Source organism: Somniosus microcephalus, chromosome 16, assembly GCF_052327205.1.
Source record: "Somniosus microcephalus isolate GS21.2 chromosome 16, FLI_Smic_1.0, whole genome shotgun sequence".
Classification (NCBI taxonomy): Eukaryota; Metazoa; Chordata; class Chondrichthyes; order Squaliformes; family Somniosidae; genus Somniosus; species Somniosus microcephalus.
In genome coordinates, this window is record NC_141002.1 from 84473994 (window position 1) to 84544500 (window position 70507).

The 70507-nt window shown below is 45.6% G+C and overlaps 1 protein-coding gene and 1 long non-coding RNA gene across 3 annotated transcripts; one reads left to right on the top strand and one right to left on the bottom strand.

The window, feature by feature from the left end:
• Positions 1 to 10921: 10921 nt before the first annotated feature.
• Positions 10922 to 41748, bottom strand: dbx2 (developing brain homeobox 2). 2 transcript variants are annotated; one of them, XM_086009754.1, is made up of 4 exons: positions 41515 to 41748; positions 23971 to 24066; positions 13976 to 14175; positions 10922 to 11461 (listed from the first exon to the last, which is right to left on the bottom strand). In XM_086009754.1, the coding sequence occupies exons 1-4, from the start codon at positions 41654 to 41656 to the stop codon at positions 11147 to 11149; spliced, it is 753 nt and encodes a 250-aa protein (XP_085865880.1). In that variant the 5' UTR covers positions 41657 to 41748; the 3' UTR covers positions 10922 to 11146. The 2 variants fall into 2 exon arrangements, with proteins under 2 accessions (XP_085865880.1, XP_085865881.1); XM_086009755.1 differs by lacking the exon at positions 41515 to 41748 and adding an exon at positions 27225 to 27661.
• An 8709-nt stretch (positions 41749 to 50457) lies between these two features.
• LOC147106351 (uncharacterized) lies at positions 50458 to 60580 on the top strand. The gene is made up of 2 exons (XR_015081482.1): positions 50458 to 50642; positions 59012 to 60580. It is a non-coding gene; the product is annotated as an uncharacterized LOC147106351 (long non-coding RNA).
• Positions 60581 to 70507: the final 9927 nt, after the last annotated feature.

Genomic DNA, 70507 nt, shown 5'->3' on the forward strand with positions numbered 1-70507 from the left:
TGTTTTATTTGTCGGCAGCTCATGTGGAATTACATAGAATTACATTGAAATTGCAACACAGAAACAGGCTATTTAGTCCAACCAGTCTTTATTGGTGTTTATCCTCCAGTGAGCAGTAGGTCTAAACCCATGTGCCTGCCCTTTTCCCACATCCTTTTACCCCCCTTTCCTTTAGCCACCTATCTAACCTTTTCTTAAATATTGACATGGTCTGCTTTGATCACTAACTCCAGTTGTGCATTCCATAGCCTCATAGCCCTCTGTGTAATAAAGTTTCTCCTGCTCTCTATCCTAAGGGGTAAAAATTTGGTAGCGTCCCCTTCGCTAATTTTAGCGCCCCAAAAAAGCTCTGTGAATCTGTCAAACACTGACATTCTCTGTAGTTTGATGAGTCCTTGTATTCAAGACTCATCAAACCTCTTTTGTGAGCAGAAATCAGATCGGAGAATGCAGCAGCCATCTGTCATCTCTGCCGATGAGATGCGAGACTCTCCGCATCCCCAACTGTTGAAGCCTGCAGGAAGAAACAAAGGTAAGTAAACATTTTCTATCACTTTTCACTCACCTCACATACTTACCTCTCCACACTTGTACCCATCACTCACCTCCACAGTGCATTTTTACACCCCCGCAGACCCACTGCTCGCCTCAGTAACCCTGGTGTGGTTTCCCGATGTCGGGAAGCCCGCGCCTCTGGTGGAAAAATGAGGATAATTCTCTTAATCACCTGGTAACTACCTGTTAACAGGCAGTTAAGTGGCTGTAATCCCTTCCCGCCTCCAAGAGACGGGACCCAGCACGGGTCGGCTACCCGCCTCCTGGGAAGATGGCACGGAGGTGGGTTGGGGGCGGGATGGGCACCCGCCCCCAGATTCTGCCATTTTCCCGGCAGTCCCACCTCCAAACCCGCCTCCCCAGGGCTGGCAAAATCCAGCCCGTAATATCTATAGCTTGCACTATTTCTTCCCCTCATTTTCCTCAGCATCCTTGGATGTATTCCATCAGGTTCTCGTCCTTTAGCTTAACTAACTTCTTTAATATTTTCCTTTAATCTATCATAATATCGCTCATCTTGCTTTTAACCAATTTGGGATTTACCTCCTCCTCAATAGCCTTCTCTTTTATAAACATTGATATGAAGTACTTGTTAAAAATCCATGCCAATTTCCCTTTATCCTCTATTAATTCACTATCCTCTCCTCTCAAGGGTGATAAGAGAATGCAGTTCCGAGCTAGGTGAACTGACTTATGTTGATTTGTTACATGCCGTTGATGAGGACTGTGGATAGTGTAAATGGCTTGTCTGTTGGCTGGTCTGTGACCCCAGTTTTGTCGAGGCTGATAATGAGGCTGCAGCTCATCACTACTGCTGAGAACCTGTCAATGATTAGCTGTATGCCTTCCTAGATATGCTCTTGTAGTGCTCCTCCTGTGGTAAGACTTCTCAATCATAAACCATGGATGTGAAAAATAGGATGAACAGCTTCAATGCCCTATTTACAGCTTTGAAATTCCGAAAGTATTCAATCTTTTCTAGGAGCCACTATAGACCAGAACAGCTAATAATGTTGAAGGCCTTTGTAAGGTCGGTGACCATATATAGGTCTAAATACTAAACTCAGCAGATCTTTTTTATTTCTCCTGCGATAAAAAGCATATTTGTTGTGTTGCTCTGCATTAAGATATTATTACTTCATACTAATATTGTGTTGAATATTATTGTTGCTATATGATTGATATTCAAAATGTAAGTGACCTTTCCAGAGTAAACATGAATTAAGGATCAAATCTACTGCAAAACCAAACCAAAAGAAGCGCATCCGTTGTTCGGCATGGAATCTTCTTTAAACTCTGATGCTTTGACATTATTAATAACAGAAATGGCTTCATGAATTTACAAGCGTGTAGGATATTTGCTCAGAAAAGCTTCAGCAGCTGAATGGTGCAACATTAAATCGATCACAATCATTCTTACTCACGCACCCATGCTAGCCACGAATAGTGAGGCAGCTGTGAATGCTTAGAAATGAAATAGTATCAAGATAGGTAACCCTAGGGCACTTAAACCTTTCCAGTAAAGGAGATTAAAATGAATAGTAGGTAAGTATATTCTTAATAAAAGCCGCTGTGTGACTCGTCAGCAGATTATGACTACCTGTTGCTATTTAATGCCCTCAAGCTAAACAGCATTGGTCCTTGTCTAACTTCATTAAGTGTTTCCTATTCAATGTCTGCTGCCTGGTTTACACTGGTAGAAGGGATAAATAAATGTTTGTCCACATTTGGAGTTTGCATTCAGACTTAAAATTAGATTGGTTCTCCCTCTCTCAGAATTGTTTTGTCTACATTAGACGGTGTGCACAAGCGGAGTACAGTTTCTGTAGAATGCCAGAGAGCACTGATGCAATCTACTGTTGGCCTTGAGTCAGTGATAGCGCTCTTGCCTCTGAGTCAGAAGGTTATGGGTTCAATCCCCATTTCAAAGATTTGAGCACATAATCTAGTCTGACACTTTAATGCAGTACTGAAAGGGTGCTGCACTGTTGCATGAGATATTGGCCCAGAAATTTGGGTCTCCACGGGTGAGTACGCACTGGGTACTCACCTGTAGGCCCAATGGAAGTGTCAGTTTCGTGCATGCACTGCGCATGCGCGGGAAACCGGAACTTCCGTTCCCTTAAAGGAAATGGTTCAGAGGTCGAACGCGTACGCCGGAGAGGCAGCACATGCGCATGGAACTTTCGTTTTTTTTGCAGGTTTTCCTGGGAGGGTAAGTCTCCAGGAGTTACACATGTAAAAAGCAGGGACAAGGCCTGCTTTTAACAAGGTAAGTGGTGAATTAATAAAAATTAAAACATTTTTTCCACAGGTTTATTATTTTTAAATACTTTAAAGAAAGGTAAGTTTATTTTTAGCCCCGTTAGAAAATGTAATTAATTTTTTCAAAAATTTAAATTATTGTTTTAAATAGTTATTTCATGTAATTTATAGTTATTTTAAAAATGTGATTTTTTTAAAAAAAATTATTTGATCTTTTAGTGATATTTTGGGGCTTATAGTATTTATAGTTTTGACAGCTCTTCCTGTCAATTTTATGAATGAAGCATTCCCTGCTACCATTGGCTCTCCATGGCCCACGTGATCCCAGGGGACGCATTGAACTAACTGCACCCCTGGGATATGCAAGCACTGCGCGCCGGCAGTTGGAGGAGACCCAGGATCGGAATCCCACGCAGGCCCACAGCTCAACGGCAGGCGCGCAAGGTAAGTGCAGGTCGGAGGCTTGCACCCACGGGAAGCGGTCGGGGAGGCGCTACTTAAAGGCGAGGTGCGGGCAGCCATTTTTGTTGCTGGCCGCCTGCCAGCACCTGCCTGCGCTCCCGTCCCCAGCCTCCTGAACCACCCCCCCCCCCCAACAGAGTGCCGGTTGTGCTCCAAGAGCCCGGCACTTCTCTTGAGTGCCGGGCTCTTTTGACGGCACTCCCGATCCCTGGGGGCCCAGCTGGGCCCCAGGTCGCGCTGCACAAGGCCCCCCCCCCTTTAAGAAGGGGAGGAAGGCCTGCAGTACCACGTAGCGCCGCGATATTGACTCACAGCACCCCAAGAGGGATGCGGGGCGCTTCCAGTAGCGCTTCCAGTAGCACCCCGCTTCCCTCCTGGGGTGCTCCCACTCAATTTCCGTCGTGGGGGTGCAAATTTTTCCGGGCGCCCCGACGAAGTTAGCGCGCTCCTCAATTTTTAGCACATAATCTTAAAATTAGAGCTAGGCCATTCAGGAGTGAAATCAGGAAGCACTTCTTCCACACAAAGTGTAGTAGAAATCTGGAATTCTCCCCCGCAAAAAGGCTGTGGATAATAGGACAATTAGAGCTTTCAAGACTGAGATCGATAGATTTTTTGTTAGGTAAGGGTATCAAGGGACATGGACCAAAGGTGGGTAAATGGAGTTGAGCTACAAATCAGCCATGATCTAATTGAATGGTGGAACAGGCTCGAGGAGCTGAATAGCCTGCTCCTGTTCCTATGATGCTCTAGATTGGCATTTACTTGTAAATCCCCAGCTCCTCCCCTGAGGATAGGCCAGGTTGTCGCAATTAGCAGGAAGCAACAGTAAATGTCTGTTTTATCTTTCTCTTTTTTATATATTTTTAAGAGTGATCAGTTGTGATTTGTTGCTGTCTAATGAATGACTTATGAGTCAATCAGATGTATGCTTTGCATGTGCGACACTTTCAAGTGTGACAAGTGTAACACTTTGAGTTATGACAGATATGGTAGATGCAAGTTCTTTTACTAGACATATAGCTATAGTTCTGCTTATAGATCTAGTTGAGTGCATCTATATATATTTGTTTTGTTATCTATTCAGGAATGGGATTAAAGGTTGTAAAGATAAACAAAGGCTAAAATGATCAAACATTCCATAGAACACAATGCTGCTGGGGAGTGGAGAATCCCACATTTGGAGGATAGTTGGACAAGATTTTATAGTGGAGGCTTGGTCTGCAGTTTTGCTTGATTGGTCAGGGCATATTTATGGAAAATTTATCACTGGAGATCAAAGAGAGGGAGTAGGTTGTACATGGCATGTGAAAGAAGTGGGAATAACGGGCCAAATGGCCTTTTCTCTTTCATGTTTTCTTATCGATGTATACACATACACACAGTTTCTGGAGATGCCGGCCTATCAAAAAGGCTGGGGGTTTCCTGTTTCAAAGATCGCTGAACTTTGCAGGACAGGATACTTGTTCGCAACCATTGTCCTACTATCCCTCTATTTTTCAATTTACTTATTTTCAGATTATTTCAGATAACAGGTAAGTATCAGAAGCATCAGTTATAGACACAAAGGCCACGATTTTGCCAGCGCTCAGAGGGGATCAGCTGTTAAATTCGAAATGATTGACGGCGGGTTGGGAACCCGCCGCGAACCCGCCTCCATGTAAGTTTCCAAAGTATCGGGTCTGCGATTTCAGAACACACCCAACACCAAGCGGCGGGTGAGGGGATTTAAGATAGTTAACTGCTTGTTACGTGCTTGTTAACTACTATTTTGCCAGCCTTTTTCTATTTTCACACATTTTCAACGGGTTTCACGTCGTTCGGAGATCACGTCAGGTAAGTATGTTGGGAGTTCCAACGAGCTGAATAGTTCACAGCTGCACCTGCAGTATAAAAGCTGAACTCTCACATCTGTTCACTTTCAAATGTCAGAAATTGCTGATGTCAGGATTTAGAAGACACATTTGATCTGTATTGAAGCTGTAAGTGTGTTGTAAACTCTATATGCCCTGAAACCGCCTTGGAATAACCTCTCTCCCCATTGACTGACTGCTTCTAACATCTCATCCCCAACTGCCATATATAACAACAGAATGGGAATGCTTTATACTCTCTTATCCTGGTCCTCAGAATCTGAGGAGGATCAGCTGCGGCAGCAACAGAACCAGGCACACCAGCATCACCAACAACAAGAGCGCCAACCTTCTCCTCAACCACCTGATGCTGCACAGGGCAGAGCCATCGCCGCAGGGCTGCACCACGCCGCAAGAGATACCCCCAACACAGGGTTTACAGGCAGAGGATGAGCTTCCTCAACATGACTGAGCAGCAGTGTCAAAGGAGGCTGAGACTTTCGCGAGAGGTTGTCGCAGACATTTGCACAATGCTCGATCAAGACCTGCAGCCCAGAGAAGCAGGTGGACATGCCTTACCAGCGGCTGTCAAAGTCACCACCGCCCTCAAATTCTTTGTGTCAGGGTCCTTCCAGGGATCAGCAGCAGACATTAGCGGCATCTCCCAGTCGGCCGCACACAGATGCATCACGCAGGTCTCTGATGCCTTCTTTGCCAAGTCCCCCAACTACATCCACTTTTCCACTGGTGAAGCCAGTGTTACCGAGTGGGCGCTAGGCTTTGTCAATCTGGCTGGCTTCCCACGGGTGCAGGGCATCATCGGCTGCACACATGTGGCCATCAGGGCACCCCATCAGAACCCAGCAGTATTTGTAAACCGCAAAGGCTTCCACTCCCTTAACGTGCAGCTGGTGTGCAACCATAGGAAGAACATCATGCATGTGTGTGCCAAGTCCCCTGGCAGCTGCCATGACTCATACATCGCACTGCCAAACGAACTTTCCGGCTGGCTCCTTGGGGACAAAGGCTATCCCCTGAAGACGGGGCTAATGACTCCGTTGAGAAGGCCATCAAACGGGTCTGAGGAGCGTTACAGTCAAAGTCACATTTCCACCAGAAGTGTCATAGAGCAAACAATAGGGTTGCTCAAAATGCGCTACAGATGCCTAAACAGATCTGGTGGAGCCCTTCAGTACGAGAATCATCATTGTCTGCTGTGCCCTGCGCAACATCACACTGCAGCGAGGATTATCACTGGATGAGGAACAAGGCACAGAGCGCACAGCCTCTTCTGAGGAGGAGGAGGAGCAGAATGAGGTTCCAGATGAGGAAGACCTGGAGGAGGCGGCTGACCCAGTGCGACTAGCACGTGAGCACATTGCTGCCTGTGATGCCAGGGATGGCCTAATTAATGCCAAATTCACCTAATTTTATGCAGCACAGACATGTGGCTGCTACATGCACATGAAGTTGGCATGATCCCACTTCAACACCATAGAGCATCTTTATAATGAACTGTGCATTCCTTGCACTGTCACCACCATTGCTGGACATAAAAGGTGCCCCTACCCTTCACTGTGCCACTTCAAATTGTAAGCACACATATGGTAACAAATTCAAACATTCACAAAACATTACTTTATTACAACAAAATAAAAGAACAGAAACTTAACATTCATTTAGAGCAAAACACCCAAGTGACTACCCCTTTTATGTGGGAGCTTTCTTTTACATGTGCTTCTACGTAGTGCTACCCCTGTTGTGAAGGAATGAGCCATATCACCGATTCAGAAAAATACACCATCGTATGAAAGAATTCTGGCCTCATTAAAACAGGACAAACTGGGTTTGGAAATCTAGAAACTGAACGATGAAATAGCTGTGAAAGCATTCTGGCTATTGAGATAAGATAGTTGTTGACCCTGAATAAATAACCTTATTGAAACAGAAGGTGAAGGGCTTCCGACAGGCTGAACTTTTTAGAACAAAATAATGGTTCACCCTGGATAAGGTGTTCTAATTTACACTTCGTAAAGAAGCACATAAAGTAAGGAACATCTGCCCTCGTAAAGATGACATCAAGTAAGGAACACCTGCCGTCACACTGTTTTTTATATGGTAAAATTAGAATACCTCGAAATGAGACATGAGTCTGGCTGAGCTGGCAGTAAGAATTGCAGAGGTCAGCAGAAAAATGACTAGAGATAGTTAGCTTGCATCAGCAGAAAACCTTAAAGGAAATACCACTGGAAAAGTGTATAAGTATTGAACTCTCAAATGGGATAGTAGACTCACTTTAATCGAGCAAAGCGATTCTCGGCTTCAGAGGCAGCTCTGTAGTCTACCACTCTTTGTACCTCGGGGATCAAAGGTATTTGATTTTGGTGGATATCCTGTAGACTTTAAGAACTGTAAAACTGTAGCAAAGTTAAGATTTGAAAGTAAGATTCTCTGATAATAAAATTGTAAGCGTTCTCTTTTTGGAACTGTTAATGTTGCGATTGACTCACCAACTGTAAATTACATGTCGGTTCTTTAATAAATCTATATATTTTTAGAATTGTCTCACATAAGACTTCCATATCAAAAACTCACAAACTCAATCTCTGTACACTCTTTGGTGAGGAGTTGCAGAATTCTGAGGGAGTTTTCCGGATCCTCATAATATCCGAACGTTACAGTCTAGCTAAACTTATTAAAAATGCTATCTGGAGGACGGTAACATTCTCGGGTTGTTCCTTTCCTTTAGGGAGAGATAGTCCAAACCTTTAGACCCAATTAAGCATCTTTAGGATTCAGCTACCTCAAACTTTAGTTGAAAGTGAACGTCTTGAGAAATACGCCTGATCTGGGTAGCCCTAAAGGGGCTAGGACTAGTAATTATCCCTTCACTGTGACTTCAGCAGATGTAGATGCAGGCTGCTCACTTCCCTGCTTAGACACCTTTGGCAGTCATCCTCTGGGTTTTAGAGCCCTTGAGGGCCCTGCCAAAGTCTGCTCCTCCTGCGGCTGTGCAGGGGCAGACTCGGCCATCACTGTTCGGGGAGGCATCTGGGGCTCTGACTGAGGGTTTGGCAAGGTGAGGGAAGTTTGAGCACTTGGAGAGGAGCCCCCACTTCCATGTCCTCTCCCACCATTATCCCTCTCATGGGCCACCCGTACTTCTCTGCTAGCAAGTAGCTGGAGAGCACCTTGCTGCACATCAGTGGGGCCATGAGGACCCATGTATGTAATGACATTCCTCATAACATGGATGTCCGTGAACCTTTGGTTTCTCTCCTCCCATCTATCCTCCATAGCTGACCCTCTATTTAGAAGTGTTACCATGTTCTCCTGAGTTTGGCGATTTATGTCCTCCATGGAGGTTGCCATCCTTTCCACGGCAGAACCTACAGTTGACAGTGTGTGCGCCATGGCGTTGCTCATATTTGAGATGGACTCCTCCATTCTCTGCACACTCGCAGTCACCGTGGTTGCTAATCCAGTCAGAGCCTCCTGCACTTGTTCCTGAAGCTCCAGGATTGCCCTCTTCCTAGATGGCCTGAGGCACAGCTTCTACATGCAGCTGAGCAGAGCTAGGAGAGCCCCGTGACCTCCGACGAGGACTCTCCACTGCTGTCCCTGTCTCCACCATCTGCTGATGCTCACTTGTGACTTGTGATACACCAAGTGTCAACACTATTCTATCTCGCATAGGACCCACCGAGATGAGTGTCTCTATGCTGGTGCTGGGTGCGCTCATTTTTGCTGATGCTGCTCCCTCAGAGGCTGGAGGATCCTCTAAGGAGTCCTCCTGTTCTTCTTCCTGGACAGTAGGGAGGGGGGCTCGAGATGGTCCTGTGGGAGAGTAAAGACATGAGTTAGACATGTGATATGTAGATTGCAGACACATCCCATCGTGCACATGATGAGCATTCAATTTCTATTGACATCAGATCCCATATGAGGCACTCATGAATGCCAAATAAGATGGATGGAAAATAATTCTGTCACCAAGATGTTCTACTGAGCCTGTCACTCCGTCCCCCACTTCAAGCTGATCAACTACTCCTGTGATGTCCAGAGCTGCCTCCTCAATGTGGGTGAGCTGAGGCAATGACAGTGGTCCTCCTCCTGTTCTCTCCCTCTCCCTCTTATTGTGGGCTCTCTTTTCCTGCAATGATGGAAAGAAGTGCCGTTTTAGTGAGAGTGATGGAATGAGTGTAAAGAATGGATAGGATAGATGTTCAGAGGGAGTCTATGATGGAGTGGGGTGCCATTACCAAGTTGCCTCCTTTTGAGCTCTTAGTTGTTGTCAATGCATATTGTGGGTGAGTGTGAGGGGTGCATAGTAAAATGGGGGTGTGATTCTGTACATAGGGAGAGAGGGGTGGGTGATGGTGCAAGGGATGTTGGGGTGAGTTAGGATGTGTAGGAGTATGGTTGGCAATGCAGAGTGATGGGTATGTGATGACAGGCACAGCAGAATGAAGGTATGTGTGCTTTTATACTCACTTTTCCTGAATGCAGGAGATCATTGAACCTCTTCCTACATTGGACCCAGGTGCGAGTAAACACACACCTTGCAGTGACCTCCTCAGCTATTTGCAGCCAGGCTGCCTTTGTCTGCTGAGGAGGTTTCCTCCTTCCATCCCCAGGGAATAGAACCTCCCTTGCGTCCTCTGACTCACTCCACAAGAACATGGAGGGAGCCATCGTTGAAGCGTGGAGCAGCCTTTGGTCTCTCTGCAGTCATTTCTCAAAGAAGCAGCACTCAGGAGCATCCAATCAGAATGGAGAGCAAATGGGGACATGGCCCCCTTAAGTAGTCCGGCAACAAACGCATCATCAGAGGACCTCAACAGACCCGCACCCTGTAATTGAGCCGGGTAACGCGCATGCCGGGCTTAACAAGCCCAATCAGCGCAAAATTGTTTACACAGAGCGGCTGGAGCTGAGAGCGGGACTGGAACCCGCCAACTAGCTCTCCCACTGTGAACCCGCCTCCACTGGGAAAATCCAGCCCATAGATTTACTTCTCATTGCTACCAATATTACACAAACATAGCATTACTTTTAAAGCCTCGAACATTCTAGTGCAGAATATTTTCTTAAGTAGTTAATATTTTGGTTGGTGCTTTAGTTATCAGTTACATAATAGGCAGATATAGTAGTTAACATTAATAATATTGAAAGAATAGACAGGCACAAATACATTAGCTGAAGAAGAGAATGTGTCCACTATATAAGGATTTTGTCACAAATGAGACCCTGGATTCCTTGTTGGCCTATAATGACCCTTTTTCTGTGCAGTATCATTATGTTTATAGTTTCAATCTGAGCTTCTCAGACAGGGAATTCCTAAAATAACAGGTGACATATGTGTTTGAACATAGTGGCATTTGAGAGACCAGCTTTATCAGCTTAAATACTAATTACTTCTGTTTAAATAATTAATACAGTTTTTAACAGCTATATCGAAGATGATTGTAAATGGCGGTAATTATTTTCTGACATTTCCCTGTAGAAAAAGGATATTTTATTGACATTCGTGTTGATGCACGTGTATCAAATGGATAATTTTAATGCCAATGTTATAATCCAGAATACAATTATAGGGCTATATTAAAGTTTGCTTTATTCTGTGTTTTGTTTTTATACATTGAAATATAGTCCATGGGCAACATGTTACATTTGCCAAATTCAATTTGAAGAATAGTTGCCATATGTAAAGACTTGGCCCATATTTTACAGCCAACATATTTCCTAAAAACATTTTCCCAACAGAGGAGAGCAACCTTGAAAACTTTACATATGAATCAATGTTTAATAGCATGTGAATGAAATAAATTACATTGTCAGCATTACTGTAGACATGCTCTATTTCATATGTTGGTGTCATAACTGCTGAAAATGTCTCCAAACAAGTGCTAGTCCTTATATGCACCGGTAAAGCCAGAGGAACAGATCACATGAAATACAACATTAACTTGGAGGAAGTTTACTATTTGTGACCATTGGGTAATAAAGGCTCAGGTGTCTTTTTTGTGCTGTACAGATTCAGAGTGTGGAGCTGTCTCTAATAGCTCCATTTTCAGATCTGGGACTCTGTTCTCAGTGGTCTGACTACGCTGAGAAGTTGACGAAATGGCAACATAGTTGCACATTGAAGCTTGTCCCACATGGACTGATTTTCTGTCAGGGCCATTTGGAGTAGTGTTGTTCAGGTCAGAAGTTGAAAGTGGTTTCTCTTGTAATGTCTGTTCAAGCGAACATCCTTGTGTAAGCAGTTCTCTCTCTTTAGTATTTCGCCACTTCATTCTTCGATTCTGGAACCAAATTTTTACCTTTGAGTTGAAAACATCAATAACAGCATTAGTATTAATAATGTAAGTAACAATAGACAGCCTGCATTTCATTGCTCTAAACCAAGTATGCATTTATGAACACAAAAGTAAAATACTATGGATGCTGGAAATCTGAAATAAAAACAGAAAATGCTGGAAAAACTCAGCAGGTCAGGCAGCATCTGTGGAGAGAGAAACAGAGTTAACGTTTCAGGTCGATGACCTTTTGTCAGAACTCTTAAAATAAACAACCAATTGTGACATGTTACAGCATTACAGAATGATGTAAAACTCCCTACAGGGACATTTTCAATAATTTTCACTCCTGAATGGAGGATTGCAATGTAGGAGCTGATTCTTGCATTCTCAGTATTCTTTCTTCCTATTGTTTGGGTAAAATTTGCTTTAAGGAAGCGGTCATCAGTATTATTCAGCCCCCTGCCTTATAAGTGACCAAAAATATTTAAGATGTGAATAGACCAACCCATAATGCATTATCATGTGCGCATTGTGTTTAAGTTATCTCTAAATTTAATCTTTTATCAGATTTTTGAAAATATTCTTCCTTTATCTCCCACCTAAAGAGTAATAAGTTTAAAGTCTGGCCTCAGCAGGCTATGGAACTGCCTTGCCTTGACCAGGTGTGCTTTTCAGCAGTTGGACTATCACACCACAATGAAGAGCCCAACTTAAGCAGGAATCCTGCCCCATAGGAGAGCACGTCATTGGGTTGTAATGACACTTTCCATGGAGAAATCTGACAATGACTACAAAGGCCTCCAAACTAAAGGCGGATGTATGATGATGGGCGACTCCAATGGGGAACAGTTGGAACGCAGCAACAAATTATATAAATAAAACAAGGGGATTAGAAGGAAAGTCCATGTAACCCAATTTGGTAGCGCTGTAGGCTTTGGCATGCTCAGCAGTTTGGGTACATAATCTGTATGCATTATGTATTCTGGAACATTTTTGTAGCCTAGGTACTCATTTGTTATATTTGGATATCTCTTTAGGTAATGTCTCAGTAAATGAGCTCCATGCCTGGCTCGTGATACTAATGCAGCTATATAAACTGAGCACCTCTGAAATCCACCCATTGTTCTCTTTTTCCATGTTTTTTTTTAATTTACACACTTGCAGAACTTCAATTGTGAAGCAAGCTTTGATTTTCTAATTGGGGCAGACATAAAATGGGGTAGGATTTCCACCCGCCACACAGGTACGCCCCTGACCCTGGCACAACTTCTGCCTCTGGAGTCATTAGTATATTGGATGCTGATACCCTGCCCTTCGGCAAGATGTTGCGCCAAACTCTTAACAACAAGCGTACAGGCCCTGACCCTGAAATAAACCTCTTTGGCTCCTCTGCCTACAGGAGTACCATGGATGCCTGGGCCTAACAGGCAGCCCTTGCATCCACCATTCTGAAGACATAAATGCAAGTAGCACATTGGAGGGACTATTTTCCTCATTTGCATGTCTTTTGCACATAGGCTAGCATGTCTTATGTCATCACACCTGCCCACCAGGAAGTGGTGAGGGGAGGTGTATGGTCGGGGAGACAGTGGCGCATATCCTGGAGCAATTTTCTGACAGGAAGAGCCTGCAAAATCTAGCCCTAACGTAATGTATTGTATAATTGTTGGCCCAAAAATTCCGTTCGCAGCCCTCCCGCGGGCGGAGGGCTGCGATTTGGAAAAATCTCCGCCTGAACCGGAGGGCTCCTGGGAGGTGCACAGTTCCGCTGCTGGGCCTCTCCAAACTGCCGGTGTGCAGGGCCCACGTATCTCAGAGACGCAGGTAGTTCGTAGCGTTCCTGGGATCACGTGGGCCATGGGGAGCCAATCAGAGCAGGGAATCTCCATTTATAGATTTGACAGGAAGACCTGTCAAATCTATGAATAAAGATCAGCCCCAAAACATAAGTAAAACTTCAAATAAATTTTTAAAAAATCACTTTTTAAAATGACTGTATATTACATAACTATTTTAAACAAAAATTTAAATTTTTGAAAAAAAATTAAAGTTTTTAACAGGGCTAAAAATAAACTTCCCTTTCTTTAAAGTATTTTAAAATGATAAATCAGTGGAAAAACATTTTGTTTTACTTTCTTCAACTGTTAGCCTGGTAAAAGCAGGCCTTGCACCTGCTTTTACAGGCGCAAGAATTGTAAGTGTTTTCTGCGGGCGGAGGGTCTCCAAAAAATGCTCCAGGGCAGGCGTCCTTGACAGATCGGAAATGCCGGTTTCCAGCGCATGCGCTGTGCATGCCTGAAACCGGTATTTCCGATGTCCCTACGGGTGAGTACACAGCACGTACCCACTGGTAGGGATTGGAATTTCTGCCTCAATATATTCTGTCTCGTCGCACAGAAAGTAACCCCACATTACAGTATTTCTTCTGCATTGTATATGAATTTTTCTTTCTCAAATGTAAAATAGGAACATATAGAATATATTTTTTGTTCTGATTGCTAATCAGTCAGTTTAAGATGCTGACACATATAGTACCTGTGAATCTTTAAGCCCAAGGTGTGTGGCCAGTTTCTTCCTGTCTGTTTTGCTGATGTATTTCTGTTTCTGAAAGGTTTTCTCCAGTGCTTTCCTTTGTTCCTCAGAAAAGACCACTCTGCGCAGGATTCCTCTTCGCACTTTGCTGTGACTAACCTGGGGCCAAAGAGGAAATTCACAGCTCCTGAAAGAACTGCTAACTAGGGAGTAAAATAAATATATTTAGGAATATAGGAAGTTTTAAGAACTGGAAAAGGCCACTTGCCCTGCAAAACTTATCCTTATTTGTTCATCTCAAAACTATCCCTCAACCGCCTCTTTCTCCAGAAACATATCCAGTTGCATCTTGAATTTGTCTTGTATCAGTAATATTCCATGCTAATTTATTCCATACAGGGAAGATTTTTGACTTAAAAGTGCACAGCTTTTCACAATGGGAGCATAAATCAGCAATGCAGGCACTGAAGTCAGTATGATTTTCAATCCACTCCTGCCATGGAATGCTCAGTGCTGGAAATGTTAATTCATAAAACCTACCCTTCTGCCAATTATGCTTCTGTGTCCTGCTAATTTAAAAATTATGTCTGTTGGGTTTTGAATCCTTCATTAGTGTGAGCAAGTTGTCTGCGTCAACTGTATCAACCCCGTTCATAATCGAAATAAGCCCAACTTTCTTAAACTTTCCTCATAACTTAAATTTCTGAGATTTGGTATTATCTTTGTTATGATGGGGATATTATCAGTACTAAACTTCCAATAACTGAAACCCAACTTTGAGAGTAGCTTTTCCTTCAACACATAACATTTCATTTCTCAATGCCAATGAAGCATTGAGATGGTCAGGATTTTTGAACGGCAAATCTAGATGCATTGAGAACCTAAAAATTACCAATTTGGATGAATTTGTGACTCATAACATGTTTCTATTTTTCATCCACACTTGCTTGGATTTCCACCCACTCCTCCAAGCTTCACTCTCGGACTTGAACATATAATCTAGGCTTATGCCACAGTGAAATACAGAAGGAGATCTGCAGCGTCAGAGGTGCTGTCCTTCAGATGAGACGTTAAACCAATGTTAACCCGTGTTCCGGTGGATCAGGTTGAGTTAAAGATCCTATGGCATTATTCAAAGAAAAGCTCAGAGTTCTACTGGTCTCCTAGCAAACATTCCCTTGACCCAATGCCGCCAAAATAAATTAACTAGTTATTTGCTCGGAACTTGTGGGGCACAAAATGGCTGCCAAGTGTGCCTGAATAGTAACTACTTAAGTAATTCATTGTATGTGAAGTGTGTTGGCATGTTTCTGACAGACGTGATAAGGTGTCATATAAATGCACATTTTGTTCTTCTTTCCACTCTACACTTGGATTGGCATTGCCTAGTTACAGTACATGTAGATGTTGCTACTTTCCAACAGAAATTTTATTTTGCGTTATACGTTCGGTTTGCATTCTAACCTGGATTATAATCTTATTTCATAGCTATTTGATGGTGGAAAACATGATTTTCTTTCTGTTTGGCATGGAGTAACTGGTGAACATTGTGGTGTATGTAACCTGTTCCACCTTAAGAGAACTACTTTAAGAGATGTACTACTTTCTCTTGGCTGCTGTATACTGTAATACCGGTGGTGACCACACCGGTATATAAGTGTTGTGTAAGGATTTGCTGGGCAGTTCAACCCTGACCTCCGAATAGTAAAGACCTGTTAAAAGTTATTCTTGTTGTCTGTGTCCAGTGATTGATCCTAAACATAACTGGGACACACAGACTCAACAGTGGCGACGAGTCCAATCTTACCCTGCGGCAATTTTACATCCAAGGCAGCTTCGTCCTCAAAACGGGCGTCGAGAAGAGGCATCCGCCCTCATCATCCTGCTGAGCACCATCGCGCGGGAGGCATCGAGAACCCGGGTTAAAAAGAAAAAGAATTCTGACCACGAAGCCCTCCATCAGCGACAGGCAGTGATCATCCCTTCTACCACGGTGGTGGGTAAGCCGATCAGCGACACGAGCAGAAAGTCGGTCGCGTTGACTGTGGAGTAGGGGAGGGAAAACGGAGGAATAAGGGTGGAGAGCTCGACCACGGCCGGTAGAAAGGGCCGGGCTGCAATCGAGGCCGAGAGGCGCAGCGACTGGGCAGCTTAAGGCTCGAGAGCCGCGGAGAACTCAAACGCAGCCGGTGTACAGGACCGGGCTGCAAGCGGGGCTGCGAGGCAAAGCAGCGTCGGGGAGTGAGAACCGCTGGGGAGGCGAGAATGGCAGCAGCAAGGCAATCGCCATTGCAGCTAGCGGGGGGAAGAAGGCAAACGCGGGAATCCGCCATTGTAGTCGGCGGGGGAAGAAGACGAGCGCGGGAAAGACCGCCAAGCGCGGGAAGCCGCCATTTTAGTAGGCGGGGGAAGAAGACAAGCGTGGGAAGCCGCCATTTTGAGAAAAAGAAAAATTTAAAAACTTGCAAGGATGCCTAAACATGGGAGCATTAATACCTTTGATAGTGATATCGAAGATTGGACCACGTATGTAGAACGCATGGAAGTTTATTGTAAAGCAAATAAGGTACCAGATGATGAGAAAGCACTAACCTTATTAAGCTCAATGGGTGCGAAGACATACGGGCTATTGAAGCACCTTCTATCACCAAATAAACCGGCAGATCAGACCTTCGTGAATATTGTTACTGTCCTGAAAAATCATTTAAACCCCACGCCGCTGATGATAGCGGAACGATTTAAATTTTACAGGAGAACGCAGTTGAAAGACGAAAGCAACGCTGAATTTTTAATTGAACTACGTAAGCTATCGAAGTACTGTCAGTTTGGAACAGGACTAGCAGATGCGCTGAGAGATAAATTTGTGTGTGGATTGTTAAAAGAAGGAACACAAAAGCGACTGCTTGAGGAGAATGATCTTACGCTTGATAAAGCTGTCACTATTGCAGCATCGCAAGAAGCCGCAGCGAGAGGCACTGCGGAAATGCAGCTACGGTCACCGGAACTCTGCACCAATCAAATGGTCTTGAGTACAGTAAAATGTTATCGTTGTGGAAAGACAACGCACGATCAGAACCAGTGCTGGTTCAAAAATCAGGAATGCAGAAAATGTGGCAGGCTTGGTCACATAGCTAAAGTATGCCGGTCAGGAAAGAAGACCAGCAACAAAAAGTCACCGCAGGGAAAGTACAGAAAGGTACACAAGGTGACAGAGAACAGTTCGAACGAACAGAAGTCAGATTCAGACTCCAGCAGTAATGAACTGGGTAGTCTAAGAGTACACAATGTTGGTAAGGAAGCAGACCTCCAAACAATTTGGGTCACACTTCAGATAGCAGGAGTCCAAGTGAAGATGGAATTGGACACTGGATCGGCATTGACGGTCATGAATAAGAAAGATTACAAAAGGTTATTCCCACATATTCATCTACGGGATACGGAGATTGTATTGAAAACATACACGGGGCAAAGAGTATACCCCATCGGGAAGATAGAGGTAAAGGTGGTCCACAAGGGCAAAGAAAGCCGAGGAATGGACTTATATGTGCTACCTGAGGGAGGTCCACCACTACTGGGACGGGAGTGGATTAGGAAAATAAATATGGACTGGCATTCCTTAAAAGCACTAACGGTAGATTCCGGTACAAAAGATGTCAAACCTAAACGATTGTCCAGAATATTGGACGATGCTAAAGAGGTGTTCCAACAGGGACTGGGAACACTGAGAGGAATTACGGCAAACATCAAGGTTGAAGAACATGCAAACCCGAAATTTTTCAAAGCCAGACCTGTACCTTATGCAATACGACCTGCTGTGGAAGCTGAGCTGGAAGGGCTAGAACGTTCAGGAGTACTGTCTAAGGTAGACTGGAGTGAGTGGGCCACGCCCATTGTCCCCGTCATGAAGCGTTCATCGAGCAACAAGCCGGGGGAACCGGGGAAGGTTCACATCTGTGGAGATTTCAAGATCACTGTTAATCCGGTGCTTCACACGGTGCAGTATCCGCTTCCGCGGATTGAGGATATCTTCGCTTCGTTGTCTGGCGGGAAACACTTCACCAAGATAGACCTGGCGCAGGCGTACTTACAGATGGAAGTTGAGGAAGAGTCACGCCAGTATCTCACGATCAACACGCATAGAGGCTTGTACCGGTATAATAGATTGGTTTTTGGAGTGGCATCGGCTCCAGCAATTTGGCAGAGGGCCATGGAGCAGGTATTACAGGGAATTCCAGGTACACAATGTTACCTGGACGATATTCTGATTACAGGAGATGATGACGAGGAACACCTTGCAAACTTGGAACTGGTGCTCACCAGATTGAAAGAATATGGTCTTCGAGTTAATCGCCAGAAATGTGAATTCTTTCAGAAGCGGATCTCGTACTGTGGTCATGTCATTGACCAGGAGGGGCTTCATAAGTCTCCTGACAAGATCGAAGCTGTTGTGAAGGCTCCCGCTCCGGATAATGTATCCCAATTGAGGTCGTTTCTAGGGTTGATTAACTATTACCATAAGTTTCTGCCAAATTTATCCACGGTGCTGCACCCGCTGAACGCTCTTTTGCAGAAGGGAGTACCATGGAAGTGGAGCGAGGACTGTAAGAGGGCCTTTCGCGAAAGCAAGGCATTGATCACCTCAGAGGAAGTGTTGGCTCACTTCAACCCAATGCTGCCTATTCGTTTGGCTTGTGATGCTTCTCCATATGGTATTGGGGCAGTACTCTCACACAAGTTGCCAAATGGCCAGGAGAGGCCAGTTGCGTTCGCATCCAGATCATTGACCTCCGCTGAGCGCAACTATGCTCAGATAGTTAGGGAGGCTCTCAGCCTTGTGTGGGGAGTAAAGAAGTTTAATCATTACCTGCAGGGCCAAAAGTTTACGCTTCTGACAGACCACCAGCCGTTGGTATCCATTTTTAACCCTAAGAAGGGTGTTTCGGTGATGACAGCACAGAGACTCCAGAGATGGTCCCTTTTCCTAGGGGCACATCAATATCAGATAGAATTCAAAGGTACAAAGCAGCATGGTAATGCTGATGGGCTGTCGCGCCTGCCACTACCTACAGAGGAGGAGGCACCGACGGTTGACCCTGTTGAGTTATTTCACTCGACCATCATCGAATGTTTACCAGTCACCAATGCAAGTATTGAAAGAGAAACCAGGAACGACCCGACACTGTCCAGGGTCTACGAAGTGACAGTGAAGGGATGGCCAGCACATGGTGATCCACTGTTACCGGCATTCTCAGCAAGACGAGAACAGCTGTCCGTCTGTCAAGGAACATTGATGTATGGAACAAGGGTGATTATTCCTCCTAAGTTAAGAGAGAGAGTTCTAAAGGAACTGCATGAAGGTCATCTGGGGGGAGTCAAGATGAAAAGCCTTGCTGGGGCTTATGTGTGGTGGCCGGGTATCGACCAACAGATAGAGGAGCTGACGAAAAGCTGCTCAGGGTGCCAAAAAGTGCAAAATGCACCTCCGATTGCACCGCTGCATCCATGGGAATGGCCTTCAACCCCATGGCAACGTGTACATATTGACTTTGCTGGTCCTTTCATGGACTCCATGTTTTTAATTGCGGTGGACGCACATTCTAAATGGCCAGAAGTGATTAAGATGACTACCACTACCTCGGAAAAGACGATCGCGGTGTTAAGAACGATATTTGCAAGAAATGGATTGCCAGAACAAATATGTTCAGACAACGGACCGCAGTTCGTGTCAGAAGAATTCCAGAGATTCATGAAGAAGAATGGGGTGAAACATTATACCTCTGCCCCATATCATCCGGCTACAAACGGGTTGGCCGAGAGATTTGTACAAACGTTCAAAAAAGCGATAAAGGCCATGAGCGAAGATCAGATTCCACTACAACACAAGGTGGACAAATTCCTATTGGCATATCAAAACGCCACCCATGCAGTCACAAACCAAAGTCCTGCCATGATGTTCTATAACAGGAGGTTGCGGTCCAGGTTGGACTTGTTAAAACCAAATGTGCGGAGGGAAGTTGAAAACAAACAGTTCCAGCATATAAATAACAAGACCACTCGGAGTTTCGAAATAGGACAACCAGTGTTAGCCCGGGATTATAAAAATGAGAAATGGCAATCTGGAACAATTCGGGCCAGACAAGGATCCCTGATGTACACGGTAGATGTTGGTGAAAATGTAATACGGCGTCATGCTGACCAACTGGTAGAATCGAGAACAAGGGTCGAACCCATGGTTACGGCAGAGACAATCGTGGAAGAAGTTAGTGAACCTGAAGCATCTACCTCAGAAGTGAATGTACCTGATGATGATGTCCAATCCATAAGAGACCAACTAGATGAGTCACCCCAACAACGAGAATCAGAGACCCCTGAAAGGCGTTATCCAACTCGAATCAGAAGGCCTCCTCAGAGACTGAATCTTTGAACTGTTTTGCATGAAGTTGTATATATGTTATTATGTTATGTTAAATGGGGATATAACTGTTAAGCTAAAAAGGGAGGATTGTGGTGTATGTAACCTGTTCCACCTTAAGAGAACTACTTTAAGAGATGTACTACTTTCTCTTGGCTGCTGTATACTGTAATACCGGTGGTGATCACACCGGTATATAAGTGTTGTGTAAGGATTTGCTGGGCAGTTCAGCCCTGACCTCCGAATAGTAAAGACCTGTTAAAAGTTATTCTTGTTGTCTGTGTCCAGTGATTGATCCTAAACATAACTGGGACACACAGACTCAACAAACAGTATCACATGTAATGGGTCATTCTTAACAAAACAAATTTAGGGATCTAAAATGTATGAAAATTGCAGAAAATCTCATTTGTGAATACTTAAATTTGATTTATGGTGATTGAATAAGTAAACTTCTGTTTTTATTACTCAGGATTCCAGGCTTTTTTTACCAGTGTTTTGGGTTCACATTTTGCAATTCCACCCGTTTTTCCATGAAAACCATAAGCCTAGATAATAACTGGTTGAATCCACTAATATTAATTAGAATTAATTTTCATCAATGTGCTTAGTGATTTTTTTTCAAAATCTGGCTGAACTTTACAAAAATAATATCCCTATTACACAATGAATTAATTATTACTAGCTAAAGACTAAAACATTCCCAATGCAACAATAAGCATATCACCTCCCAAAAATAGTCAATAATTAATAGGTTACTTTATAACTATCCTTTTATCTGTTTTCCGCCAGATGGAAATTTTCAAATTATTTTCTTATGATGAAGTCAATGAATTTTGAAACATGCATAATTAGAGATATGAATTCTCATGAACCATAAAGGCAGTCCAACCTTGGCATTCAGTGGAAGCCGCCTTTAAGTATCTGCTTACAAATCAAGAATTAACTAAAGCAGAATGTGGCCTGCAACATCAAGTAAATAAAACTATTAAAGTGAAATATTTATGGAATAATATTATGTAAAGCTGAAATCTAAAAAAAATCAGGTTTGCCAGATTATATGCTGGTGGGTTAATTAGTTAAATAAATGCAAAATACAAGTATGAATATCTATTATTCATAGAATAGAGTCAACATTTCGGGTGAAAACCCTTTGTCAAGACTAAAGAAGCACAAAGGGTTTTCACCCGGATGTTGCCTGGCCTGCTGAGTTTTTCCAGCATTTTCTATTGTTATTTCGGATTTCCAGCATCTGCAGTATTTTGCTATCATTTATATGTAATTGTGTGTGTCATTAATAAAGGTAAAAGTCCAGTACAATGGATGTACCCATCACCTGTACAACAAATCAGTACGAGCGCATTTTACGGACTACCTTGGATGGTCACAAGTTTGTTTAGCTTCATTAATTTCACTATGGGATTCATGAATTCAAGGAAAATTGACTGTTAATGGAGGAAGATCTAGGTCATTCATACAGGGACTCTATTTTAAAAAACTGACCCAACCAGTTATAATGGATTCTGGACTAGACTGAGAAGGCAAAGCACACTATAAATAAAAACACAAATCTTCCCACTTACTGGACCTCGCTACTCCAGTATCAATCATTGTTAGGAGGATAAATAAAGCAATCTATACAGGCAGACAACCCTTATGCACATGCATATAAAATACAAACATACATGTAGTTTGCAAATATTTTCATTTAAAAACAGTAAAAATAACCCTAACCCTAAAAATAACTTTAAATAGTTAAGTAGAAGCCAAATAAGCAATACAAGATATTAAGCTGAGTATATTGCTGGATCCTGAGTTGAGTTTCCTCTCCCATGTACTTTTGTCACCAAGACCACCTTTGTCCATTTTCACAGTATTACCCACTTCAGCCCTTAACTCTCCATATTACCACAGAGAGTCTAATCTATGTCTTTAGCACCTCAAGGTTTGATAACTTTCCTAACCAAAACCTCACCGCCCCCCCCATTTTCATCCTCTACATGCTATAACTCATTCATAATGCTGCTGCCATATTCTTCCCTGATCAAAGCCCTGAGCTTCAGTCACCTTGGTCCTCACCAAGCTCCCCCATGACCCTACAAAGACCCTTTTCTCTGCCTTCAAATTCCTCAATGGCTCACCCAATCCTATCTCCTAGACCTCTTTCAGCCCAATGTCCGCATTTGCACTCTTCTGACATGGGTTGACTCCGGATTCCCTTTCTTCTTTGCTCCATCACTGGCGGACAATCTTTGGGCCACTGTGCCCCTGCCCTCTGGAATTCCCTCCACCTTCCTTCCTCCCATTCTGCTTTCAAAAGCCTGCTAACGATTTCAACTGCTCTTTTGGTCCTGCCCCGTTCTACCTGTTCTTTCCCACCCAGTTAGTGTCAGTTTTCTTCTGCTCTCTGTTAAATGCTTGGAAGCATCTTTCCCGTGTGAGGAGCACGATATAAATGCAAGTTGTTGTTGGGATAGGACAGCCAAAAGACTTGGGCTATTAGCTGACTAGGGATTTAATCACCATATAATCAAAAAACTTAGCAATGTCTTTGCTTCTAAGCTCTGTTCATCCATTGACTTCTATTCAGGTAGACCGGAGGGTCTACACAGATCAGCTAAAGAAAGTCTATAAAAGTCGATTTCATTTATGTTTCAATGAACTGATCTCAATGATGGTGGTTCGCAGGATCCCCCAATGGAATGTGAGAGACAGGAGCTAAGACTTGCAAACAGAGCTTTATTTATGGCAGTACGAAAGGGCGCTTGACCCCCGTCCAGTGCTTTCTTAATGTAGGCTGATTTGGAAAGTTCATCTGCACTGTGAAAAATAGTGGCGAGGTCGCGTGTGGATGAAGAAAGTGAAAGTGGCGATTGGTCACGGTCCTGTTGGCCATTGTATAGGAGCCACAGCCATGTAAAACGCTCTGTGGGAAAGTGGCAGCCCCTTGAAAACATCTCAGAGAGTCTCAGCTCATTAAACAGCCAGAATTTGCTGCCTCACTTGTCAAGAAGCATTCAAGTTGCCAACTCTCCTTTCGGAGTTTTTTTTAAAAAGCTATTTGGTCACCGCAAATCTGAATTCACTTAACAGCCAGTTTGATTTAAAGCGACATTGCCTTTGGAAAGCCAGCACCATCACAAAAAAATACCACCAGCGCCTTTAATATATTTAATATTTGTAAGATGCTAATTTCCCCCATAAAATACGTTTTATCTAATTTATTTAAAAATATCTGCACAATTTATAAATAAATCATTTTCCCACCGAGGGCAAATAATTATACGAGTAATTTTGCGGAAAACATTGGGATAGATAAAACGCTAACTACGAATAGATTACTTTAATGCATTTTTTAAATAAAGTAATATATGTAACATTACTGTCTCTAAGCAACGCAAGTCACTGCGGAAACTTACAAAATGTCAATGAGAAGACTGATTTTTAATACCTTGAAATACTGACACATTAACTGTGAAACTGTAACGTGGCGTTTGACTTGTAACCATTTTTCAGACCACATGAAATCGTATTGCTACGGTATACAAAACAAATCAAGCATTACTGATGCAGCACAAAAACTTACTCGGAAAAGCAGTGGGGGAGACCGGCTGCTGACAGGACCCACCGCAGCAAGCCAAGAAGAGCTGGGGGAAACTCGGCAGGAAACATTTGGATAAAGCTACAAATAATAAAGCAAAAAAGAGAGATAAACAGTTTGCACAACGTATTTCACCCAACTTACATGAAAAAAACTATTAAAGTATTTCTTAAAATGATTAACCCAGAAATAACCTGCATACTAATGAATCACTTCTCGTGTCTCAACATGTTCTGTAAGACAAAGAGCAACTAATTTGTCAGGTTTAGGTGTGTTATGCGTAATGCAGGTGTTTTCGCTGGGTATTCTGTATCTTATGGTAGAATATTAAGCTGCAGTGGCACAATGTTTAGCTAATTAGAATTGGCAATCTTATTAACAAGTATGGAGAAAGGGTCTCCCATGTAGTGGACCGGTCCTGGTGAATCCCTATCCACTGGGGATTGATTCTGGAAGTTAGAAGCTGAGTTCAAGCTCGTGTAGGTGATTTTAAATACTTCGCCATAATTTCAAAATGTGTAAGCACATTTTCTAGAGTAATTAATTCCAGGTGAACTTTATTTTACCCCGTGTAAGTACATAGGAGGTTGATTCCCTCTGTGTGACAAAAGTGGTAAATGAGGTTGCTTGCCATAGCGCACAGAAATCCCCAAGAGTCTTTTTTTTAGCGATTTAAATACAAACTCAGTTCTTTGCCTTTAATTCTTAATATTAGGATTCGGGAGAGGAGCGGAGAGGGGGACCGCCCCCTTTTCCCATAACATTAAAAATCCCATACGAACTTTAATAAAAATGGGCCATCTGGCTACTCTTAAACGTGGCTCCAGAGAAGGCTTGACTTGTGCTGCAACCTGTGCAAACTCAAACTGATGCGAGGCGGCCTCTCGGAGGGGATCACATGCTGCTTAACTTTAATACACTTAGATCCACATCTTTTCCGTTTAAACCCATGTGTTGCTCAACTGCAGCCAAGTTTTCAATTATTCTCTGTAATAAAGTTCAAGCTAATTCGTGGCTTCATGTGAATGATACAGAGGAATACACTTCCTGTCTTGATTATGGATGTTGTTAGGAAGCTGCCGAGAGTCAATTAAAATATATGAATGTATTTGAAATAAAAAGAAAATGCTGGCAATACACAACCGATTGATCAGCACCCGGAAGAAAATCGATTAGTGTTTGATTGTCAGACTGCTGTGTATTTTCCAGCATTTCCTGTTATTTTTTTCTGTAACCCAGATTTCCTGTTTAATTTTTGAATCTATTTCATATTATTGGAATTGCATTTAAGGCAGGAAATAAAACGTTTGAGTGGCGTTGTGAATTGCGGGGGAGAGTAAAGTTTATAACATGATGTTTAACTGTTACCAAGGCCACGCTAATTGAACAGCTCTTATCGGTTAGATTAGAATTCCAGGAGAAAGTTTACGGTCTTGAGTGTACTCTTTTGATTAATTACATAAACAAATTGACTAAATTAATAAAACTTTAAATAAAACTTAACAAATCAAATTAAAATGTGGTTGTCCGAATTGATAATGCACTCCAACGGTCTTGAGTGTAAGGTGGGGCTGCATGGCAATGTAGATTTATTTTCATTAGTTTCCAAATACCTTTAAAGTGCAATGAAATTCTCGAGGGGTACTTTTGAGAGGGGCTATTGAACTCCCCCTCTTTCTGGAAGAACATAACAGTGTAATCAGAAATTTCTGTGACTTTAAATAAAAACTACGTTGGGATTGGTACTTGATTACAGTGTTATGAATCCAATTAATCCAAGTTATACCACTGGTTAGGGAAATGGAGTTGTGTGTGTATGTGCAAGGGCGTGCGCATGTGTGGAGTCTCCCCCTCCATCTAAATGCTGGTTCAATGTTAATACCAACAGGACAGTCTCTTTGCTAATAAAAAACTTTTTAAAAAAACATTTGTTTTAATAAGTTCTCTGGAGTCCAATATACATCCTCGAAACTTCTTAAACTTTGCTGTAGCCATTGTGAAACCAAAGCAACACGACCATCTCCAAGAGGTGATCTCACATCACTTGGCAAATTCAGTTCTGGCGACTTCACACAGTTTGTATTGATGTGAAGCCAAACATATTCCTCATACATGAAAAAAAATGTAGCACAATTGCCTTCGAAACATCCCTGGTTACATGGCCTTGTATATCATGGTTGAGTAGTATCATGTCTGGTCAGGAAATTATGGAATGGTGAATTTATTGTCTTACATTTGGCCACCAGTCTCAGTTTAGCAATGTGTGAAATGTGCAATCGTCAAGCCTAAGTCATACTGCAGAATGCACATTGTTGTAGAGCGCAGTGAGGTGCATGCGCAGGGCTCAGCTCCCCAGGCGACTCGTGTTTAATACAAAAAAAACAAAAACTGCTGGAAACACACAACAGGTAATTTCGTACCTGTGGAAAGAACAGACAGGTCAGTGTTTGAGGCTGAGGCAGAAACACTGAACTGACTGTTCTCGCCACAGAGGCTAACTGACCAGATGTGTGTTTCCAGCATTTTTAGTTGTTTCACTTTTTATTTGTAATAACTCGGTTTTTTTAATTTTAGGAGAGCACGGGCAGGAACGTTTGCTTTCTCTGAACATTAAATAAAAATTCTAAATGTTCTAGGAGATCCAAGGGAAATTCTTAAATTCTGGCTTTGCATTGGGCTGGAGTTATACTGTATCCGGTGTGAACTCAAAGTGGTGTGAGACAGTCTCCTGCAGTGGGGGTGTTATCACTCGGATCATGATCATGATTTATAGTGTCACTAATTTTAATGTCTATCTGAATCTGCTTTGCATCAGTGCCAAAGTGACCGTATAAATTGCAGCCTTAAAGTTCAAGATTTACAAGCGTTAGTAGTTTTATTTACAGGTTTTCTTTAGTTAAACTTACAGAAACATTTACAGATGGACTTCAGTAAAATTATAGAATCATTTAGAATAAACACTGCTTTAGAATATTGGGTACATTGCGGAATTACGCGCAGGCAATTTCTGAATGATTAATTAAGTCATCCAATAAGTTTAGTGCAATCTATTTTTAACTAGACGGTAGCAACAGTATAAAATGGAAACATTTCTGGATGAAACATTTACAGGTAAGATGCTAACACACGACGTCGTTCAGAAATGGCATTGTCAAAACCAGTGGAAATAGTAAACATTAAGGTCTTCGAGTAATATTAATGTGATCTGCTGAATAAAGTGAAATTGTGTGAAACCTTACCTATTTCAGGGTATGAGACTGTTTGGCTGGTGGAGGTGACTGGAGCAGGCTGGTTGTCTGAGGGGTTAACGAGCTGAAAGGAGGGTCTTGTAGGATGTGGACCTCCCGATGGGTCGATTTGTTCCGCAGTTTGGGGCACTTTCACTGGAACAGGGTTTGCAGGAATCGGTCGAAGCGGGGGGCTCAAGGGGCCATTTACCCGAAGCAAATTGTCAATTAGGAAACTCTTGCCCAAGTTGTGGAATGCAGGGAGCTGAGGTGAGTTCAGAAAAGGAGATGAGCCCAGCGCTTCCCAGGACACTGACGGTGTTGGACTGGGGAGCATGGTGAGAATGAACAAAACGGGGCAACGAATGTGGTGACCGACACTGTTTTCTCCCCTCTCTCACTCCAAATCAGTTACAAACGCATCTGAAGATGCGCGTCCCTTGCTGATAAGTGACTCTACTGAAGGTTGTAACTTTTGGGAAAGTCTGGAGTGAGTTTTGCTGTCTCAGTGGAGGATGTGATGCGATTGGCCGTAAGGTTTACATGTGATTGTGTATTGAGATTAGTAATGTAATTCTGATGGGACGGAAGGTGTGTCCACGTCACTCCTTACAGAGCAGAACTTCAACTGTAAGGGGAAGTTTTTCCAATTATAATCACTTTTCAAATAATAACCATAGCAGGTGATTAAAGACCCACGTGTTACTTTTTCCCGTTAATGAACACAATCTTTTCAGTCTCTGCCGTATACTTAGGAAAAGATTTCTAACCATAAATTGACTGTGGCTGGAATCCTAATAATAGACGACGTATTTGCCTTTGCTATTTTATTTATAATTGTATCCATAAAATTATTTGTAGTTGGTTAATCCGATTTATAACAATTAAAATCAAAAGAAAACAAAACTTCAAAACTAGAGTACAAATAAAACTTCAACCGTGCTCATCAACGCTATCGTCTGCGTGTGATTGTGGTGAAAAATGCTCGCTAGTCTATACCCAGACGGTGCTAAACTTCAGCAACAGTTCAGAGTTTAGTAACACTGGGCTACATTTCTCAGGAACAGGAGTCACCCACCATCTCTTTTCTCCTTTAAGACGCTCCTTAAAACCTACCTCTTTGACCAAGCTTTTGGTCATCTGCCCTAATTTATCCTTATGTGGTTCGTGTCAATTTTTTTGTGTGTTCTAACACTCCTGTGCAGCGCCTTGAGACGTTTTACTACGTTAAAGGCGCTATATAAAGTCGTTGTTGTTGGTCAACAGTTTGTAACGACAGAAAGGACAATCTAATTGGCGCTTTCTCCCAGTAAAGTCTAAATCGTTCTTATATGCGCCGCCAAAAGGCGAATTGACTCGTTATAAATGAAATCGGCCACTAAAGGAAAACTATATTCGGACATTATTTCTGTTTCCTTTGGTCGCAGGTTAACATCATAAGTATCGCCTACCGCCATCATTCTGTGCGTCTCGTGTTCCCCAAAGTGCAACATTAGCGCCAATAATTCATTCTGAATTCTCTGGAAGTGATATAATCCTCTGCATTATCATTTTAATCTTGGCGCCGTGCCTGTACATACAATAATTATGTAATTCTTGTAAAATAATTTCAAATTTTGAAAGTTAAATGTCAAACCCTGTGTTAAATATCAATCTGCATATGCTTTAACTAGTGGATCTCATCATTTTCCTTATAGGTTTGTAATAAAAATTATATTTGAAAGATTCCAGAGATGTAACGCGATATTATTCATAGTTCGTTATTAATTGGAAGGACAATAGTGAGAATACTACAACTGGGGGGGGGGGGGGGTGGAGTCCGTCCTACAAATTAAAATAGTGAAAGGAGGCAGTTCCTTGATTTTATAAATACACGGATTCAGACAATTGATTAATACCTGTTCATCGCTACATAGGCGTAAATTATTTTGGACACTTACACAATCTTTTATTTATCATTTTTTCGCATAACCCTGTCCATCAACAAATTGTATTAATTAATTCAGCGAACTAAAAAATCGAATAACTGCACCTGCTATGGTTTCTTGCCCGATAATGGACTTTGTTAGAATAGTTTTTCTTTAATAAAAAGGGAATCAGAAGGGAGAATCTTGAAAAACACAGCTGAAAACCGATAGACTAAAAGACACATTGCAGCACCTTATAATAATAAAATACACTGATTGACATCACATGTATCGGTGTTACTGGATGCTAATGGAATATCCCTGGGTTTTTGGTGCTATTTTGGGGGTTTTGTTAAACGATGAAATCTACAAGCTATGTATAAAATAGGAACTAAACCTACGGTCTATACTGTAACCCATCTGCTGTCTTTCAAAATTCTAATTACTGGTTAAATACGATTCTTTGCAGAAACTGTTTGACATAGAAACGAATGATAATTCGGGATAAACAGTCCTACGAAAGTAGTGGGACAATTCACCCGTTATAAATAATGCACGACGGGCAAATGGATCGGGTTGCGTGCGGGTAGTCTAAATTTTGAACTAGATTGGAGATATCTGAGAGAGCATCTCGGGATAAATCTCCAAAATGATTTGGCCCAGAAACGGCACGGACTATTTAGAGGAATATAAAACGCCCAGCGACGGGAGTCTGTCCCGGATTACTCGACCATCCTCTAGATATTCCATATTTCGCTTATATGTTTTATATTCATTTTAAATATATATTCTGAGTCAATGTAAAAAATATTCCGAGTTTCAGAGATAAATCTGCTTAAGTTTTCTTATGGGGAAACGTGCATATTTTGAAAAGTAGGCAGTACTCTCATTCTTTTGTAAAGCCACACTTGTGTACTGATATGGTGCTCAGTGGAAGTGACAAAAATGGCAATTCAATTTTGAAATTAGGCGCGCCTTCAATTTCCTGGCTGCATTTAAATAAATTTGACTCAACAGTTGCCTTATTAGACGGACTGAAATGTTTGACTAATTTCTGTTTTACTGATGTCCTTTGCGGCGACGAATTTCAGCTAATGTCACTGATGTTTGGAAGGTATTTGTTGCAGACACTTTTACAAATGGTTTCGGGCCATTCTTTAAGTATATATTATTATTATATATACATGAGCTGTCAATCTGCTGATACTGTAAATTTAATTGGTAAATTGGAAATACATAAGGACACTAAAGAGTAGTGTTTTCCTTTGAGCATTTAGAATGAATTAACAATGTAAATGTTTATTAGCATAATTAATTTTCTCATTAATTATGTTTTCCTGCCTAATTATTTTGCTCTCTCGTAATTAATGTAGTAGCTGTTAGTTAAACTAAAGGACCTAATACTGATTAGTAAAGAGACACGGAGGATTAATCTAGCTGGTAATCGTTTATCTATGTTAAGTAGCAGAATGCAGCTCGTCCTCTGTCATCCGCAGCTTGAAACGAAAGACCCTTTACTGGGCAAACTGCCAAAAATCCTTCAGATTTTAGAAGGGTGCAGTTGAAGCCAATGGTATAGTGAAGATACAGGCAAATATGCAAAGGAAACCTCACTTAATATGGGAAAGGGTTTTCTCCGGGTGCTCCGGTTTCCTCCCACAGTCCAAAGATGTGCAGGTTAGGTTGATTGGCTATGATAAATTGACCCTTAGTGTTAGAGGGATTAAATACGTGGGGTTACAGGGATATGTGTTGGTGTGGGGGTTGCGGGGATCGGGTGGGATGTGTGTCGGTGCAGGCTCGATGGGCCGAAATGGCCTCTATCTGCACTGTGGGGTTTCTGTGATTGTGATTCTGTGATATAGGGGTAGTGAAGGAAAGTGGAGATGATTGTAAGTTAGGAAGGAATTTCTTCACTCAGACGGTTGTGAATCTTTGGAATTCTCTGCTCCAAAGGGCTGAGATGGATAGATTTTTGGACTCTAGGGGAATCAAGGGATATGGGGTTAGTACAGGAAAGTGAAGATGAGGTAGAAGATCAGCCATGATCTTATTGAATGGTGGAGCAGGCTCGAAGGGCCAAATGGCCGACTCCTGCTCCTATTTCTTATGTTCTTATGTACATTTTTGGATAATATTTGACTTTTTGTCATAAGGGTCCACATTAATTATTGTATTAAGTTTCTAGAACAGTCAGAAGTATAACTCTAGTACGATAGCAAAATACTGCAGATGCTGGAAATCCGAAATAACAACAGAAAATGCTGGAAAAACTCAGCAGGCCAGGCAACATCCGTGGAGAGAAATTAGAGTGACGTTTCGGGTCTAACCCTTTTTCAAACTGGAAAGGAAATAAAATAGATCGAAGGCAGGGCTGCGATAGAACAAAAGAAGTAAAAGAAGTAAAAGTGACATTAAGAGGTATTCAAAACCAGACGAGATGGTAATAGGACAGTGAGACAAAAGATGGCAAGATTAGGTGTGAAGTGTACTGGCAGGATGGGAGACAGCTGCCGTGTGGGAGAGAGAAACAAAAGGAAAGGGGGGGGGAAGGGAAGGTCCAAAACAAAGGGGTGGAACAAAATATAAGTAAAAATGTAATAGGGGCCGAGGTTATTATCTGAAATTGTTGAACTCGATATTGAGTCCATAAGGCTGCAAAGTGCCTAATCGGAAGATGAGGTGCTGTTCCTCGAGTTTACGTTGAGCTTCCGTGGAACAATGCAAGAGGCCAAGGACGGTGAGGTCCGAGTGGGAATGGAGTGGTGAATTAAAATGACAGGCGACCAGAAGCTCGGGGTCACCCTTACGGACTGAACGGAGGTGTTCCGCAAAGCGGTCACCCAATCTGCATTTGGTCTCCCCAATGTAGAGGAGACCGCATCGTGAGCAGCGAATACAGTATACTAGATTGCAAGAAGTACAAGTAAATCGCTGTTTCACCTGGAAGGGGTGTTTGGGGCCCTGGACAGTGGGAAGGGAGGAGGTATAGGGGCAGGTGTTACATCTCCTGCGCTTGCATGGGAAGGTGCCAGGCGAAGGGGAAGGGCTGTTGTGGGTGATAGAGGAGTGGACTAGGGTGTCTCGGAGGGAGCGGTACCTACGGAATGCTGAAAGGGGAGGGGAAGATGCATTTGGTCGTGGGATCACTTTGGAGGTAGCAGAAATGGCGGAGGATGATCCGTTGGATGTGGAGGCTGGTGGGGTGAAAGGTGAGAACAAGGGGAACCCTATCGTGGTTCCGGGAGGGAGGGGCAGGGGTGAGGGCAGAAGTGCGGGAGATAGAACGGACACGGTCGAGGGCCGTGGCAACCACGGTAGAGGGGAATCCTCGGTTGTGGAGAAAGGAAGACATGTCGGAAGCACTGGTGTGGAAGGTGGCATCGTCGGAGCAGATACGGCGGAGACGGTGAAACTGGGAGAATGGAATAGAGTCCTTACAGGAGGCGGGGTGGGAGGAAGTGTAGTCCAGGTAGCTGTGGGAGTCAGTGGGCTTGTAGTGAATATTGGTCGATAACCTATCCCCAGAGATGGAGACGGAGAAGTCGAGGAACGGAAGAGTCAGAGATGGACCATGTGAAGGTGAGGGAAGGGTGGAAATTGGAGGCAAAGTGAATGAAATTGTCTAGTTCGGGGCGAGAGCAGGAAACGGCACCGATACAGTCATCAATGTATCGGAAAAAGAGGTGAGGGAGGGGACATGAGTAGGACTGGAACAAAGAGTGTTCCACAAATCCCACAAACATGCAGGCATAGCTAGGACCCATGCGGGTACCCATAGCAACACCTTTAATTTGGAGGAAGTGAGTGGAGTCAGAGGAGAAGTTGTTCAATGTGAGAACAAATTCAGCCAAGCGGAGGAGGGTCGTGGTGGATGGAGATTGGTTGGGCCCCTGTTCAAGGAAGAAGCGGAGCGCCCTCAGGCCATCCTGGTGGGGGATGGAGGTGTAGAGGGATTGTATGTCCTTGGTGAAAAGGAAGCAGTTGGGGCCAGGAAACTGGAAACTGTTAAAGTGGCGGAGGGCGTCCGAAGAGTCGCAGATGTAGGTGGGAAGAGACTGGACAAGGGGAGAAAAGATAGAGTCGAGATAGGAAGAGATAAGTTCCGTGGAGCAAGAACAGGCTGAAACGATGGGTCTACAAGGGCAGTCCTGTTTGTGGATCTTGGGAAGGAGGTAGAACATAAGAACATAAGAAGTAGGAGCAGGAGTAGGCCATATGGCCCCTCGGGCCTGCTCCGCCATTCAATAGGATCATGGCTGATCCGAATCTAGACTCATGTCCACTTCCCTGCCCTCTCCCCGTAACCCCTAATTCCCTTATCTGCTAGGAAACTGTCTATCTCCATTTTAAATTTATTTAATGTTGCAGCTTCCGCAGCTCTCTGGGGTAGCAAATTCCATAGATTTACTACCCTCTGAGTGAAGAGGTTTCTCCTCATCTCAGTTTTGAAAGGGCAGCCCCTTATTCTTAGATTATGCCCCCTAGTTCTAGTCTCAGCGGGTTGTGCGGGGTTGGGGAACGATGAGGTTGGTGGCCGCGGGGGGAGGATCTCCAGAGGAGATGAGGTCAGCCTGTTCTTGCCCCACGGAACTTATCTCTTCCTATCTCGACTCTATCTTTTCTCCCCTTGTCCAGTCTCTTCCCACCTACATCCGCGACTCTTCGGACACCCTCCGCCACTTTAACAGTTTCCAGTTTCCTGGCCCCAACCGCTTCCTTTTCACCATGGACGTACAATCCCTCTACACCTCTATCACCCACCAGGATGGCCTGAGGGTGCGCCGCTTCTTCCTTGAACAGAGGCCCGACCAGTCCCCATCCACCACCACCCTCCTCCGCTCGGCTGAACTTGTTCTCACATTGAACAACTTCTCCTTTAACTCCACTCATTTCCTCCAAATCAAAGGTGTTGCTATGGGTACCCGCATGGGTCCTAGCTATGCCTGCCTTTTCGTGGGATTTGTGGAACACTCTTTGTTCCAGTCCTACTCAGGTCCCCTCTCTCGCCTCTTTTTCCGATACATTGATGACTGTATCAGTGCCGTTTCCTGCTCTCGCCCCGAACTAGACAATTTCATTCACTTTGCCTCCAATTTCCACCCTTCCCTCACCTTCACATGGTCCATCTCTGACTCTTCCCTTCCCTTCCTCGACTTCTCCGTCTCCATCCCTGGGGATAGGTTATCGACCAATATTCACAACAAGCCCACTGACTCCCACAGCTACCTGGACTACACTTCCTCCCACCCCACCTCCTGTAAGGACTCTATTCCATTCTCCCAGTTTCACCGTCTCCGCCGTATCTGCTCCGACGATGCCACCTTCCACACCAGTGCTTCTGACATGTCTTCCTTTTTCCGCAACCGAGGATTCCCCTCTACCGTGGTTGACACGGCCCTCGACCGTGTCCGTTCTATCTCCCGCACTTCTGCCCTCACCCCTGCCCCTCCCTCCCGGAACCACGATAGGGTTCCCCTTGTCCTCACCTTTCACCCCACCAGCCTCCACATCCAATGGATCATCCTCCGCCATTTCCGCTACCTCCAAAGTGATCCCACCACCAAACGCATCTTCCCCTCCCCTCCCCTTTCAGCATTCCATAGGGACCGCTCCCTCCAAGGCACCCTAGTCCACTCCTCTATCACCCCCAACAGCCCTTCCCCTTCGCCTGGCACCTTCCCGTGCAAGCGCAGGAGATGTAACACCTGCCCCTATACCTCCCCCCTTCCCACTGTCCAGGGCCCCAAACACCCCTTCCAAGTGAAACAGCGATTTACTTGTACTTCTTGCAATCTAGTATGCTGTATTCGCTGCTCACGATGCGGTCTTCTCTACACTGGGGAGACCAAACGCAGATTGGGTGACCGCTTTGCGGAACACCTCCGTTCAGTCCGTAAGGGTGACCCCGAGCTTCCGGTCGCCTGTCATTTTAATTCACCGTTCCATTCCCACTCAGACCTCACCGTCCTTGGTCTCTTGCATTGTTCCACGGAAGCTCAACGTAAACTCGAGGAACAGCACCTCATCTTCCGATTAGGCACTTTGCAGCCTTCCGGACTCAATATCGAGTTCAACAATTTCAGATCATAACCTCGGCCCCTATTACATTTTACTTATATTTTTTTTCCACCCCTTTGTTTTGGATCTTCCCTTCCACCCCCCCCTTTCCTTTTTTTTTCTCTCTCCCACACGGCAGCTGTCTCCCATCCTGCCAGTACACTTCACATCTAATCTTGCCGTCTTTTGTCTCCACTGTCCTATTACCATCTCATCTGGTTTTGAATACCTCTTAATGTCTCTTTTACTTCTTTTACTTCTTTTGTTCTATCACAGCCCTGCCTTCGATCTATTTTATTTCCTTTCCAGTTTGAAAAAGGGTTAGACCTGAAATGTCGACTCTAATTTCTCTCCACGGATGTTGCCTGGCCTGCTGAGTTTTTCCAGCATTTTCTGTTGTTATTTAGAAGTATAACTCTGTTTAGTACAAGGTACCAGTCACACAGGTTGTACATGTGATCACTTTGTTGTTATAATACAGGAGACAGGAAACAAAAACATATGAAAGTCCACAATCTCAGATTATGCATTATTTGTATTCAATTACTATGACATATTAAATATCAAAATGATCTCTGTTTAACAATTTGCTTAGACTTGTCCAGGTGAGACAAAATAAGTCAGCCCCAGAAACTGTGACTGCGATTTCACCTACCTGGGCGGCTTCATGGTGGGAGAGGCCGGTGGCGGGTAGCAACCCCGCTGCTGCATTGATCCCACTGAAAAATAAGATCTTCCCGTAATGGGCCTAGTTAAGCCAGCCCTGCGTGTTTCCCGGCCCAATTCAAAGTTGCAGGTCTGGTGATGTCAGCGGATGACACGATTCTTGCCAGTATATTTATAGGGACCATGGCCCCATTTGCAGTCAGTTGCAAATTTCACGTAATTCAGTGCTGTCAATGTGTGCAGCTGAGCACAATGTGCTCCCAGCGCCAAAGAGCAAAAGGGAGAGAATGGGAGGAGGACCCCAAGCCATGCCTATCTGACCACTGCAGAGGTGGCAGCACTGGATATCACATGAGAGGTCGACCAGCCAGGAGTGGGGGATGGAGAGAGAGGCTCATTAGAAGAACCTGGTGACAGAATTATTCTCCATACACTTGCATGGCATTCATCAGTCACTCATATGGGGTCTCAAGCATGGGCCTTACACTAAACATCCGTAAGACAAAGATCCTCTACCAACCTGCCCCCGCCACACAGTACTGCCCCCCCGATTATCAAAATCCATGACAAGGCCTTGGACAACGTGGACCACTTTCCATACCTCGGGAGCCTACTGTCAACAAGGGCAGACGTCGACGACGAAGTGCAACACCGCCTTCAGTGTGCCAGTGCAGCCTTCGGTTGCCTGAGGAAGAGAGTGTTTGAAGACCAGGACCTCAAACCCAGCACTAAGCTCATGGTTTACAGAGCAGCAGTGATACCCGTCCTGCTGTATGCCTCAGAGACATGGACCATGTACAGCAGGCACCTTAAAGCACTGGAGAGGTACCACCAACGCTGCCTCCGCAAGATCCTGCAAATCCATTGGCAGGATAGGCGCACCAACGTCGGTGTTCTTGCTCAGGCCAACATCCCCAGCATCGAAGCTTTGACCACGCTCAATCAGCTCCGATGGACGGGTCACATTGTCCGCATGCCTGATATGAGACTCCCAAAACAAGCGCTCTACTCAGAGCTCCGGCACAGCAAGAGAGCCCCAGGTGGGCAGAGGAAACACTTCAAGGACACCCTCAAAGCCTCCTTGAAAAAGTGTAACATCCCCATCGACACTTGGGAATCCCTGGCCCAAGACCGCACAAAGTGGAGGAGAAGCATCCGGGAAGGCGCCGAACACCTCGAGTCTCTTCTCCGGGAGCAAGCAGAAGCCAAGCGCAGGCAGCGGAAGGAGCACACATCAACCCAAGCACCCCACCCACCCGCCCCTTCAACCACCGTCTGCCCCACCTGTGACAGAGACTGTAGGTCCCGCACTGGACTCATCAGTCACCTGAGAACTCATTTTTAATGTGGAAGCAAGTCATCCTCAGTTCCGAGGGACTGCCTAAGAAGAAGAAGATATGGGGTCTGATGTCAACAGAAAATGAATGCTCATCATGTGGATAATGGAAAGTGTCAGCAGTCGACATCTCATATATCTAACTGATGTCTTTGCTCTCCCACAGGTCCATCAAGAGCACCGCCTCACCCCCCCCCCGCGCCCCCCCCCCCCCGCCACTGTCCAGGAGGAAGAGAAAGAAGACTCCTGAGAAGAGCCTCCAGCCTTTGACGGGGCCCTTGCAGACTCCAAAACCCAGAGGACAACCGCCAAAGACGTCTAAGCAGGTACAGCAGGGAGTCAAGGAGGCAGCGTCTACCTCTGCTGAAGCCACAGGGTTAGCACCACATAGAAGCACTCGGAAAAGAAAGATGCCACACAAATAGTCAGGGATAGTCAGCATGGCTTTGTCAAGGGTAAATCATGTCTGACAAATCTGATTGAATTTTTCGAGGGGGTGACTAGGGAGGTGGATGAGGGAAATGCTGTGGATGTGGTTTACATGGACTTCAGTAAAGCTTTTGACAAAGTCCCGCATAGGAGACTGGTCAAGAAGGTAAGAGCCCATGGGATCCAGGGTGCCTTGGCGCGTTGGATCCTAAACTGGCTGAGTGGCAGGAGGCAGAGGGTGATGGTCGAAGGTTGCTTTTGTGACTGGAAGCCTGTGTCCAGTGGGGTACCTCAGGGATCGGTGCTGGGTCCCTTGTTGCTTGTGATCTACATAAATGATTTGGATGAGAATGTAAAAGGGATGATCAGTAAGTTTGCAGATGACACGAAAATTGGTGGGGTGGTAAATTGCAAGGAGGAAAGCCTCAGGCTACAGGACGATATAGACGGGTTGGTCAGTTGGGCGCAAAAGTGGCAAATGGAATTTAACCCTGAAAAGTGCGAGGTGATGCATTTTGGACGGACAAATAAGGCAAGGGAATACACAATGAGTGGTAGGACCCTAGGAAGTACAGAGGGTCAGAGGGACCTTGGTGTACATGTACATAGATCTCTGAAGGCAGCGGAACAGGTAGATAAGGTGGTTAAAAAGGCATATGGGATACTTGCCTTCATTAGCCGAGGCATAGAATATAAGAGCAGGGAGGTTATGATGGAGCTGTACAAAACGCTGGTGAGGCCACAGCTGGAGTACTGTGTGCAGTTCTGGTCGCCTCACTATAGGAAGGATGTGATTGCTTTGGAGAGGGTGCAGAGAAGATTCACCAGGATGTTACCTGGGATGGAGCGCCTCAGCTATGAAGAAAGACTAAACAGGCTGGGGTTGTTTTCCTTGGAGCAAAGAAGGCTGAGGGGGGACCTGATTGAGGTGTACAAAATGATGAGGGGCATAGATAGGGTAGACAAAGAGGAACTTTTCCCCTTAGTAGGGGGGTCAATAACAAGGGGGCATAGATTCAGGGTAAGGGGCAGGAGATTTAGAGGGGATTTGAGGAGGAACTTTTTCACCCAGAGGGTGGTTGGAATGTGGAACTCAATGCCTAAAAGGGTGGTAGAGGCAGGAACCCTCACAACATTCAAGAATCATTTGGATGAGCACTTGAAATGCCATTGCATACAGGGCTATGGACCAAATGCTGGAAAATGGGATTAGACTGGACAGGGATGGATGGGCGGCGCAGACACGATGGGCCGAAGGGCCTCTTTCTGTGCTGTAAAACTCTATGACTCTATGACAAATAGTCACAAGGGTAGTCACTCGGGTGTGTTTTTCATTATAAGTATGATGTTGAAATTCTATGATGTAGCTGTAAAAATAATTTATTTTTCAAACTTTGCAATCCTTGCCAAATGTGTGTGCTCAAATGGAAGTGGCAGAGTGAACGGTCAGGGCTCATTTGACCTCCACCAATGGTGGTGAGAGTGAAAAGAATGGACTAGTCATTGTTGGACTGCTCTATGTTGTTGGTGTGGGGTGATGCCAACCTGCGTACGCCTGTGCCAGACACATGTCTGAGCTTTTAAAGTTATGTAAATGTGCCATTGATTAGGGCATCCCTGGCGTCATGGGTAGCAATGTGCTCATATACTGGTTGCAATGGCACCTCCGGCTCCTCCAGGTCTTCCTCATCCTCGTTTTCAAAGTCATGCTGCTCCTCCTGCTCCGAGGATGTGCGCTCTGCGCCATCTTCCTCATCCAGCACTAATCCTCACTGCTGCGCTATGTTGTGCAGGGCGCAGCAGAGCACGACGATTCTGGAGAGCCTGGCTGGTGCATACTGAAGGGTTCCTCCAGATCTGTCAAAGCATCTGAAGCGTATTCTGAGCAAGCCTATTGTCTGCTCGATGACACATCTCATGGAGATGTGGCTTTGATTATAACATCCCTCAGCCTTGTTTGTTGGCCTCCTCAAAGGTGTCATGAGCCACGTCTTCAGGGGATAGCCCTTGTCTCCAAGCAGCCAGCTGGAAAGATTGTTTGGCGGTGTGAAGAGCTGGGGGACGGTGGGCTGGCGCAGGATGTATGAGTCATGGCAGCTGCCAGGGAACTTGGCGCACACATGGATGATAATCTTCCTGTGGTTGCAGACCAGCTGAACGTTGAGGGAGTGGAGGCCCTTGCGATTGACAAATGCTACTGGGTCCCGATGGGGTGCCCTGATGGCCACATGTGTACAGTCGATGACTCCCTGCACCTGTGGGAAGCCAGCCAGAGCTGCAAAGCCGAGTGCCCGCTCATTGACACTGCCTTCATCACTTGCAAAGTGGATATAATTTGCGGACTTGTTAAAGAGGGCATCAGTGACCTGTGTGATGCATGTGTGGGTGGCCGACTTCAAGATGCCGGAAATGTCTGCTGCAGATGCCTGGAAGGCACCTAAGGTGAAGAAGTTGAGGGCGCTGGTGACTTCAACAGGCACTGGTAAGGGGTGTCCACCCCTTCCTCTAGGCTGCAGGTTTTGCTTCGGCAATGTGCAAATGTCGGCGACGACCTGGTGCGATAGCCTGAGCCTTCTTTAGCACTGCTGCTCCGTCATGTTGAGGAAGCTCATCCTCTGTCTGTATACCCTGTGTTGAGGGTATCGCCTCCAGCGTGGTTCAGCCCTGCGCTGGTGCCCTATGCCCTGTGCAACATCAGGTGGCTCAGGAGAAGGTTGCCGCTTTTGTTGCTGCTGATCCTGGTGTGGCTGGTTCTGCTGCTGCTGCTGATCGTCATCAGACTCAGAGGACCAAGGTGAGAGAGCATAAATCGTGCCCATTGTGATGTTCGATATGGCAGCTGAAGTTGAGATGACAGAAGCAATCTGTCAAATGCTGAGATAGGTTGTTCCAAGGAGGTGACAGTGGATAGAGAGATTACTCCAAAAACTTTCAAAGTTCATAAAGCTCAAAAGTGTGTTCCAAATCCTGAAGGCTCCAGCTTCTAAGATTGGAAAGTGAACAGCTGTGATGATAGGTTTTATACCACTTTTGCAGCTGTCAATTTTCACAGCAATGGAGAGTCATCGAGAACCTGACATATTTACCTGATGTAATCCCCGCACGCTGGGAACCTAGTGAAAAAGCTGGTAAAAATGGTAAGTATATGGTGAAATGCTGCTTAAGTAACATAAGAACATAAGAAATAGGAGCAGGAGTAGGCCAATCGGCCCCTCGAGCCTGCTCCGCCATTCAATAAGATCATGGCTGATCTGATCCTAACCGCCAATCCACTATCACAGAACCATCTCCTGAATCTAACAGAATTAGACACACGAAATAGGAGCAGGATCAGGCTACGCGGCCCCTGGGCCCGCTCTGCTACCCACAGGGCCATGACTGATCCGAACCTAGACTCATGTCCAAATTCCTGCCCGCTCCCCGTAACCCTTAATTCCCTTTACTTCTAGGAAACTGTCTATTTCTGTTTTAAATTTATGTAATGATGTAGCTTCTACAGCTTTTTGGGGCAGCATATTCCATGGACCTACCACCCTCTGAGTGAAGTAGTTCCTACTTTTTAACAAGCTTTTAAGTATCTGAATTGGCCGACCCGCCGCTTGGTGTCGGATCTGTTCAGGGATGACCGACCCAACACTTGGGAAACTGACACGGAGGCGGGTTGACAGCGAGATACCGACCGGCTGTCAATCTTTTTGATTTTGACAGCGGACCCGCCTCCAAACCCGCCCTCTGAGCGCCAGTAAAATTCTGGCCTGTGTGTTTGGATACAACATGATTGGTTCTGTCAATGTGTTTCTCTTCTAAACTAAATACTCACGTCACTTTCAGCATAAGTATTTTGTAGTCATTTTGTGACCAGAACCCTACGTTTATGCACAGGTGTTGTTGGAAACCGACTTACCCTGGACATCTTGCAGGAGGTGGCTAAAGATTTTAATATATTCCTCTGGCAGTGCTCGTAACAGCAAGCTAGGTAATTGCATTGCTTTGGCTTTGTAACAGATGCGTGGGCCACATACGTAATCAATCAGTCCACAAAACATATTTACTGTTGTGCATCCTTCATTGTCCCCTTCAGCTACAAATGAGCAAACTTTGCCTTGAAGAGAATTTAAACTGGAAAACAAAAGAAATGGCGATGTGTAAGCAGAGACAAAACCCTAGGCGTCCAGCTGGCTTGTCGGAATAGTGAAGAAAGCAGCGTTCTATCAAATTTTCTCCTGTTTGGAGAGACTTAATCAGATTTTTATCAGTTCCTTTTGTTTTAACAGTAATACATATTGGGAATCTATTTGGCTCATTATTACAGGGCACATTAGCAGAAAGCTTTTGATAGTTCTTACTACAAGCAATCCAGAGTGTATTTGCTGCTTTAATTAGTTTGTGAAATGTGTATTTGCTGCCTGGATGAAGTGCTAATCCAATAATTAATTGAGAAGCAAAAACCAAAATGTTTTACTAAACCTGTGAAAGGCGGCTGTGAGGGTATTTGAGTCTTGTAAATGGTTGCACATTCTACTGTTTAAAGTTATGCTGGGATTTAGTGCAGGTGTCTGTTTAAAATACCAAACGTCACATAGGGTTATGCAAATAACTGCAGAATCTCACTGCATTAAGAATGTATATAAATACAGCAAAGGTAGAAATTAGCAAATACATACACAACATAATTCTATATTTCCAGTTCTGACAAAAGGTTATCGACAGAGTGGGGTTCCCCAGGGGTCGGTACTAGGACCACTGTTTTTCTTGATATATATTAATGGGCCAAAAATTCGGGTCGGGGGCTTCCCGCGGGTGCAAGCCCCCAATCTGCACTCACCCTGCGCGCTGACATCTGAAGCCCGGGCCTGCTTGCATTTCCTGTCACAGGCCCGGTTCAGATGTCAGCGCGCAGTGCTTACCTGATCCAGCGGCGTAGTTAGTGCGATGTGCCGGCTGGGATCAGGTGAGCACTGTACAACCAATCAGGGGAGGGGAAGGTTCATTCATGAGTTTGAGAGTAAGAACTGTCAAACTCATGAAAACTACGGGGGCCCAAAACACTATTTAAACTTTAAATAAAAATTTAAAAAACATCCCAATCATTAAATTAAGTATAAATAAGTTTAAAAAAATAATTTAAACAATAATTTTTTTTTTGAAAAAAATAAATTTTTAATAAAAAGGGTCTAAAGCTAAACTTACCTTATTGTAGATTCTTTAAAATAATAAACCTGTGGGGAAAAAAATTCTAAATTACACTAAAACACCACTTACCTGTAAAAATAAATACTTACGTGTGCTTTTTACAAGCGTAAAGACCGGAGGCCTTTACACATGCGCAAATCCCCCAAAACAGAGGAAATCCAAGACGCACGCGCTGCCCCCTACAGCGCACGCGCTAGCCTCTTCAACTCTTGGGTTGGAGGAGAGGAAATGCCGGTTTTCAGCGCATGCGCTGTGCATGCTGAAAACTGGCATTTCCTCCGGCCAGACGCGTGAGTACCCCTTCCGTACTCATGCGTTTGCGGAGGAATTTCTGCCCCAATGACTTAGACTTGAGTGTACAAGGCACAATTTCAAAATTTGCTGATGATACAAAACTTGGAAGTATAGTGAACAGTGAGGAGGATATAGACAGGCTGGTGGAATGGGCGGACACGTGGCAGATGAAATTGAATGCAGAAAAGTGCAAAGTGATACATTTTGGTAGGAAGAACGAGGAGAGGCAATATAAACTAAAGGGTACAATTCTAAAGGGGGTGCATGAACAGAGAGACCTGGGAGTACATGTGCACAAATCATTGAAGATGGCTGGGCAGGTTGAGAAAACAGTTAAAAAAGCATACAGGATCCTGGGCTTCATAAACAGAGGCATAGAGTACAAAAGCAAGGAAGTTATGATGAAGCTGTGGCGGAGCCACCAAAGGACTCAGAGCGGTTGTACATAATTCCTTTAACAGCAATGTAGTTACTGTCTGTGCCTGTACCTTTAATTACACTGTTTGACTGTACAATGTCTAGTTACCTTTACAGCGCGGTTTCAACGTGATGACATCATGCCGTTAGTCACGTGATTCCCCAATGGTGGGAAGAACGTGATGACGTCATGACGTCAGTCTTCTGACCAGGGGATCAGTCCTCGTGGAGCCCTCAAGGAGAGCAGACCTGTAGTTGATGTATTCCAGCAGTTTCCAGTTAAAACCTGTTTTGTCCATTAAAGTTCATTGTTTTAATTACCTGAGTCGAACTCAGTCTTTTCGATAGGAACCTCCGTTCCTACATTGGTGACCCCGAATTCTACGAACAATTTTTGTGGAAGATTCATCATGGACGCGAACGCCGTCATGCTGAAACTACCACAGTTCTGGGAGCAACAACCAGACGCCTGGTTTATCCAGGCTGAAGCCCAGTTCGCCATTCGGAACATCATCGCGGATCAGACCCATTATTATTACGTGGTCTCTGCCCTCGGCAGCGCAACTGCCTCACGGATCATCAGCCTCCTTGGTAGTCCTCCTACTGACAGCAAGTATGATGCGATTAAGGCGCGGTTGCTTCAGGTTTTCAGGCTCTCAAAGTCGGAGCGCGCTCGCCGGCTCATCACGCTGCCCGGCCTCGGGGACTCCAAACCGTCCGAGCTCATGAAACCAAATGCTCACGCTCTTGGGTGCAGAACCGGAATGCTTCCTCTTCCGGGAACTTTTCCTCTATCAAATGCCTGAACAGGTTCAGGCTGCCCTAGCCAGATCCGACATTACAGACTGTGCCGAGCTTGCTGCTGAAGCCGATAAGATTTTCACGCTAACCCAACAGTGCTGCACGGCCACGAGGCGCCCATCGCCCACAGACGCGGTTCCAGCTCCTTCTACAGCAGGCTGGTGCTCCTACCACGCCCGTTTTGGCGCGAAAGCACGATGCTGCCATTCCCCCTGCAGTTTTTCGCCCCAAAAAAAACCAACAAAGCTCCTGCAGCGTCCCTGGCGAAGGAGGACCGGGTCTAACGGGCGCTCCGCGGTGGCGATGGCCGTCGGATCTACGGGGAAACTCCTTTATATCACCGATTCCCTTTCGGGCCGACGATTTCTTTGTGACACCAGGGCGCAGTGTAGCATTCTACCTGCGTCGAAGCTCGACATGCAGACTGGGAACCTCGGTTTTTCCCTCGTAGCGGCTAATGGCGCAGCAATTCGAACTTTCCAAAAGCGGCGGGTCGAAGTCTGTTTCGGCAGTCAGCGCTTCTTTTGGGAATTCGTCATGGCCACAGTCTCACAGGCCATCCTAGGGACGGATTTCCTCTGTGCCAACAGCCTCCTCGTTGATGTCCGGCACCGCCGGCTGATCAACGCGGCCACCTTCCACTCGATTCCATGCTACCACGGTACCGCCGTGTCGCGCTCTACTGCCTGCGCTTTCCCTCCTCCAGATGACTTCACTCGGCTCCTCGGGGAGTTTCCGGAGCTGACAAGGCCCACTTTCTCCTCTTTGGCAATGAAGCATGGTGTTGAACATCATATCACCAGTACTGGCTCCCCGGTTTATGTGCAGGCTAGAAGGCTCGAACCCGGCAAGCTCGCGGCTGCGAAGGCAGAGTTTGACACGATGGAGCGGCTCGGGATCATTCGCCAATCCAATAATCCCTGGTCCTTGCCTCTCCACATTGTGCCAAAACCGGGCGGCGGCTGGCGGCCATGCGGTGACTACCGACGCCTGAACGACGCCACCACTCCGGATCGGTACCCGATTCCGCATATTCAGGATTTCTCGGCCCATTTGGCGGGAAATTCTATCTTCTCTAAAGTCGACCTCGTCCGTGGATATCACCAGGTTCCCGTGCACCCGCAAGACGTCCCGAAAACCGCAGTCATCACCCCTTTTGGCCTCTTTGAGTTCCTGCGGATGCCGTTTGGCTTAAAGAACGCAGCACAGGTGTTCCAGCGTTTAATGGACTCCGTTCTTCGAGACCTATGCTTCATCTTCGTCTACCTTGACGACATTCTCATCGCCAGTGCCAGCAAGGAGGAGCACCTCTCCCATTTGCGTTCCCTCTTTACGCGCCGCAGCCAGCACGGTTTAATCATCAACCCGGCCAAGTGCCAGTTCGGCCTGCAGCAGATCGATTTCTTGGGACATCGCATAACGTCAGACGGTGCCGTCCCCTTAATGACGAAGGTGGAAGCGGTTACCTCTTTCCCGCGGCCGCTGACAGTCAAGGCCTTGCAAGAGTTCCTGGGGATGGTCAATTTCTACCACCGTTTTGTCCCTAAGGCGGCTCAGCTTATGCAACCCTTGTTCGGGGCCCTCAAGGGCAAGTCCGGTAAGGATCCATTCAGCTGGACAGCCGAGATGGACCAGGCATTTGTCAACACCAAGAGCACTTTGGCCAACGCAACCATGCTAGCGCACCCACTTCCAGGTGCCATCATCGCCCTTACCACGGACACGTCAGACTACGCCATCGGTGCAGTGCAAGAGCAGTGGGTTAACGGCACGTGGCAACCGCTGGCGTTTTTCAGCCGTCAACTACGGAAAAATGAAAAAAAATACAGCACCTTCGATCGGGAGCTACTGGCCCTTTTCCTCGCCATTCGCCATTTCCGGTTCTTATTGGAAGGACGTCCCTTCACGGCTTTTGTCAACCATAAACCTCTTAAGTTCACCATGGCCAAGACTGCCGAACCGTGGTCCGCTCGTCAACAACGTCACTTGACGTTCATTTCCGAATTCACCACGGACATTCAACATGTGTCTGGTAAGGACAACCTGGTGGCGGATTGCCTCTCCCGTGTGACGGCCCACGCGGTACGCCTGGGGATCGACTACGCCCTCGTGGCTGCAGATCAGGCCTCGGACTCTGAGGTCCAATCATATAGAACCGTTCCATCTAGCTTCCAAGCGACCGATGTCACTTTCCAGGCCGCAGGCGCCACGCTCCTTTGCGACGTCTCCATGGGTTTTCCACGACCTATCGTGCCAGTCGCATGGCACCGGAAGGTATTTGATGCCATACACGGGTTGTCGCACCTGGGATGAAGGCTTCACAACGGCTTATGTCGGCGAAGTTCGTCTGGAAAGGTATGCACCTCGATGTCCGTGACTGGGCTAACACCTGCGTCGTCTGCCAGAAGGCCAAAGTCCAGCGGCATGTTAAAGCTCCAGTGGCTGCGTTCGCTGTTCCGGAGCGTCGTTTCGACCACGTGCATGTGGACCTTGTGGGGCCGCTTCCGCCTTCGCAGGGTTATACTCATCTCCTCACCATGGTGGACCGCACCACTAGGTGGCCAGAGGCAATTCCTTTGGTTTCCACTACTTCGGCAGAAGTCGCTAGAGCTTTCATCTCCTGTTGGGTTGCCCGTTTCGGGGTACCGGTGGACATCTCTTCTGATCGTGGGCCACAATTTTCCTCGGAGCTTTGGAATGCTGTAGCTCAGGGGCTCGGCACCAAACTTCATCGCACCATCGCCTATCATCCACAGGCGAACGGCCTTTGTGAGCGATTCCACAGGTCGCTTAAAGCCACTCTTCGGGCCAGTCTTCAAGGTGCAGGATGGGTGGACAGACTTCCACGGGTCCTTTTGGGTCTCCGTACGGCGCCCAAAGAAGACCTGCAATCGTCCTCCGCTGAACTCGTCTATGGCCAGCCGCTCCAAGTACCAGGGGATTTCCTCCCTTCTCCCACAGAGCCATGGTCCGCCTCCCAGCAACTCGTTAGCCACCAGGAAGCGGCCAGATGCTTCGCTCCGGTGCCTACATCAAATCACGGTTTGCAGAACTCCCACATGCCACCGGGACTGAAGAATGCGGAGTATGTATTCATCCGCCATGACGCTCACCGGGATCCGCTCAAGCCCCCTTACACTGGTCCTTTCCGCGTCATCGAACCAGGCGACAAATCCTTTTTGGTCGACGTCGGAGGGAAGCTGGATCACATCTCGGTGGACCGATTGAAGCCGGCCCACCTGGACCTGGACCAACCTGTCGTCGTCACTCAACCACCCAAACATGGCCGACCGCCCGCAGCCGCTGCACCAGATCAACCAAAGCCGCCCGCCAACTCGACCACGCTCACCGCGCCTGCTCAACCACAGCCGACTGCCAGCTCGACCGCCGGTCATCAACTTCCGCTACCAGGGTATCGAAGTCGATCGGACAGACTTGTCAGACCTCCTCCTTGTCTCACTTTTTCTGTTAAAGACAATTCTGGCGGGGGGCGCATGTGGCGGAGCCACCAAAGGACTCAGAGCGGTTGTACATAATTCCTTTAACAGCAATGTAGTTACTGTCTGTGCCTGTACCTTTAATTACATTGTTTGACTGTACAATGTCTAGTTACCTTTACAGCGCAGTTTCAACGTGATGACGTCATGCCGTTAGTCACGTGATTCCCCAATGGCGGGAAGAACGTGATGACATCATGACGTCAGTCTTCTGACCAGAGGATCAGTCCTCGTGGAGCCCTCAAGAAGAGCAGACCTGTAGTTGATGTATTCCAGCAGTTTCTAGTTAAAACCTGTTTTGTTCCATTAAAGTTCATTGTTTTAATTACCTATGTCGAACTCAGTCTTTTCGAATATGAACCTCCGTTCCTACAAAGCTTTATAAAACACTGGTTCAGCCTCAACTGGATTGTGTCCAATTCTGGGCACCGCACTTTAGCAAGGATGTGAAGGCCTTAGAGAGGGTGCAGAAAAGATTTACAAGAATGGTTCCAGGGGTGAGGGACTTCAGTTACGTGGATAGACTGGAGAAGTTGCGTTGTTCTCCTTGGAGCAGAGAAGGTTGAGAGAAGATTTGATGGCGGAGTTCAAGATCATGAGGGGTCTAGATGGAGTAGATAGAGAGAGACTGTTCCTGTTGGTGGAAGGGTCGAGAACCAGAGGACACAGATTTAAGGTGATTGGCAGAAGAACCAAAGGTGACATGAGGAAAAACTTTTTTACACAGCGAGTGGTTAGGATCTGGAATGCACTGCCTGTAAGGGTGGTGGAGGCAGACTCAATCGTGGCTTTCAAAATTGGATAAGTACCTGAAAGAAGAAAATTTGCAGGGCTGTGGGGAACGGGCGGGGGAGTGGGACTAGCTGAAGTACTCTTGCAGAGAGCCGGCACGGGCTCGACGGGCCGAATGACCTCCCTCTGTGCTATCACCTGAAACGTGAACTCTGTTTTTCTCTCCACAGATGAGTATTTTCAGCATTTTCTGTTTTTATTTCAGATTTCCAGCATCCACAGTATTTTGCTTTTCTATATTTTCTTAGTTTTGTAAGACATATCATGCTCCAAGTGTATCAAATAGCTTCCTCATCTTAATTTTTAACTCTAAATGGGATAAGATTTTTTTTTTTAAGTATGCGTTTCTTTTCTTACTCATTATTTTCACAATAATATTCTTTTCCTCTCTCTCATTCTCACCATGCCACTCGTGGCTCTGCCATATCACATTCTGTAAATAGCCACTAGGAGGTGTGCAAGTGTGCCTCCAAGTTAGGCTCCCTTGTGGAGGTGGTTCTCTGAGAGAGAAAAGCAGAACATTGAAATCAAAAGAAGATTCTTTAACCAGACTTCTCAAACATCACTCAAGGCAGGCAGTAACATGCGCTGTGACATGCGCTGTGATACACAGACTACATAACAATTTCTTAACAAATGGTGGTAATCTCTCACACTTCCATCTCCCTTTGGATCATATTATGAAACATCAAGTATCATTCCTCATTTAATGAAACAGCCTCCTGCATTTCTTCTTAATAAGTGCCATTTGTAGGCTCTTTGAGGCTTTTCTTGGTTGTCTTTTATTGAGGTGTACAGAAATTGCTGTTTTGCCAGTCTCATGCCATTATGCACTTCCTGACAAATGATAACTAGTTTGAATTTTAAAGAACAATTGTCCTGAGATTTCTTAAGAAATCAAGCTTGTCCATTTCTTTTTTTTAAAAACCACATTTTAAATCCTCACTAAAACAAAAGCAAAATACTGTGGATGCTGGAAATCTAAAATTAGAACAGAACATGCTGGAAACACTCAGCAGGCCAGGCAGCACCTGTGGAGAGAGAAACAAAGGCCTGGAAATTGCGGTCGGAGGCTTGCCGCCCGCGTACGCCTCCAAGCTGCAAGAAAACGACATACTTACCTGATGCCTCCGGAGCTTCGAACTCTTGCGGTCCTGGGCCTACAGGCCTGCGCAATGGCTCACGCATCCCAGGAGCGCATGCAGTTCACAAGCGTCCCTGGGATCATGTGGGCCAGGCCAACCGAATACAAAGGGGGATTCCTATTATGCTTACGGGATTCCATTTACATTCGAAATCCCCATAAGCATAATATATACCTAATAAATACAATTTCACAACACTGAAATAAAAATAAATAATCACAGGTTCAAAATGAATTAAAATACCCTTTAATTAAACATTTAAAATAAAAATTTGAATTTTTTGAAAAATAAATTTAAACATTTTTAAACAGGACAAAAATAACCTAAACTAATTTTAAATGTAAGTGAATGTTTAAGTCATTAAAAAAAACATTTATTTTAACATTTATTTTAACCCTTACGCTGGTAAAAGAAGGCCTTACGCCTGCTTTTACCAGGCGTAAGGGTTTGGTGGGTATTCGCTGGGCAGTAGGTGGGCAAATAGCCCAACTCTGCGGCAGCGAAAGTGAATTTACGGCGGATGCGGACGATCTGTCAAGGCGAACCTTGACAGATTGCAAGTTCCGGGTTTTCGCGCATGCGCATCGCACGCGGAAACCCGGAACTTGTAGGGCACTTATGACAGCGTACACTGTGTGCACCCCAAAAATCCGGGCCAAAGTTAGCGTTTCAAGTTAATGACTTGTCACCAGACCCATTCAGATGAAAGGTCATCGACATGAAATGCTAACTCTGAAGGTTAGAGGTGTTCAAAATTACGAGAAGTTATGATCAATAAAATCAGGAAAAATCTATTTCCACTGGTTGGTGAGTCAGTAACTAATGGACATAACTTTAAAATCATCACTAAAAGAATGAAGGCAGTGGTTAAGAGAATGTTTTTTACACAGAAGGTAAGCTGTACCAGAAACTGTGGTGGGAGCAGAATACACAATAGATTTTAAAAGGGAACTTGATAAATATTTGTAAAAGAAAAACTTAAAAGAGTATGGGAAGCAGGCAGGGGAATGTGGATAGTTCTTTCAAGAGCCAGCACTAGCACAATAAACCAAATGCTCTCTTTCGGTGCTGTGATTCTATTTAGTATTGATGGTGATTGTTGATGCTGTTTGTTTCAGCCGTGTCCAGTGTATTAATTATTTCCTTAAACACGTGAATTTACACTCGATATCTAATATGAAAACATTTTGAAACTGAAAAGATGCAGAATTAATGGTGCTGTTAGCAGTAGTTGGCCAAAATCAGAGTTGTTCCAGGTGGAATGATGGATGCCTGAGAGTGATTCCTGGCAGTAATTTTAATTGAGGATTGCAGGTGACATCTTAAACTGAGAAAGTGAAATTCTCGCAGTTTCCAATCACTCCCTGAGAGTAGATTAAAAACATTGAAATCACTGTAGGTTAAATTACTATTCCTAAAATACGCAATTTTAATTTTAAATGGGGATTTTATTCTGTCTTTAGGTAGTTTCTGTACTAGCAAGCAGCTGTCAGTGTGAATGGCAATTGCCAGTGCATTCGATGTCCTTGATGTGTGATGTTCACTGAACAGAATTAATGACTGTAATGCAATTACCGAATATTTATTGAGATTAGCTTATCTCTGGGAAATGTTCTGTCCAGTATCTTTTATAAAGTATTATTTTTCAGTTTTGTTTTGGTTCTCACACCAAAGAAAAGTAGAACAATTAATCGCTTGCAGAGTATCGCACTCCTTCATTTCATTGGCGAAGCGAGGGAAAGCAGCTGTTAATATTAACATACAGACGCCCCTCACAAACTAATTGATTTTTAAAGGACTGCCCTTAATTTGCATTACTGGTCTAATTTATTTATCAGTAAACCTCCGAGGGACACTATGAGAAACTAAGATATAGTTCAGAAATCTACAGAATTATTCTGCAGCATATCTCATGCTGTGAATTTACATCGGATTACATAGGATATACAGCACAGAAACAGGCCATTCGGCCCAACCAGTCCATGCCGGCGTTTATGCTCCACTCGAGCCTCCTCCCGTCTTTCCTCATCTAAATCTATCAGCATAACCCTCTATTCTCTTCTCCCTCATATGCCTTTCGAGCTGCCCCTTAAATACTATTCACTTCAACCATTCCCTGTGGTAGCAAGTTCCACATTCTCACCACTTTTGGGTAAAGAAGTTTCTTCTGAATTCCCTATTGGATTTCTTGGTGACTATCTTTTATTGATGGCCTCTAGTTATGCTCTTCCCCACAAGTGGAAACTCTCTCCCTGTATCCACTCTATCAAAAAAATTTAAAGACCTCTATTAGGTCACCCCTCAGCCTTCTTTTTTCAAGAGAAAAGAGACCCAGCCTGTTCATCCTTTCCTGATAGGTGTACCCTCGCATTTCTGGTATCATCCTTCTAAATCTTCACTGAACTCTCTCCAGTGCCTCTATATCCTTTTTATAATATGGCGACCAGAACTGTACGCAGTACTCGAAGTGTGGTCTAACCAAGGTTCTATACAGGTTTAGCATAACTTCCCTACTTTTCAATTCTATACATCTAGAAATAAACCCTAGCACGATAGCAAAATACTGCAGATGTTGGAAATCCAAAATAACAACAGAAAATGCTGGAAAAACTCAGCAGGTCAGGCAACATCCGTGGAGAGAAATTTGAGTTGACGTTTCGGGTCGAAACCTTCTTCAAAACTGGAAAGAAAAGAAACTAGATCGAAGGCAGGGCTGCGATCGGACAAAAGAATAAAAGAAACAAAAGAAGTAAAAGAGATTAGAAGCTAGATGAGATGGTAATAGGCTGAGATTAGGTGTAAAGTGTACTGGCAGGGCAAAAGATAGCTGCCAGGTGTGAGAGAGAAACAAAAGGAAAGGGGGGGGGGGGAAGGAGTGGAACAATTACAAGAGAAAATGAAATGGGGGCCGAGCTTATGATCTGAAATTGTTGAACTCGATATTGAGTCCGGAAGGCTGCAGAGTGCCTAATTGGAAGATGAGGTGCTGTTCCTCGAGTTTACGTTGAGCTTCCATGGAACAATACAAGAGGCCAAGGATGGTGAGGTCCGAGTGGGAATGGAGCGGTGAATTAAAATGACAGGCGACCGGAAGCTCGGGGTCACCCTTACGGACTGAACGGAGGTGTTCCGCAAAGCGGTCACCCAATCTGCGTTTGGTCTCCCCAATGTAGAGGAGACCGCATCGTGAGCAGCGAATACAGTACACTAGATTGCGAGAAGTACAAGTAAATGGCTGTTTCACCTGGAAGTGGTGTTTGGGGCCCTGGACAGTGGGAAGGGGGGAGGTATAGGGGCAGGTGTTACATCTCCTCCGCTTGCACGGGAAGGTGCCAGGCGAAGGGGAAGGGCTGTTTGGGGTGATAGAGGAGTGGACTAGGGTGTCTCGGAGGGAGTGGTCCCTGCGGAATGCTGAAAGGGGAGGGGAGGGGAATATACGTTTGGTGGTGGGATCACTTTGGAGGTAGCGGAAATGCCGGAGGATGATCCGTTGAATGTGGAGGCTGGTGGGGTGAAAGGTGAGGACAAGGGGAACCCTATCGTGGTTCCGGGAGGGAGGGGCAGGGGTGAGGGCAGAAGTGCGGGAGATAGAACTGACACGGTCGAGGGCAGTGTCAACCACGGTAGAGGGGAATCCTCGGTTGCGGAAAAAGGAAGACATGTCTGAAGCACTGGTGTGGAAGGTGGCATCGTCGGAGCAGATACGGCGGAGACGGAGAAACTGGGAGAATGGAATAGAGTCCTTACAGGAAGCGGGGTGGGAGGAAGTGTAGTCCAGGTAGCTGTGGGAGTCAGTGGGCTTGTAGTGAATATTGGTCGATAACCTATCCCCAGAGATGGAGACGGAGAAGTCAAGGAAGGGAAGGGAAGAGTCAGAGATGGACCATGTGAAGGTGAGGGAAGGGTGGAAATTGGAGGCAAAATGAATTAAATTGTCAAGTTCGGGGCGAGAGCAGGAAACGGCACCGATACAGTCATCAATGTATCGGAAAAAGAGGTGAGGGAGGGGACCCGAGTAGGACTGGAACAAAGATTGTTCCACATAGCCCACGAAAAGGCAGGCATAGCTAGGACCCATGCGGGTACCCATGGCAACACCTTTGATTTGGAGGAAATGAGTGGAGTTAAAGGAGAAGTTGTTCAATGTGAGAACAAGTTCAGCCAGGCGGAGGAGGGTCGCGGTGGATGGAGACTGGTCGGGCCTCTGTTCAAGGAAGAAGCGGAGCACCCTCAGGCCATCCGGGTGGGGGATGGAGGTGTAGAGGGATTGTATGTCCATGGTGAAAAGGAAGCGGTTGGGGCCAGGAAACTGGAAACTGTTAAAGTGGCGGAGGGCGTCCGAAGAGTCGCGGATGTAGGTGGGAAGAGACTGGACAAGGGGAGAAAAGATAGAGTCAAGATAGGAAGAGATAAGTTCCGTAGGGCAAGAACAGGCTGAAACAATGGGTCTACCAGGGCAGTCCTGTTTGTGGATCTTGGGAAGGAGGTAGAAGCGGGCTGTGTGGGGTTGGGGAACTATGAGGTTGGTGGCAGCAGGGGGAAGATCTCCAGAGGAGATGAGGTCAGTGACAGCCTTGGAAACGGTGGTTTGATGTTCGGTAGTGGGGTCATGGGCCAGGTGGAGGTAGGAGGAGGTGTCGGAGAGTTGGCGTTCGGCTTCCGCTAGGTAGAGGTCAGTACGCCAAACAACAACAGCACCACCCTTGTCAGCGGGTTTAATGACAATGTCAGGGTTGGATCTAAGAGAATGGAGTGCTGCAAGTTCAGAGGGAGGTAGGTTGGAGTGAGTGAGGGGAGCAGAGAAATGGAGACGGCCGATGTCACGGCGGCAGCTAGCGATGAAAAGATCTAGAGAGGGTAAGAGGCCAGGGGGAGGGGTCCAGGTAGAACGGGAATTCTGCAAGCGGGAGAAAGGGTCAGTTGTGCGGGGGGAAGACTCCTGGCCAGAGAAGTGGGCACGGAGACGAAGGCGGCGGAAAAAGAGCTCAACATCGTGCCGAGCTCGAAATTCATTGAGATGGGGGCGTAAGGGGATGAAGCTCAGGCCTTTGCTGAGGACTGACCACCCTAGTGCTGGGTTTGCTTTTTTTATGGCCTTGCTAACCTGTGTTGCAACTTTTAGTGATTTGTATATTTGTACTCCAAGATCCCTTTGTTCCTCTACCTCACCTAGACTCATACCCTCCAAGTGATAAGTGACCTCCCTATTCTTCCTATCAAAATGTAATACCTCACATTTATCTGTGTTAAACTTCATTTGCCAATTATATGCCCATTCTGCAAGTTTATTAATGTCCTCCTGTAATTTGTTGCAGTCCTCTTCAGTATTGACTAACCCCCCAATTTGGTGTCAACCACAAATTTAGAAATTGTACTTTTGATTCCAAAGTCTAAATTGTTAATGTAAATTGTGAACAGCAGTGGTCCCAGCACTGATCCTTGTGGAACACCACCACCCACCTTCTGCCACTGTGAATTGCTACCATTTACTCCTTGTGGTGATTATTCCTTGTTTAGTAAAAGTATTGTGATTGGTTGTTTGTTAACTGCCTTGGGATATATGTTGTAATCTCATTGGTAGTTGATGTCACATGATGTGTGGTGGCCACCTTAAATTCAGTTCTTTTCCAGCTTTGGTTGGGACTGGATGTGGAAAGATGTGCTGCAGATTTTAAAGTTAATAAAGCCTAGTTTTGGAAGGCAAATCTATTCTTTATTTCAATTTATTAACTTTATGTTAGAATGGAGCGATATCTTCAACCAGAACGATTCAAGGCTGACCCCAATTCTGCTGGAGTGGATGATAAATGGAAACATTGGTATTGTACATTTAAAAACTTTTTGGGCGTGTTGGATCAAGAGTCTCTAAATAAGCTGAATATGCTGATCAACTACATTGCTCCGGATGTATATAAATATATTTTGGACTGTAAAACTTATGAAGTGGCTATTTCTACATTGGAAAAGATTTTTGTTAAACCAAAGAATGAGGTATTTGCACGTCACCTTCTATCTGCCCGTAGGCAGCAGGTGGGAGAATCTTTGGATACTTATTTACAAGCACTTCGGTGCCTTAGTGTTAACTGTAATTATAAGGCCGTGACGGCTGAAGAATATAAGGAAGAATCGGTACGGGATGCTTTTATTAATGGATTACTGTCTAGATCAATTCATCAGCAGTTGTTAGAAAATAAGACTTTGGATCTTAAAAGTGCTTTTGAGCAAGCTTCTACATTGGATGTGGCTCAGAGAAGTTCGGATTCTTATGCTCTTTTTAATCGGCCTGCGACTATGGTTTCGGCAGTTTCGGATGAAAAGGAATTATGTGGACTTAATGGGAGTGGTTTACTAGATTCTGAAACAGTTTCTACTTCGGCGGCTGTTGCCTCTAGGATTCAGAAGTGTTATTTTTGTGGGAATATCCGGCACCCTCGTCTGAAGTGTCCTGCTCGGGAGGCTGTGTGTAGTAAATGCGGCAAGAGAGGTCATTATGCACGCGTGTGCAAATCATCAGGTTCAATTACCTCCTCCTCTCCTGGTGTGGGAGGGCCCTCCTCTACCACCTCCTCCTCTGTGACTATTCAGCCTTTAGATAGGGCGTTTATTGCATCAATTTCTGCTGCATTTACTCATGGTCTAAACAAAGCTATAGTTACGGCTCAAGTTAATGGGTTGGAAGTGAAGGCCCTTATAGATACGGGCAGTACTGAGAGTTTTATAAGTCTTCAGTTTGCGAAGGAGAAGCATTTGAAAATTTCGCCTGTTACGTATCAGGTGTGTATGGCTCAGACGACCCTTACTTCACAAATAGCTGGTTGTTGCTTTGTGAAAATGATTCTTTTAGGTAATACGTATACTGATATACGCCGATCTGTTTTGCCTAATCTCTGTGCGGATATTTTGATTGGACATGATGTGCTTCAGTTACACGAGTCTCTTAGTCTTTCATTTGGAGGGACTAAGCCACCTTTATCTATTTGTGGATTAACCTCTTTATCTATTTCTCCATTATCACTTTTTTCCAATTTGATGCCGGATTGTAAGCCAATTGCTACCAAGTCAAGAAGATATAGTAGTCAGGATAGAGAATTTATTAATTCTGAAGTTCAACGTCTCTTATTGGAAGGAATCATTGAACCTAGTTGTTCGCCTTGGCGAGCACAGGTAGTTGTCACGACTAACGAGAGACACAAGAAACGAATGGTGATAGACTATTCCCAAACTATTAATAGGTATACTCACTTAGATGCGTACCCTTTGCCTAAGATTGATGAGCTTATCAATAAAGTATCTCAGTATAAGGTTTTTAGCACTATTGACCTAAAGAGTGCTTATCATCAGATTCCTATTGTTAAGAAGGATCAACCATATACGGCCTTTGAGGCTGGTGGAAAGCTGTATCAGTTTTGCCGAATACCATTTGGTGTTACTAATGGTGTTGCTTGTTTTCAACGGGCAATGGATGCTTTTATAAGTGATAACTCCCTCTCTGACACCTTTTCATACTTAGATGACATCACAGTGTGTGGCAAATCAAGGGTGGAGCATGATTCTAATTTAAAAAGATTCCTTCAAGCTGCGGAAAAAGTTGGTTTAACTTTTAATAAAGAGAAATGTATCTTTTCGACTACTGAGGTAAATCTATTGGGGTATATTATCTCGGGAAACAAGATTAAACCAGATCCAGAACGTCTGCGACCATTGATTGATTTACCTTGTCCTACTAATTCTAAGGCTTTGCAACGAGTTGTTGGACTGTTTTCTTATTATTTTAATTGGATTGCAAATTTTTCACGGAAGATCCGGCCTCTTATTCGGGTTACGACATATCCTCTATCATGGGAGGCCAGGACATGTTTTGAGAATTTTAAAAAGGATATTTTAGGAGCAGTTGTGCATTCTATTGATGAGCAGGTTCCTTTTGTGATCGAGACGGATGCTTCTGATTTTGCAATTGGGGCTACTCTGAACCAAAATGGAAGACCTGTGGCCTTTTTCTCACGTACTTTGAACAATAGTGAAAAAAGACATTCTTCAATAGAGAAAGAGGCATACGCAATAGTAGAAGCATTGCGTAAATGGAGACATTATTTATCGGGGCGACATTTCACGTTGGTAACTGATCAAAAATCTGTGTCCTTTATGTTTGATGTTAAACATTTTGGAAAGATCAAAAATGATAAAATAATGAGATGAAGGATTGAGTTGGCATGTTACCATTTTGACATAGTTTATCGTCCGGGGAAGGATAATGTTGCTGCTGATGCACTGTCGAGGGCTTATTGTTCTGTGATTCACGGAGATATGCTTATTAATCTTCACAATGCCTTATGTCATCCTGGGGTTACGAGGATGATACACTTCGTACGCAGTAAGAATTTGCCCTTTTCAGTTGAAGACGTCAAGCGGATGACTTCATCATGTTCTATCTGCGCTCGGTGTAAACCGAATTTCTTTAAGCCTCAACGAGCTCATCTTATGAAGGCTACTTCTCCTTTTGAATGTTTGAGCGTCGATTTTAAGGGGCCTCTTCCTTCAACTACTCAAAACCGATATATTTTTACTGTTGTGGATGAGTTTTCAAGGTTCCCTTTTGCTTTTCCTTGTGCAGATGTATCAGCTGCTACAGTTATCAAATGTCTGACTCAACTTTTTGTCATCTTTGGGATGCCTGCGTATATCCATTCGGATCAGGGAAGTTCTTTTATCTCTTCCCAGTTGAAGGAATACCTTCAGAGTCGGGGAATTTCTACTAGTAGAACTACCCCGTATAATCCCCAGGGTAATGGACAGTGCGAATGATACAATGGGGTGATCTGGAAGGCAGTTATGTTGGCTTTGACATCCCGGAACCTTAAGAATACACAGTGGGAAATGGTACTGCCTGATGCCCTGCATTCCATTAGATCATTGCTTTCAACGGCTACTAATGTGACCCCCCATGAAAGGCTCTTTAACTATCCGCGGAGATCTACTACGGGATATTCGGTACCTTCATGGCTTACTATGCAGGGACCTGTGCTGCTTCGACGCCATGTTAGATTGTCAAAATATGATCCTTTAGTGGAGGAGGTGGAGCTGTTGGAGGCAAATTCCCAATATGCTCATATTCGATTCCAAGATGGGAAAGAAAGTACTGTTTCAATTAAAGACTTGGCTCCTTGTGGTGGCCAGCCCTCTTCTGAGGATATTAACAATAGTCATGATTTAGATAATGTGGATGCTGTTACAGATACTACGAATGTCTCCAATCTGATTGCAGATAATTATACTTCTATTAGTCAGCCCTTGATGGATGTTTATGACCGTCCCAGTTTACCTTCTGATGGGATTTCTAATCCGGAAACCGTTGAAAATTGGGATATGGATAGCCTTCCTGCTGAAGATACTTCTGTGCCTTCTGGTGTGGGAGGGCAAGGAATTTCACCAAGGTTAAGAAGGTCGACACGAACAAGATATCCGGTCGACTGATTGAAAATGGACTTTTAAATTGATAGTAATGTTTTAAAATTGTTGTAATATTATATTGTTTTAGTTGAGAGATACTTAATACTTATGTGCAATGTTATTATTTGTTGTTGTTCACTTAGTATTGTGTCATGTAAACAGTTTTACTCTTGTTGTGCATAGTTTTAGTTGTAAATAATTAATTATAAATTGTAAAGGTTATTTAGGTTGGAGTATATTTTAAAAGGAGGGGTGAATGTGGTGATTATTCCTTGTTTAGTAAAAGTATTGTGATTGGTTGTTTGTTAACTGCCTTGGGATATATGTTGTAATCTCATTGGTAGTTGATGTCACATGATGTGTGGTGGCCACCTTAAATTCAGTTCTTTTCCAGCTTTGGTTGGGACTGGATGTGGAAAGATGTGCTGCAGATTTTAAAGTTAATAAAGCCTAGTTTTGGAAGGCAAATCTATTCTTTATTTCACTCCTACTCTCTGCTTTCTGTCCTGAAGCCAGCTAGCAATCCATTCTGCTATTTGTCCCCTGACTCCGCATTCTCTAACCTTGTTCATCAGTCTATTATGGGGTGCTTTATCGAAGGCCTTTTGAAAATCCAGATAAATTACATCTACTGCATTACCATTGTCTACTATCTCTGTTACCTCTTCAAAAATTCAGTAAGGTTGGTCAAGCAAGACTTTCCCTTTTGAAATCCATGCTAACTATTCATTGTTATATTTTTGGTTTCTAGATGTTCTTCTATTTCTTCCTTTAGTAGGGATTCCATTATTTTTCCTACCACCGATGTTAAGCTGACTGGTCTATAATTCCCTGGATATATTCTATCCCCCTTCTTAAATATAGGTATTACGTTAGCTATCCACCAGTCCTCTGGCACTACACCTTTTTCTAATGAATTATTAAATATGTGTAGTAATGCCTTTGCTAGCTCTTCCCCAGATTCTTTTAAAATGTGTGGATGCAATCCATCTGGACCAGGGGTTTTATCCTCTTTGAGTTTGATTAGTTTATTTAACATATCCCCTTTTTAATTTTAAATGCACTTATCTCATTACTAATCTCATCATCCGATGTCATGTCCACCTGTTCTATCTCCCTGGTAAATATTGAAGCAAAATAATTATATAATATTTCTGCCATCTCTCTATCATTACCTGTGGTATTATCCTGTCTATCCCTTAATGGCCCTATTCCCATCCCAACCTTCCTTTTTTTATTGATGTGCCTGTAGTGTATGTGCCTTTAAGAGCCCCCTGTGTACTGTAATGCCGGGAATGGCCACTCGGAGTATATAAGCCTGTATATTGTGTTGTATCAGTTAGTTCACCTCCAGACTTTGTTCAGTAAACACCTGTGAAACCAACTCCTGCCTTCAGTGTCTCTATTAACACACGGATACAACAGTGGCGACGAATTGGAAACGGACTTACCTGCAATTCGGCAGCACCTCAAGGACATCGATTCCTCAGACGTCCAAAGTCGAAGAAAAGCAAGAAAAAAAAAACTGTGGTTTCACCAGCTAGCCGAGCTGGTGGCAGGTACTGCAATAATCCTTCCTGGGTGGGCTGGGGCTCCATCGGCTGGCTCTGCGGCGAGGCCAAGCAGCGAAGGCGGAGGCAAGCAGAAACAGACGGGGGGGGAGCACTCGGGAGACAGCCGGCGCTGCAAAGCAGGTCGGTGTTCGGACCTAGCAGAGGGGGGGGGAAGTCCCAGAGAGTCCGGCGGGAATGAGTCTCCACCTGTAAATTAAAAAAAAAAAAAAAAAATTAAATTAAAAACCGCGGAAAACAGCGTCGTAGCGGAAGCGCCATATCTTTTCTGCAGGAAAGAAAGAAAAGCGCGGGAAGCGCCATTTTTTTTCCAGGATGACTAAGGCTGGCAATATTGATGCTTTTGATAACGATATAGAGGATTGGATCACATATGTGGAAAGAGTGGAGGTATATTGCACAGCAAATGGAATAGAAAATGATAAAAAGGCGTCAGTACTTCTAAATCTAATAGGCGCAAAGACATACGGGCTGTTATGAAACTTAATCACTCCAGCCAAACCAAAGGACAAGAATTTAAAGGAAATTGTTGATACCCTACAGGAGCACTTAAACCCAACACCGCTGCTGATAGCGGAACGATTCAAATTCTTCAAGAGGAATCAGCACAAGAATGAAAGTAACGCTGATTACCTCACCGAATTAAGAAAGCTATCAAAGCACTGCCAATTCGGGGCAGGACTGGCAGATTCTCTTCAGGACAAATTCGTCTGGGGTCTCCTAAGTGAAGGAACACAGAAAAGGCTGCTTTCTGAGAGAGATTTGACACTGGACAAGGCTTTCAGTATGGCTGTATCATACGAAGCAGCCGCAAGAGGAGCTGCAGAGATACAGCAAAAGACACGGGACTTCGGCACCCATGAAATGACACAGGGTTTCGAGAGATGTTATCGCTGCGGCAGATCCACCCATGACCAGAGGGACTGCTGGTTCAAGGACAAAGCATGCAGGCAATGCGGAAAGATTGGACACATTGCACGAGTATGCCGATCTGGACAAAAAAAACCACGGACAGGAAAAAAAAAATCAATAAAGAAAAGTACAGAAAGGTAAAAATGATGACGGACAGTAGCTCCGAAGACCAGAAGAGCGATAGCGACTCCGGAAACAAGAGACTAAGCTGTCTCAAATTACATAATGTAATTGCCAAAGAAGATTACCAGACCATTTGGGTTACCCTTACGATAGCAGGGTCCCCAGTTAAAATGGAGTTGATACAGGATCAGCTCTGACCATCATAAATCGACGGGATTACGAGCGGCTATTTCCGCATATACCTTTAAAAGACACATCCATTATCTTGAAAACATATACGGGGCTGAAAGTATACCCTAAAGGAAAAATAAGGGTGCCTGTTGTATACAACGGCAAGGAAATACAGAAGTTGTATTTATACGTTCTACAAGATGGTGGTCCACCGCTGTTGGGACGTGAATGGATCAGGAAGATACGTTTAGACTGGCACTCCATTCAGGCACTGACGGTGACCAGTAAGAAAAAAAATGATGATGACGTCATACCTGAACGATTAAAAGACATCTTGGCCAACGCCAAGGAAGTGTTTCAAGAGAAACTAGGAACCTTGAAAGGCATCACCGCCTCAATAAAAGTGGAAGATGCGGCAATTCCCAAGTTTTTTAAGGCAAGGCCGGTGCCATACGCAATTTGTCCAGCAGTCGAGGCAGAGCTGGAGAATTTGGAAAAGGCAGGCGTATTATCCAAGATAGATTGGAGCGAGTGGGCAACACCCATCGTCCCGGTCATGAAGAAAACGTTGAATAATGATAAATCTGAAGAACAGAGAAAAATTCACATCTATGGAGACTTCAAGGTGACTGTAAACCCGGTCCTTCACACGGTACAGTATCCTCTTCCGAGGATAGAAGATATTTTTGCCTCACTATCCGGAGGGAAACGTTTCACCAAAATTGACTTGGCACAGGCATATCTATAGATGGAGGTTGAAGAGGCCTCTAGAAAGTATCTCACGATAAATACACACAAAGGGGACTCAATGCTACCTAGACGACATCCTTGTAACAGGAGAAAACGACAACGAGCACCTTGCCAATTTGGAGCAGGTGCTCACTAGGCTGAGAGAACGGGGCCTACGAGCAAATCGCCCCAAGTGCGAATTTTTCCAAAATCAAATATCATATTGTGGCCACATAATTAATAAGGAAGGGTTGCATAAGTCACCTGAAAAAATTGAAGCGGTCATAAAAGCCCCAGCACCTGAAAATGTTTCACAATTAAGGTCGTTCCTGGGATTGATAAATTACTATCATAAATTTTTACCGAACTTATCAACTCTTCTGCACCCTCTTAATGAACTGCTACAAACAGGAGTAATTTGGAAATGGAGCGAAGACTGTAAACGTGCCTTCCATAAATGCAAAGACTTAATCATGTCCAAGGAAGTTTTGGCTCATTACAACCCATCACTGCCAATCAGACTGGCGTGCGATGCATCCCCTTACGGCGTAGGAGCAGTATTATCGCATAGGTTCCTTGATGGCTCGGAACGGCCGACAGCTTTTGCGTCACGCTCATTGAAGTCAGCTGAGCGTAACTATGCCCAAATCGACAGGGAAGCACTCAGCCTGGTATGGGGAGTGAAGAAATTCAACCATTACCTACACGGACAAAAATTTACCTTGTTGACTGACCATCAACCCCTCATCTCCATATTCAACCCTAAAAAGGGTGTTCCCATTATGACAGCGCAAAGGCTACAGAGGTTGTCCCTTTTTCTAGGGGCAGACCAATATGACATAGAATACAAAGGATCAAAACAGCATGGGAATGCTGACGGTTTATCGCGCCTACCGTTGCCAACGGTAGAAGAGGCACCTACAGTAGACCCAGTGGCGATGTTCCACTCTACCATAGTCGAATGTCTACCAGTAACAAATTCTGCCATTGAAAGGGAAACGAGAAATGACCCGACTCTCTCACGAGTCTACGATTTAACAGCACATGGCGAACCACTGTTGCCAGCATTCTCGCAAAGAAGAGAACAGCTGTCAGTGTGCCGAGGAACCTTGATGTGTGGATCCAGAGTGGTGATTCCACCCAAACTCCAGGATAAAGTGCTAAAGGAGCTTCATGAGGGGCATCTGGGTGGAGTGAAAATGAAGAACCTAGCCAGGGCGTTTGTATGGTGGCCAGGTATCGATGGAGACATCGAAGAAATGACCAACAGCTGCCTAGGATGCCAGAAGGTCCAAAACGCTCCACCACAAGCCCCTCTACATCCATGGGAGTGGCCCTCATCTCCATGGCAAAGGGTACACATCGACTTTGCTGGTCCATTTATGGATTCAATGTTCTTAATCGCGGTTGATGCACACTCCAAGTGGCCGGAGGTAATAAAGATGTCCTCCACCACCAGGGAAAAAACCATCACAGTATTAAGGACCATATTTGCCAGGAATGGGCTGCCTGAACAGATCTGTTCTGATAATGGACCGCAATTTGTGTCCGAAGAATTCAGGAAGTTCTTAAAAAACAATGGGGTTAAGCACTACACATCCGTCCCATACCATCCCGCCACCAATGGATTGGCTGAAAGGTTTGTCCAGATCTTCAAGAAGGCCATAAAGGCCATGGGTAATGAAGACAGAAAACTTCAGCCTAAGGTGGATAACTTCTTGTTTGCATACAGGAATGCAACACATATGGTTACAAACCAAACTCCCGCCATGATGTTCTTCAATAGAAGCCTAAGATGCCGGCTGGATTTGATCAAGCCAAACATCAGAAGGGACGTGGAGAACCGGCAATTTCAAGGCATGAATGAAAGGCCAACTAGAACCTTCCAGATAGGTCAACAAGTTTTGGCCCGGGACTACCGTACCGAGAAATGGCAGCCTGGAACTATTTGCACACGACTAGGACCGCTGATGTATACCGTGGACATTGGAGAAAACATAATAAGGCGCCATGCTGACCAGATCATAGAGTCATCCGAAAAGGGACAACCTACACCACAACTCTATACGCCTAATGATAAAGTAAAGATACCCATAGTATCTACCTCCGATCCGGTGATACTGGAACCAGATGAACCCGACACTGGCATTCAAGCCGAATCAGCCTTGCCAAAAGAACCTACTACACCATCAGAAACTACTACACCACCGAGGCGTTATCCAGACCGAGTCAGGAAGCCTCCAGAGAGACTGACTTATAATTGATTAACTGCAGCAATGTGTAGATTATTGTTCTTGTAACATGTAATTAATGATTACTTAAAATATTATGTACTGGTTGGCTAAAAGGGGAGGAATTGTAGTGTATGTGCCTTTAAGAGCCCCCTGTGTACTGTAATGCCGGTAATGGCCACTCGGGCTACATAAGCCTGTATATTGTGTTGTATCAGTTAGTTCACCTCCAGACTTTGTTCAGTAAACACCTGTGAAACCAACTCCTGCCTTCAGTGTCTCTATTAACACATGGATACAACAGTGCCTATAAAATATTTTACTATTTTATTTTATGTTCCTTGATAATTTAATTGCATAGTTCCTCTTTGCCTCCCTAATTGTTTTTTTTACTTTGCTCCTAATCTTTTTGTATTCTCCCTTATCATGCACTCCCCTGCTGTCTATGTACGAAATGTATGCCTCTTTCCTTGCCCTCAATTGTTCCCTTATGACTTTATTCATCCGTGGAGTCTCATTATTGTTTAGTGTTTTCTTTCCTTTTAGCAGAATATATTTTTCCTGCACTCTGTTGCTGTTCTACTTCGTTGTTTACCAATATTGTTGCCCATTTTCTTTCCCCAAGTTCTATTCTCAGCCCCTCAAAATCAGCTTTTCTCCAATCTATTAACATGGTTTTCGTCATACTTATATCATTCTCAATTATCATCTTAAAGTGTATTATATTATGGTCACTATTGCCTATATGTTCCCCTACTTTTACTTCTCTTATCTGCTCTGGTTCATTCCCCATTACTAGATGTAATAGCAAATCCTCCCTCGTTGGGCTTTTTAAATATTGGGTTAGAAAGGAGTCCTGTACACATTGTAGGAACTCCATTCCCTTATCCCCTTTACCTACCTCTTCTGTCCAATTAATATTGGGGTAGTTGAAATCCCCATGATTATTATTCTATGTTTTTTACTCATTTTCCTAATTTGTCAGCATATTTCTTCCTCCACCTCCCTTCCACTATTAGGTGGTCTGTAGACTACGCCTATTAGTGTGATTGATCCTTTATTATCTTTTATCTCTATCCATATGGATTCTATTTTTGTCATGCTGATATCTGTGTCACTTTTTTCTGCTGCCATTATGTTATCCTTAATAAGTACAGCTACTCCATCTCCCCCCTTTCCCTCCCTATCTTTTCTAAATATGTTATACCCTGCAATGTTTAATTCCCAGTCCTGATTTTTCTGTAGCCATGTCTCAGTAATCCCTACTATGTCTCGTTCCTCACAACACATGATTGCCTTCAGTTCCCCTGTTTTATTATAGACATTGTGTGCATTGCTGTACAGACAGTTTAACTCATTTTTAATAGGATTTCCTCTCACTTTATATTTAACCATCTTTTTAGACTCCTGTTTTATAACTCCATTTGTTCCCTTGCCATCAATGTCCTCCCTTACTTTATTCTTTTCTATACTCTATTTTCCTGTTTTGTTTATATTTAGGCTGGTTATGTTTCTTGTAGATCCCTCCCCCCATCTTACTAGTTTAAAGCCTTTGCCACTTCCCTCTTTACGCTTTCCGTTAGGACATGGTTCCCATCCTATTTCAGGTGGAGCCCGTCCCATCGGTAAAGCTCCTTCCTGTCCCAGAACTGATGCCTGTGTCCCATGAAAAGGAACCCCTCTTTCCACACCAGCTCTTTACCCACATTGTAGGAGTCTACGTACTCCTAACAAAATATACTGAACTCGGAGAGGTTCAACAGAAAAGGTTTAATTGTTGAGACCACATGTTGAACACAAAAATGGCGTCAGAGACTACACCAAGCCCGACTGCCTTTACTCAATCCCCAGCTTCGACTGCCCCTCCCCCGCTCTGGGCTTAACTATGTTGCAGATAGAGTTTCTTAAAGGTGTGATCCTTCTTAAAGGCATGACGCCTGATTTATAGTCTACGGACCGAAAAGCGGATTGTGTCCTTTCTGTGATCGGTACGCCACACAGCTCCCCCCAGAATCCGCTAGTAGGGAGTGTACGAACCGGCGTGGCGGCTTGATGGCACGGCCGGAACGGCTCTTGGCGGTTGGTGTCGGGAGCGGGTCGGTCGGACGCGTCGGGCTCTTAGGCGGTCTGCCCCGCGGTGGGGGTTGGCCCACTTGAACGGGTTCGTCGGGCTCTAGGTGCGCCAGCTTGAGCCGGTCGACCGACACCTTGTCAGTTCTGCCGCCCACTTGGAGGAGGAAGAACTTGTTCCCCGTCTGGAGTACCTTGTAGGGTCCGTCGTATGGGGGCCGTAGAGGTCCTCAGTGGGCGTCATGGCGCACGAAAACAAATTTGGCCATGTGCAGGCTAGGTGGTACGTGGGTTGCTGGTTCGCCGTGCCGGCCAGTGGGTACCGGAGCGAACTGTTGTGCTCGGTTGGCGAAAGTGCGGTGTTGCTGGTCAGCTGACCAGGGGGTCGTGGCGGTGGGCAGGAACTCTCCGGGTACGCGCAGCGGCTGGCCATACACGAGTTCCGCCGCCGAGGCTTGCAGGTCTTCCTTGACCGCGGAGCGTAGGCCAAGTAGCACCCACGGGAGGCGGTCGATCCAAGCCTCGTCCTCGAGGCTGGCGCGGAGGGACGCCTTCATGGACCTGTGGAATCGCTCGCACAGTCCGTTGGCTTGGGGGTGGTAAGCCGTGGTGCGGTGAGGTTTCGGGCGATGGCGGCCCACAGACCAGAGGTGAACTGCGGGCCTCTATCCGACGTCATGTCAGAGGGGACGCCGAACCGAGCAACCCAGGTCCCGATGAACGCCCTCGCGATGTCGACGGTGGTGGTGGACGTCAGTGGAATGGCCTCGGGCCAGCGGGTGGTACGGTCCACGATTGTCAGCAGGTGCGTGTGACCTTGTGATGGCGGCAGGGGTCCGACGATGTCGATGTGGACGTGGTCAAACCTTCTTTCTGGCACGGTGAACTCCTCGAGTGGGGCGTTGACGTGCTGGTGGATTTTGGCACACTGGCAAGCTATGCAGGATCTGGACCAGACGCGCACATCTTTGCGCAGGCCGCGCCAGACAAATCGGTTGGCCACCAGTCTAATGGACGCGCGGGTGCCGGGGTGTGAGAGGCCGTGGACGATGTCGAACACCCGTTTTCGCCAGGACGCCGGAACTACGGGGCGGGGTTGCGCCAAGGAGGTGTCGCATTTGACTGTGACAGCGGACGGGCCGCAGGCGACATCGGTCAGTCGCAGCCCTGGGAGGGTTGTGGGCGCGGAGAGCAGATCGGGGTCGGTGCGTTGCTCCGCTGCCAGTTGAGCATAGTCCACTGCCAGGTGGGCGCCGTGGACGGCGGGGCGGGATAGGCAGTCGGCCACCACGTTGTCTCGACCGGAGACGTGCCGGATGTCCGTGGTGAATTCGGACACCGCGGCGAACTGACGTTGTTGCCTGGCTGACCACGGGTCTGCAGATTTTGCCATCGCGAATGTCAGGGGTTTGTGGTCGACAAACGCGGTGAAGGGGCGGCCCGCCAGAAGAAATCTAAAATGGCGGACTGCCAGGTACAGTGCGAGGAGCTCGCGGTCAAAGGCGCTGTATTTGGCCTCCAGGGGGCGCAGTTGGCGGCTGAAAAAGGCCAGCGGTTGCCAGGCCCCGTCGACCCACTGTTCGTACACAGCGCCGACCGTGTGTTCGGAGGCGTCCGTGGTGAGGGCCACCCTGGCGTTGGGCTGTGGGTGAGTGAGCATGGTGGCATCGGCGAGCGCCTTTTTGGTCGAGTCGAAAGGGGTCAACATGTCCGCCGACCACTCGATCGCCATTCTGTCTTTCTTACCCCGGAGGGCTTCGTATAGGGGCCGCATGAGGGAGGCCGCTCCGGGAATGAAGCGGTTGTAAAAGTTGATCATCCCCAAGAACTCCTGGAGGCCTTTGATGGTGGTAGGCCGGGGGAACTGCTGGACGGCTTGCACCTTGGCGGGCAGGGGAATGGCTCCGTCCTGCGTGATGTGGTGGCCGAGGAATTCGATCCTGCTGAGGCCGAATTGGCACTTGGCTGGGCTGATGATGAGCCCGTGCTCACTGAGCCGCTGGAACAGGGTGCGGAGGTGCTCGATGTGTTCCTGCTTGGAGGAACTAGCTACCAGGATGTCATCCAGGTAGACAAAGAGGAACTTCAGGTCCCGGAGGACCGAGTCCATGAGCCGCTGGAAGGCCTGGGCCGCGTTTTTGAGGCCGAAGGGCATTCGGAGGAACTCAAATAGCCCAAAAGGGGTGATTATGGCCGTCTTGGGAACGTCCGTGGGGTGGACTGGCACCTGATGGTAACCGCGCACCAGGTCGACTTTGGAGAAGACTGAGCGGCCGGCCAGTCTAGCCGAGAAGTCTTGAATGTGCGGTATGGGGTACCGATCCGGCGTGGTGGCGTTGTTTAGGCGCCGGTAGTCCCCGCAGGGGCGCCATCCCCCGTCGGGTTTGGTGACGATGTGGAGTGGGGAGGCCCAGGGGCTGTTGGAGCGGCGGATGATGCCGAGCTGTTCCATTGTGGCGAACTCGGCCCGCGCAATCTCCAGCTTGGCTGGGTCCAGCCTGCAGGCGTGGGCATACACCGGTGGGCCTGTGGTGGGGATGAAGTGTTCTACCCCGTGCTTAGCAACTTTCGCGGAGAAGGTCGGGTTGGTGAGGGCTGGGAACTCAGCCAGGAGTGCTGAGTAGTCATCCGTTGAGCGGGCGCGGCACTGCCACGCCATTTCGGCGGGTTGGGGGGGGTGCCATGGCGCCCGGGATAGGTGACATGGTGTTCATGTCCACGAGGCGGCGCCGAGGCATGTCGACCAACAGGCCGTGGGCGCACAGGAAATCCGCACCGAGGAGCGGGGAGAGCACCTTGGCGGTGATAAACTCCCTGTGATAGCGGCGGCCTGCGAGGTCGATGGTGACGGTGCGGGTGCCGTACGTTCGGATGTCGGTGCCGTTGGCGGCAGCCAGCGCAGGGCCGCGGCCGCCTCGCTGGATCTCGAGGGCAGATGCGGGGATGATGCTGCGCTGCGCGCCCGTGTCGCATAGGAAACGGCGTCCGGAGGCGCTGTCCGTAACGTACAGCAGCGCGCCTGCTTGCCCCACGGCCATCGTGTAGGCCGGTGTGGGGGCGGTTGGAAACGTGCAGGGATGGCTGCAGCGGCGTGCCCGTGCGCCGAACCGGGTATGGAAGTAGCAGTAGCCCTGGGTCAGAGGGCTTGGGGGACGTGGGGGCCTGGGGGGCCTCGTGGCCGAGCTGTGTGGCCGCGCGATAGAGGGTGGAGCGCGCGCCGACGCTGCAGAGGCCAGGTCGGGGGTGACGGCATGGTTGAAGCCGGTGGACAGGAGCTTATCGGCTTCGTCGGCCAGGTCCTCGAGGTCCGTGAGGCTGGACGCCACGATCGCCGGGCGGATGCTGGGGGGTAGTTGGCGGATAAAGAGCGTGCGGAAGAGGGAGCCGGGCGGTTTCCCGTCGGTCAGAGCAAACATGTGTGAGAGCAAGTCTGACGGCGTGGAGTCACCGAGGCCCGGGAGGTCGAGGAGGTGGCAGTTGCGCACAAATTGGGAGGCTGTGATT

Excerpts from the sequence above, each read along its gene's own strand:
- dbx2 (XM_086009755.1), bottom strand. The coding sequence starts at position 27,549 with ATGCTCCCCAGTCCAACACCGTCAGTGTCCTGGGAAGCGCTGGGCTCA. Across the intron at positions 24,067-27,224 it reads AGTCTCATACCCTGAAATAG|CTTTATCCAAATGTTTCCTG; the intron begins GTAAGGTTTCAC and ends TATTATTTGTAG. Across the intron at positions 11,462-13,975 it reads TTGGGCTTAAAGATTCACAG|GTAAAAATTTGGTTCCAGAA; the intron begins GTACTATATGTG and ends TTCAACTCAAAG.